General features: G+C 37.0%; 2 protein-coding genes across 2 annotated transcripts; both read left to right on the top strand.

The window, feature by feature from the left end:
• The first annotated feature begins 7,718 nt into the window (after positions 1 to 7,718).
• On the top strand, positions 7,719 to 13,573 carry LOC137710881 (homeobox protein HD1). Its single transcript, XM_068450035.2, has 5 exons — positions 7,719 to 8,600; positions 8,771 to 8,891; positions 12,145 to 12,335; positions 12,460 to 12,591; positions 13,178 to 13,573. The coding sequence occupies exons 1-5, from the start codon at positions 8,319 to 8,321 to the stop codon at positions 13,316 to 13,318; spliced, it is 867 nt and encodes a 288-aa protein (XP_068306136.2). The 5' UTR covers positions 7,719 to 8,318; the 3' UTR covers positions 13,319 to 13,573.
• A 37,241-nt stretch (positions 13,574 to 50,814) lies between these two features.
• LOC148696308 (uncharacterized) lies at positions 50,815 to 69,063 on the top strand. Its single transcript, XM_088695184.1, has 2 exons — positions 50,815 to 53,273; positions 68,958 to 69,063. Exons 1-2 carry the CDS (start codon positions 50,815 to 50,817, stop codon positions 69,061 to 69,063), a joined length of 2,565 nt encoding a protein of 854 aa, XP_088551310.1.
• The last annotated feature ends 3,026 nt before the right edge of the window (positions 69,064 to 72,089 follow it).

Below are 72,089 nucleotides of genomic sequence, written 5' to 3'. Positions count from 1 at the left end.
TGCTTGTTTAGATCTTCCATGGACAGCCCATGGTATTTGGGAATATGATGCAACAAGCTAGACTTCAATTCGAACTCATCGGTCTTGTCTTAAGTTGCCCTAGGATATTGAATACATAGGGGCACGTCATTGTCCAATCTCGAGGCTGAAAGTTCCTTGATTGTTTGATTATCCGCTGCCATAACTTGTGCTTCCTCTAATTCCTGAGTCGTGGCCTCTTCTTCCTCTTCTACTTCAGATTTTGAGCTAGAACTAGGTGGATTAGGTTCTGGCTCCGTCCTCTTTCTTCTCAAAGTTCGCTCAAAGTCATCGTCAAAGTCCAAGATATTTGCACGAACAGGTTAAGAGCTTTGAGTCATAAACTAGTACCTAAAAACAAGAAAACAAGACAAAGTTAGCAACTAAAATAAAAACATACGAAAAAGAAACAAGGGGAAACAACGGGGGATTAGCAAAGTTGCTAATCCCCAGCAACGGCACCAAAAATTTGATGTGATATAAAATAGCACTCAAATTAAACCCTCTTATTGATAATTGTAGTAAAGATGTAAGTAAGGATCGTTCTAGGCCGGGGATTAGGAGGGATTGCTAATCTACTCTAAACTGACTTAAAAACACAAAACTAAACTTAAAAACTGAAAACTAGACTCTGTGACTCTTAACTAGACTTATATGACTCAAAATAAACTAATCAAACTCAAAACTGCACAAAACAATAAAAAGACTCAAAACAGACACTAGGACTTACTTTGGACGAAAATTGAATTAATTTTGACTCAAAACACTCAAAAACACAAGTTTGAATAGATTCTAACTAATTTGACACAACAAAGTAAAGGGGATTAGATTTTTGACGAATTTAAAGTAAAAACAAGCAAATTAAAGACTTAAACAAGTTTGGCACAAAATTGGGGGAAACTATGGGTGATAAGCTAGCTAGAGGGTCCTTCTCCACACATGATACACTTGCATACAAATCAATTTCTAGTTGCTTTTCCAATAAACCATGAACCTCAACGCCCCAGATTAACCGTGTCATCACTAATTAACCCTCAGATTTTCCTTAAGTCGTTGAATTGGACGGACAACGCATCGACAACCAAATTATTCTTCCCAAATTCCCTACATGAACTGCATAATAAAGACACAAGCAAAGATCATTAAGTTTTGTGAAAATCATAAGTATTGACAAGGCATTCGAAACTATGATATCATGATACTCATGCCAGGAATTTAACTTAACATAATCGTGACCAGCAATCTTCACTACTTGTGAATATAAGTTCGTAAAGAGTATGTGAAACTCCCTTATATTCTAGCATCAAATTCACACATACAAACTAAGCAGGCCCTCTTAATCAACACACAAGAATAAGTTCTTAATCAAACAGTTAAGTAAATTGCATTCACGATTTAGAAATCACAACTGGAAGTAATCAATTCATATTGCAAATATAATCATGGTTTCAAAGTCTCCTCTAGCTAAAACAAGTTTAGATCCTCATATTTGCAAAACAAAGATAATTAAACTTAAACATTGTAAACAAAGGATTGAAAACACCTAGAAACGCTCCAACAATCCAAGCTTGAATGGCAAGCACGTCCCAGGGTCCTCCTTCTTCTTCTTTGATGCGGCACAAGGTGTGGGTGAAGGTTTGAGTGATGAATTGTGCAAACGAATGGCTGAGAGTATGAATAGTAATGAATGGATCCCCTATTTGGTGCGGCAAAGCTCTTTTTGTATCTGGGAAGGAAGGGCACGGCTGGAAATTGAATTGGGAAAGGTTTTAAGACTCCAAATCCTCCAAGAAAAGGGTAACAAATCAGAATCCCAAGAGAAAAAGGAAGGACATATGCGGCAAGCCTAGAAAGAAAAGGGAATGTGACTTTCTTGCACGGCAAGGAAGGAATAGGTGCGGCATTGAGTCTAGGAATGAGATTTAGGCTTCTAGAACATATATTTAAGTGTCCCAATATATTTAGGAATCCCTTTGGTAGCTGAAATATAAGTAAGAAAAGATTACAATTGACTAAGTCAAAATAAGATAGTTTGACTCATGTTTCCTTCTTTGTGGTTGATTCCTTGTCTTCCAAGTCTTGAATTAATTTCTTCAACTCTTTAGCACATTCCTAGCCCTTCTTGAACTTCAATTTCGTCCATCTACCTTGCTCCAAGCATGTGCTATCAATTCCAAGCCGAAAACTGCTCCAAAATGCTTTAAATTGCACTTTCTTGCCACTTTAGTCAATTGGACTTACAAACACACGAAAATAACTTAAATCACTATAATAAATAGAAACAAACTAAGTAAATGCAAAAAAATAAGCTAGCAAGGTCGCATAAATACGCTCTTATCAGATACCACAAAATATTATGTTCTAGTTAATGGAAGTATAAAATAAACTCCAAGTGTTTGTTGAACCTATCGTTTTAAAGGGATACACATTCTACAAAATTAGTTTTAACAATCTAACCGTTACACTCGTTTGTATATGCTCCAAGATCTCCTACATAAAAAATTGCAAAAAACTGCCATTCGAATATTAGGTAACGAGACGAAACCTTTCGACGGTTATAAACAAAAACTCACGATTTAATGATTATTTTAACTCCGATTTTGATTATTTTTTACAAATACACTCTTTAACCCTATAAGAGTACGATGAATGAATTCGATCTTCAATTTAAAAGATTTGCACTAGTGAATACCACAAAATATAATGTTCTAGTTAATGGAAGTATAAAATAAACTCCAAGTGTTTGTTGAATATATCGTTTTGAAGGAATACACATCCTACAAAACTAGTTTCAATGATTCAATCGTCAAACTTGTTTGTATATACTCTAAGATCATATATGTAAAAAATCACAAAAAACAAACGTTTAGTTATTAGGTAATGGGACAAAACTTTTAACGGTTATAAACGAAAATTTATGATTTCACGGTTATTTTAACTCTAATTTTTCTGATTTTTTGCAACTACACTCTTCAACCTTATAAGAGTACGACCAACAAATTCAATCTTCAATTTAAAATATTTGCACTAGTGGATAATAGTATTTTAGGTTAATCTCAATTTACTACTCTAAAGTTTCTTGGTATTCAACATTTGGTACATAAAGTTTTTTTCATCCCAGAGTGGTACATAAAGTTATAATTTTAGGATACTTTCCTACATCCGTTAAGGTTGCTGTTAAATTTACCGTTAATTAATAACGTGACATCCACGTAGACAATAATTGGACGCCACGTGGATATTAAAAAAAATATAATAAAAAAAACTTTTGATCTTCTCCCTCACCCCTTCCGACCCCCCTCCCTTCTTTCCTCTGCACCCACCGCCTGGAGAAACCAAATCCATGAAAAGCCTAACAATCAAAACCCACATTTCTTAAACCAAACGGACTAAAATTTCAAACAAAACCCCAGCTCAGAACTACACAAAAAAGACTAGAAATTCAAACACACCCATCTCAAAACAACAACCACCACTTGTCGAAAACGGAGCACCTTGAGATTAGTTGGGCAGAGCTTGATTGCTTCCTCGGCATCAGTAAGAGCGCGCCTGTAGTTACCGAGCAAAAGATTGACATGGGCTTGATTTGAAAAGAGAATTGAGGTGTCAGAATCGCTCAAAGCTTGCTGATTGATTGCCCTCGTGTAGCAATCTATGGCTTTAGAGAAATGCTTTTTACCCTTTTACACACCCTCGTTCCCCTTTTCCTGCCAAACCCAGAATATGAGAGAGAAAAAAAATCCCTATATTCACCCGGACCAAACCCTATGCGCTTAGATCGGGGCCGAATCGGAACATACAAGAAAAGACAAGGACCGCGGCGGCGCCTAGGAGCCAGAAGAACGATGCCGTTTCATCGCCACTGAAGGTTGAAGAAGACATTTTGCTCGATTTACAGACATATATTCTTTGATCGGATCTGGCTTTTGATGGATTAGGTTTCTCCAGCGGTGCCACCGGGCCAAAGAAATGGGCGGAGACATGGGTCCAAGAGGAGATCCGGAGCCTGATAGGGTTTAGGAGAGATGTGGACTTGGAGGATGCCATTGATGGAGAGAGATGTGGGAGGGAGAGAAAGAAAAATGGAATGGGTGGAGTCGAAGAGGGAGGGGGAAGGGTAGGGGTCGGAAGGGGTGAGGGAGAAGACCAAAAGTTTTATTTTATTTTATTAATTTATTTTTATTTTTTTTAATATCCACATGGCGCCAATCATTATCCATGTGGATGCCACCTCATCAGCTAACGGTAAATTTAACAGCAATCTTAACGGATATATAAAAGTGTCCCAAAATTATAACCTTATGTACCACTTTAGGATAAAAAAACTTCATATACCAAATGTTGAAAACCAAGAAATTTTATGGTAGTAAACTAAGATTAACCTTACTATTTTAATGTTATGAGTTAACAAAAGCGTGCAAATTATTTCTTTATTATAGAATACTATATTAAGTTATGCATGTTTTTGCTCAACGGTTTTATTTTTAATTTTATGGTCCAATCTTCTCCATATGTATTCCAAGTTATATGATCTGTTTACTGTAGAATTTAAATTAAGAATCAAACTTATTTCAAAAATATTCCAACGACACATGTGACAATTGTTAAATAATTGGTTCCAACAAAACCATATGCCTTAAAAATTTATTCTGACAAAGAAAAAATTTTATCGGAAAACCCGACAACAAATAATCACCCTCAAAAATATAAAAGCATTACCGAGAAGACTTTTTTTCCTTCAAAAATATAAAAACATTACCGAGAGGACTTTTTTTCCCTCGAAAATACTAAATCAATTTCCTTAACATGAGTAAACCTTTGGAAATAACCATTCTATTTCCGATAAGAACTTTACTTGTCGTTAATACAACTGACGCCAATTCTTCCAGCCAAACAAAAGTGCATTTCCAACGAAACTTGAAACTTTTTCCGAGGACATTATGTGTGTTGGTAATAAAAATTTGTTTCATACCATGTTACCGACAATCCATATTTTAAGGTCACAAAATGTGCTTTTTATGACGGTTTTTTGGGACCCTCAGAAAATCTTCGTCGGTAATGACTAATTTTTTTGTAGTGTGAATCGAATCCTAGGTGGCCACAAGAGAAGACCTCATGCAGTGTTCCCAACGAACTAGGGTTTGATTAAGCTTCATGCCCCTATCAACGACCTTTCCAGATCGGCGATGAAAACCACGTCTATCAGAAGAATCTGAACCAGAAGCGGCCAAAACTGGTTCATCGCGCATCTTTCACCATCGCCCCATTGCGCCATTTCTAAACAAGTGTTGGCATGAATCGACATGGTGGGGAAAATCATGCCGCTTCTGAAAAAGTAGAAGGACGCCGATGTTCAGGTATGACACCGGTGAGATTCCTCATATTAACAAGGAATGATGGCTCGACTGAGTTGGGATCTGGAAGAAGGTGGCCGACAGGAGTTGGTTCGATGATTGATTACGCTGATGAGTTGAAGGAGGAAGATGATGTTTTTATTAACTTAATTTATTTTAGGGTAAATTATATTTAGGGTAATGGGTTTTATTACTATTACGTCAGCTCTTAACGGACTAATGAATAGAAAATATAACGGATGTATTATATTAAAATAAAATAGTACATGAGATACGAAAGTAAATTTTTTTAAAGATGTTGTATAATGTTACAATAGACCTCAAACCTGAAGTGATAAAATGTAATTTACCTTTTATTTTTCATCACATAATATGTTATAGAGTTCATATTTTTTTATTATATTTTATAAATCACATCATATGACAAGTAATGATTAAATTCTTTCTTTAATAATTTAAAAGAATTCAAATATTAACCATTACATCGTATTTCTCTCTAGCATAATCCTAAAATGTTTGTATAGTAAATTGTTCGACAGCTTTATACAGTGTGACCACAAGTGCTAGCCAGAAAGCTCTGCCTCTATAAAGAGAGAGAGTCTATAGTGTAGTGTTAGTCAACAATAATCGTATAGAAAGGAGTGCCCCATTTATGATCCTATCCCGTGAAGTGTCCAGATCACTTCTTTAAATATTTACCAAATTTATTTTAAATATTTACAAAAAAAAAAAATCACTTTTTTAAACAGATGGTTGAAGCCTACTTTGTCGATTTTCTATTGGATACGTTTGTTGCACTTGATTATTTCAAATTGGACTAATTTAAGGGACTAAGTCGAATTGACTTGGCTTTTAGACTAAGTAGGATAAGAATAGTGAAGTGTTTGGTACAGTGGGAGATTAAACTATGGACTAAAATATTTTTAGAACCCGAATTATTTTTTTTTTATCATTTTTAATTTACTTTTACCTTAAAAAACAAAAAAGAACTGATATTTGTTATAAAATATTATATTGTAGTTATTTAATTTTTAAAAACCTAATTATGTTTCAGGTTTGCAAATCCTCTCAACCTTTATTTTAATTAGAAGAATAGACCAACTTTTTTTATTGCAAATCCTCTACCTCTTCACTTCATCTTCTTCGCCTCCTACCTCTGCACTTCACCTCTCCCTCCTGCCTCTTCACTTCCTCTCACAAAATGAATTACAAATCTTAAAATCAAAACATAGAGTAAGAAAGAGATTGAAGGAGGTGGGCTACATGTGTGATTGGCTCAAAGGTGGAGGATAAGGGTTGGATCTGGTTTGGGTTTTCTGGATGCATGTGTATGATTGAAACAACCATGATCATCCCATTGCATTTTTTTTTTTTTTTTTTTGGATTTCTTGGGTTTTCTGGGTTCAAATTTTGGGAGTTGGTTTTGGTTTTGAATAGGGAACCGCTGCAAATATTTTTCATTTTTTTTAAATTTTGCGGGATCTGGGTTTGAACAGCGTTGTGGGACACGAGATAGAAGCAGATGGGAGGAACGAAGTAGGGAGGGGGTGAAGCAATTAGATTTGGCTTAGCAATCCGGCCAATTTCCCCGGGGGGGGCCTCACTAAGACCCTTCAACGAAGCTTTTAGTCCGACTTAGTCTAGGCGAGTCTCATAAAACATAGTCCTGACATGAAACAAACACGCGACTAAGATAAGGTGTAATCCAGTCTAGTCCAAGGAAGTTTAGTGAAGCCAAACAAACAGCCCTTAGTTCTTATGCCTAATCAAAATTCAATCTTTATAAACCAAGATTAGTCATAATTATTTGTAATTTGTTTTTGGGTCGAAAAATAATTAATTGTAATTAACCACCTCAATAAATTTACGAATAATGTTAGAGAGACAACTATATAGACTAAAATTTACAAATCATATGATTTAGTTATTATTTAAGTATTGATTCTAGTACTTATTTTCTATTCGTGATATATCACATAATTTATAAAAAAAAAAATTTGAAAAAAGGAAGACAAATGATGGCAGACCACAGTTATCCATCCATTCTGAGGGCCGAAAAGATTCACAGAAGCATAATTTATAAATTTGGCAATCTACCTAAAAACAAAAATTAAAGTCACTCAGTATTATGGTCTGGCGGTATTTCTCTTCATTTGTAAGTGGGAAATCTTAGGTTTGGATATTGTGCATGCTGAATTCGATACTAAATTAAATTACTCATTATATAACTTAGCTGAACTCCCCTATTTCTTAGTGTAAATTATATCGTTTTATTTCAAAAAGTAAAAATTAGAAGAAAATTTTGAAAAGAAGAAGGAAAAATGGACCCCTCAGAAAACCAAAATCAGAGGAAAATTTTTAAAGGAAGAAGAGAAAAAAGAAAAGCAATCAAATTGTCAGGCCACAGAAGCGAGCAGCTTTATCTTGTTTTTCTTTTTACGAGCTCTCTTCCAACCGCTTTCATGGTAATGATTCGTTCTATTGCCAATATTTCTGAAATCTTGTCTCTCCTCCCTCCCTCTCTCTCTTAGTTCCATTTCTCAGAACCCCAAAAACCAAAACAAAACAAAACCTTGAAAACCTCATAACGAGGAAGCTTTAAAAATCTTTTTCATTTTCCCTCTCTCTGTGTTTATGTAGAATCTTTGTTTTTTCTCAGACGCGGTGCAGAAAGTTGGTCTGTCTCAGATCCCAATATACGGCTCTCGGCATCTTTCTTACACCATTAACGATTTTAAACTGTACTCAAAGCCTATATCAAGCACTTTCTCTCTCTACACTGTTATACACCATAACAGCATAGAATCCCGTTCTCAAAACTCAAGGGTTTTCTACTCTCTCTGTGGTCCTCGAACCAAGCTCTAAATTACCCTTTATAATTCTCCTCTTTCTCTACAAAACCCATCTCTCAGAATTTCCAACAGATTTGGATCGAGTCGTCGAGAAATGCAAGAATCCGGGTTGGGGATGATGGGTGGTGGCGGCATCGACGGTCATCATGACCAGCATAACCGGCAGCTCAAGGCTGAGATAGCCACACACCCTCTCTACGAGCAGCTCCTATCTGCTCACGTGTCCTGTCTTCGGGTGGCGACGCCAATCGATCAGTTGCCGCTCATAGACGCTCAGCTGTCTCAGTCGCACCACCTCCTGCGCTCTTACGCTTCTCAGCAGCAACATGGCCACTCAGTCTCCCCACACGAGCGCCAAGAGCTTGACAACTTTTTGGTTAGTCCGTTTTATTAATTTGTTACTGTCTAATTAATATATTTCTACTTATGTTTTTTTTTATCTGGTTTAATTTGTTGAGTAATTGAATTTGTAATTGTTTGGTTTTATTAGCTAATGATTTACCTTTTTTCTTTTGGTTAATGGGGGTTTACCCATTGTTTCTGCAGGCACAATATCTGATAGTTTTGTGCTCTTTCAAAGAACAACTTCAACAACATGTCAGAGTCCATGCGGTTGAAGCTGTCATGGCCTGCCGTGAAATCGAAAGCAACTTGCAGGCTCTCACTGGTATGGCCCCCCTCTATTTTTTCTCAAAATTTCACCTTCCTAGCTATTATGATTAATTTTTTCAGACCGTGAATCTCGACTACTAATCGTGTTGAGTTACACCGAAATATTTGGTTTAACTCGCAGTTTAACAATACAAGTTTGATAAGAAAACATTAAACATCGTAATATATGTTTGAGATGGAAGTGTTTAGAATATGAGTTATGAATGTTGTTTTTATCATCAATTGGTGTTAGAAATGTTTAGGATATTTGTTTAGTTTTGTCATTGGGAATGAAATTTGCTTCTGTTTTCTGTGCTGCGATGTTTTGTGATGTTTTAATGTGTTTGGTAGGCATAAACGACCAGCTATTCTGGGGTTCTGGAAGTTTGAGTGCTGTCCTTGTAAGGAGTGGGTGCGGTATAGGGTAGGGTCTACGAAAACTAATCAATCAAAGTGTAGTGTTGGCTAGGGGTCGGCTAATTAGGTTGAAGGGGCACAGAAGATAACGGTCATACTGTCATGTATAATATTAATCGACGTATTATAACATGATTAGACAAAATATTGTTATATCATAAACTTAAGATGTAATCTACAAATACATATATATATATATATATATATGTAATATACATCTTATAACATGAATAAATTGATAACTTGATGTAACGTTTAGCGTATTGATAACAAGATGGAGAAACTTATGAACCCTGCCAAGAGTAGTCTCCATGACCTAACTGACAAGGTTGCAGCAGAATATTTGGTTCTAGAATACTTTGATTTGATGATTGCAGTGATTAATATATTTTTTTCGTTGGGAATATAATATAGAGATCAGGAACTTGTTTACTTGTTGGATTATCCATATGTTGGAAGTTTGGTGATTAATTTGGTGGTGGAGTATCAGTAAGTGCACGTAACCACTCATATTTTAAATTAATGATGATTAAGTAGAAGGGTTTGATTTATGGGGGATCTGCTAGGTGGAGACGCTAACTGAAACTGTTACAAGGTCTTTTCACTAAATTAATTAATTAATAAAAGAATATTGCTTACATTCCCAAAATATGAACTTATTCTCTCGCTTGCAAATTATGTATTTTTAATGTTAAAATTTTATAATCGGAATTGTTAAATCTTGATTAAGCCTACAAAGAATCATTCAATTTGGAGATCTTTTAGTCATTCATATATATAAAACAAATGGACAATTTATCACGATCAAAACCGTTGATTGGTTTAACGCGTATGAATGACTTAACGATATCCAAAGTAAATAATGTTTTGCATATATGATCTTTCGATAATGATAAAGAGAATAAACTATTCTGATTATGACGTTCAGAAAGTAAAGATTCATTAATTGTAAGTAAGAGATATGTAAGTCCTCCCATAAAGATGACACAAGCATTATCCTTTTTTTTTTCTGTTTTTTTTTTTTTTTTTTTTTTTTTTTTTTTTTTTTTTAAATAGAATTTATGTCTGATTAATTGGTTGTTAGGGTTGGAGACAGAACTTGTGAATTGCATATAAAAGTTTGACTAGTATTTTCGTGGTCATGCTAAATGGTTAATTGAATTATCCTAAATAGACTGTGTGTTTTCCTTAGTTTAAAGTGATGACTAGATGTTGATCATGATGTGGGGGAGGATACTATAATAATATAGAATACAGGGTACACTTTGATCTAGGGGTTAATAAAAAAGAGTTTTGGTTGATATCAAGGTAAAGAAAATGACAAATTAGTAAGCAAACATGGAAAAAGACAAATTATTTAGTGAAATATACTATCAAATATTGAGGAGTATATCTAGCTAGGTTTACCAAAGGCCTAAGAGAAAAAGAGAAGAATGATCCTACATTGTTGTTCTTTGTTCAATCATTGTTGCTCTTTGTTCATTTCTTGGATGCTTGCGGAATCTCAAGGAGCTTGTTTGAAAGTGCTTTAAAAATGATAAAATATTTTTAGAGAAAATGTTTTTGGGTTCTATAAGCACTTGGAGTGCTTTATGTAAGAAACACCAATTATGTGCTTCTTCCAAGAAGCACTTGAAGTGTTTTTCCTGAATTTACTTGTATTTTTCTTATTAGATTGGTTCCAAAACCATTTTCATCAAAAGTGCTTTTATCTCCTTTAAAAGCACTTCCAAACGAGTTCATAGTATATGTGCCTTATAGCTACAACTCAGACAAAAAAAAAAAAAAAAAAAAATTGGAATTGGACATCTATTTTGTCATATAACATATATAAAATCTAGTAAGTTATCTAGTTTAATTCCTACATACGATCTTAACGTGACATTCCAAGGGAAAAGATAACTTGCTTTAAAAAATAAAAGTACAATGTAACACAAGTTGTAAACTTTGATCTATCGGATTTGAACTCGAGGTCTCATTCAAATTATTATGCTTTAGTGTGTGTGTGCGTTTATAGATAGTGTTATTGGCACTCCAAAAATCTCATTCTACACTTCTCATAAGTGTATTTTTCTTTCTAAATGTAGAAAGTTTGAGAATTTTGGAGTGCCAATAACAATTCCCTATATATATATATATATATGATACTTTTGGTAAAAAGAATAATAATAAAGAAGAATTCATATATGTTGCGGTAAGTCTAGAATCAAGGACTTGACTGGTTTCTTTAGCCAAAGTAATTAAGGCTCGTTTGATAATCTTTAGTTTTTGGTTTTAATTTTTATGCTTGAGATATGGGTAAAGTATACAGGGTAAATTAAGGAGGTATGAAGGGTGACGGGTGATACTTTTGAAAGTGAAAACAACTTGAAATAAGTTTTTTTTTTCTTTTTTGTTTTCATTTTGTGTGTCTTTCTTTGTACATTTCTTTTACATTTCTCTCGCTATCCTCCATCCACTATTCTTCATCCCTTATTTCTTTTATGCATTTGTCCTCTCTATCCCTAACGCAAAAAGTGAAAGGTGAAAATGAAAAAACAAAATGGTTATCAAATAGTCTCGGTTAACTCATTTCTGATAACTGTTTAGCAAAACATTAAGCTTTGTTGAAGCCACCTGAGCCCAACTTTGGTTTAGACTTCCAGTATGTTCCCAACCCAGTTACTTATAGGCCCAGCTCACCGTTCTTGGTTTCAGTTTCTTGTCACTCACGCGAACTCATTTTAGTAAGGTTGAGGAATGAACAGGGAGAAGTAGGAGTTGAAGCATTTATTCTGTTCTTTCCATGGCAAATACAAAGTAGAATTAATCAATTGTATTCGAGGCTTATTTTCTGTCTCATCTCTTTTCAGGAGTAAGTCTGGGCGAAGGTTCGGGTGCAACAATGTCCGACGATGAGGATGACATGCAGATGGATTTCGCTATGGATCAATCCGGTGCCGAAGGGCATGACATGATGGGATTTGGCCCTCTACTCCCAACCGAATCTGAGCGATCACTAATGGAAAGAGTTCGACAGGAATTGAAAATTGAGCTGAAGCAGGTACAATTTATAGACACATAAAAGTTACACCATTGCTGCAGTTATGTTATTATGCTTTCGGGAAGTGAACTGAGTTTTCGGTTTCCTAAATATATAACAAACTTGCATTGTTAAATATTTGCAGGGTTTTAAGTCAAGAATCGAAGATGTAAGAGAGGAGATTTTGAGAAAAAGAAGGGCAGGGAAATTACCTGGGGACACAACTACAGTGTTGAAGAATTGGTGGCAGCAGCATTCCAAGTGGCCCTACCCAACTGTAAGCAAGAAACTTCACCTTTCATACTTTGCAATTTTTCTTCAATACAACGTAGTACCGAATCCAAACCCCATACTTTTGATTTTTTTGCACTCCATACATATTTACCATTCTGCTTAATTTGTATATACCCAACAAAGTAAATGTTACAGAAATGATGGAAGAATTTTGGGAGATGGTCTTGAATAACACTATTACTATATATAGTGAATCAACAGTATCGACAATATACTGACAACATATTAATTACCATCGTTGATTCGTTATTATGGGATGAATAGTGACATTATCAACAACATATCCAGATGATACTAATATAATGAGAGTATTTGCTACGATGAATAGTGTGGTATTTGAGAAAATTGCTATATCATGCCGAGATGATATCGATCTAATTGGATTGTTTGCTATAACAATAGTGTCATTTGAGAGCACTACGATGATAGTGTAATTATGTTGAGAGTATCAATCCCACGTTGAGGAAAGAAGGGACCTTGCACTATATTTCCAATTGGTTTTAGGGTGGAACCTCAATTTTCTTCAGATTCCTTCAAGAATTAATGAAAGATTCATATGATATATGCAGGAAGATGACAAGGCAAAGCTTGTGGAGGAGACAGGGTTGCAGCTAAAGCAGATAAACAATTGGTTCATCAATCAAAGGAAGCGCAACTGGCACAGCAACTCTCAATCAGTCACCTCTTTGAAGTCCAAGCGCAAACGATAGATGACAAACCATAACAACCATTGGATCTTGTTTGATAATCAGAGAAACTGATGAACTCACTTCTGTGTCTGATGATATATATGGCTGTTAATTGTGTGGCATTGGGGAAGTATGTATAGTCTAATTAGCCAACACTTTTCAAACAGAAATTAAGTAACAAATGGCCAACTAATTACATGTGAAACGTTGTATAAATTCATGTTTTCGATCGGCTGGGTAACGATCCTTCATCTTTATGTACTATATTTCATTTAATTTTGTCTAAGTTTGCTTGCCAATGTAGACTACTTGCTGATCTGTTCCTGTAAAATTGCTGCAACATTTTCTAAAGGTTTACTTTGGAGCAACATTTTGAAATTCACAAATATGAATGTTGAATGATAGTGTGGGGTAAAAACTCCGAGCCCCGAGCTAGGACCAATTTCAGGCTAGTACTAGTGTTCACATATATCATTTATTACGTGTATGTAAGGAGTGTCACACCTTATATTAATAATAAGCGGAGAGATGCGTCACAATGTCACGACTAGAACATGAAGGATGTACAATCATTGTAGGGTATAAAGTTCAAAATGCTCTTACATGCACACACAACCACAAGCTCTTAAAACTTCCAAATTTGAGGTTTAACAATTGAATTGCTAAGTATACACGCACATGTATATATAGGTGTAGTGCAAGAATAGCACCAAACCAATTGGAAACAAACACAAGCTAACAGACAAGAAATATACCAAATGAAATGTGATAACAAAATAGGAAAGACACTAAGATCTAGGGAGGTTCCTCAATAGTCAGTGTAAAGGAGTACGTCCTCGGAGCAGTAAGAGCTCACCAATAATTCACTATCAACCAAATGGGTGTGTTTACAAAGTGTTTGACAATCTCACAACCCAAAGCTCCTATACACAGTACGTCCAATAACTCTCACACACCAAAGAAACAAATAGAGGTTCCTCTCTAAACAAAACTAACAGATGATATACCAACCATAACTTTGATGAAGTGATTGCCAACAAAGGAGGGAGCAGCAACTTTCTTCTTCTCAAGATTGAGGCTGTTGGCTCTGTTCTCTCTCGTCTGAAAACAAAAGGCATGATTAATGTTTAACATACACTTCGTCCCTTTAGGGTAGATAATAATTTGTTAAATAAAAAATGCATGATGCCTTATATAAGGGCTGCTGCAGCCAATTAAACCCTAGTCACTCATGTGACTTTCACATGGGCAACTAAAGACCCATTTAATTTGGGCTGCTAGGCTCACAAAATGCAAAGCCCAATTAAGCCATAAATTCAACAATAGACACTGGAATTCTTAAGGAGGTAAATATGCTTTCATGTTTTGATGACAAACTAATTTTTGTCCTTATAAGCTGCACGTTAAGAATTCAAAAGCGTCGGAAAAGTAGGAGTTGGAGTGCTCCACTACGGAAGAGGATCCACTTCGGATTTAATTTATAAGGATTCTAAGGATCCTCATATCTTAACCATTCATCGTATATCATACGATCAGTTTTCGTTAGGTATTATTTGTGTTTAATTTTAAACAAAAAAGTCAAATGATTTTTAACCACACGATACATGATGAATGGCTAAGATGTAAGAATCCTTCTGATTCTTACAATTTGGATCTGGATGAGATCCAATTCCCTCCACTACATAAAAGTACAACATAAAAACTAAAGGAGCGCAAGTAACTTATAACTCAACTTCTTGCACCCTAGCCTTTTTGCACGTGCTCATGTGCATGCGAAAGACTTTTTTTACATCCCGGCGCTCGTAGATTTTTACATCATGGCACGCTACGCACGGCTTGTAGAGTTTTTTTTTTATTTTTTATTTTTTTTTATCTTTTTACATTCGTTCATGCATAAAGACATTCTTATAGTTACAATGTGCTAAGCGCAACGTACGATGTTTAATTTTAATATTTGTACTTGTCAAGAGACATTCTTTCATTTTAATTTATTTGGCTAAAAATTTGTATGAACTTTTGCAACATTAGATTTAAATTATGATACTGCAAGTCTCTGAACTTGAAAAGAAAAGAGCATATAAACGAAATGAAGCTAAACATGATGTTCCTGATCAATCTCCCATATCACAAATGCCACAAAAAATGAAACTTTATGTCCAAATGATAGCAAACAAGTCACATATGAATACACCATTTAAATTATCGTCAAATGGAGTAAATAAACCGCACAAAAAGACAACTTAATATACAAAGAGAAAGCTAACCCTCTGTCTAAAAAAAAAAGATCACAATAAAATTACAAACTTGAAGTCCGAATTAGTCACCCAAAATATACAAACATATCGAAGAACAAAATTAATAATATTTTTCAATTATTTCTCACATTCCTCAAAACTAAAAAAAATCGTGTCAGCAGTAAATTAAAATTAGAGTAATGCTATTCATATTATGTTTTTATACCACATTTTTATATCATCTTAGGTGGCATCTGATGTGGATAATCACATCATTTGAAAAATTTGCAAAACCCAAGGAAAGGAAGGAGAAAGACTCCTCGTATACCACAATCATCATTTAAGTAATTAGTTTTTCTTAATTATTAGTTTATTAAATAATGAACTAAATTTAAAAATCTGATTAATTCAAATGATGTTGCTATCCACATCAAATGCCACCTAATGTGGTATGAAAATGTGGTACAAAAACATGGTATGAATAACATTACTCTTAAAAATAACATAATAAAAATGTTAGCTAAAAAGGAGAAACCAATATCAACATACATGCAAACCAAGGCTTGTTTCTCCTCTTCCTTGAAGCTGCCTGTGCAAAGTATTACTCCATATATTTTCTCCCCTGAAACCATCTCTAGTCCAAGCATTAGTAAACCAAACTTGTGATAATTCCAATTTCTGAGTGCAGCATTTGAAACAAAGGGCAACCAAAGTATGCTATAGCAATGCGGATCACTACAGTAAAAGCAAGGTGGGACTAACTATTAATCCTTGCAAGCATCAGTTACATTAAAATAAAGTTATGACTTTTAATTAATATACATTGAATGGAATTAGTGTCATTTTGTATCCGATACAAATTACAATACCTTAATAAAACTAAAACTAAACCACAAATTTTTAACATAATAGTAAGGGTTCGTGAAATAACGAAAAAAATAAGATAAAAATACATATTAGTATACCTTAAAAACTTGATGGCCATATCTTCATCACTCAAGATTAATGAGTACATCCACCATGCATTACATAAGTAATCAATATAAATTGGAAACCATCATATTAAAATGGACAGTGAAACTAAAATCCCCCCACCCTTTAAATTCTGCAAAAAAGAGTGACCATTATTTATCTAATAAATTAGTATATAATAAAGAAGACCAAATGAAAGGGCTAAAACCTGAAACCTTTCATAGTCGGATGGTGCAAAATATACTTCTTCCGTATTTTCCCTTTGAAACCAACTTCAAAACTGATTATACAAATTAAAAATTTTCAAACATTCACTTACCCAGAAACCAATAATAAATTTTTTATTCTATTAGTTAAATTAAACTCATTGGTGGAAGGAACATAAAAATGAAAATTTCTACTAAATTAATTAAAATAAATTAATGCGCAAGAAGAACATAAATAACCTTTTGAATTAATCTAAAGAGATACAAACTAAAAGTATTAAGATTAAGATTGACAAGAGGAAGTGATTGAGATTGAGAATTGAGAATAAAAGATTAAGATTGAGAGTTGAGAAGTTGTATTTAGGAAGACTCTTTGTCGATTGGTCTCTTTGTTTCATCCTCCGCCTTGCTATAAAAAGATATATTCATGTAATTAGATAATATGTAGTGAACCTGGTTGAGAAGAAATTGAAAATTTCAGAAGATGGAGACTCTATGCACGTTTCTCTTTTCTGATTCCTGAATTGAAATGAAATTTGTGGAATGATGTATTGGCAATTCAGTTTATCAAACTCTTTTTGCTCAACGTGCAGTTTTTCAGTTTCCACGTTCTATTCTTTATTTGAGGGATTCATCACATCTCTTTTTGGTTTGTTTTTCTTATCATTTTTTCCCAATAAAATGATAAATTGGCAATTCAGTTTGATACAAACTACTTTTTGTTGAACGTGGATGAAGTTTTTCAGTTTCCATGTTCTATTTTTTATATGAAGGATTTGTTCTTTTTTATTTGTTTTTTTTTTTTTTTCATTTTTTTGCAATAAAACAATTTTTTACAAAATAATCTCTCTCCTAAAATGGAGGCGTGGGGATAGTTGAAATTTAATCCCTTTTTAATCCAGCACGTCTTCCCCACTTTTTTTTATTTTTTATTTTTCTTCTAATAAAACGAATTTTAGATTTATAATTGTTTTACAAAATTGCCCTTGCCTGTTTTCATGTATCAAATTCGGTCAGTTTTAGTTTTTTTTTGTTTAAGGGGCTTTGTAGTCCAATTTTTTTTTGGTGAAGCCTAGAGACGCCAAAGTGTTCTTCTGGCCTTCTAATATTAGAGATTAGAGATGAGATTTTGAGTTTGATTCTCTCTTTCTTAATGTTATTTGTATTATGTGTGGGAAAAATTCTAAGAAAATTGTGATATTTTTCTAAGAAGCACGTAGACAATTAGGCTGAGACATATGTATCTCGCTCTCTTTAAGGAGATTTTAACCCATTGCGGTTTGACAAAAGTTAATGAACTTGTACAACAATATATCTCTTGACTTTTCTCCTTTAGGATACAACAGCCCAACTGAATTGTTATATGACTCAAACAAGGGTTGGTCTTGAGATTTTTGAGGCCCCAGGGAACACCAAATAATGTGCCCTAACTTCATAGATGAAAAATTATTTGTTTTCACACGTAAGACTTCGCTAAAACTATACTTAAAAAAACACTTCAAACTCAATAATTTAGAAATATGTAAAAACCAATATGTTTTGTATTGAGAGAAGGGAATGGAAAAACCTTGGGGCTTACAAGTAGATAGATGATGAGTTTTTTCTCCCTTCTATTTGACCTGTTATATTATTTTATATAAATCGTGAGGTATTTTTTTTATCTTATTTACATACCTTGTCAATAGGGGACTAAAAAAAATTATCATATTTTCGAGTCTTTAATTGATATGTATAAGCAATGAATGATCACAAAATTAAATCTAGTATCAATAAAGACTTACATACATTTATTTATTGAAGGCTAATGCTAGGGAGATCAAAATTTTAAATCAAATTTTGTAAATCCTATGATGTTGTTAATGATTGAATTATTACTTAAGTGTTAATTAATGAATTATTACTTAAATGTTGATTAACATACTTTTTCTATAGGTGACAAGTCATATGGTTTGAAAATTGATATACTTAGCATTACTCTATATTGAAGGTTAAACTTGAACGAATGTCCAAATATTGCAACCCACATAGGTGCTAACTTGTAATTATAATTGAATAGAAGGTAAAACAAAATTAACAACCAAACTGAAATTTGTAAAAATTGACAAAAAAAAAAAAAAGAAAAAGAAAAAAAAAAACCCACACACACACACATACACACATAGCATTTTGAGCTCATGACCTCTTCATTAATTTTAAATAGCAGAAATAGTTAAACTTCCTGATCGTTTGACAAAATTTCTTAAATTTATACTCTTATGGAAAGAAATTCATAAAAATTGGAAAGTAATAAATCACACATACATTTTCGAACACAAGACCTCCTTTTTAATTTTAAGGAGCAGAAACCACACCATCTTGTTAAACTTCTTGAGCATTTAACCAAATTTTATAGATTTATACCCTTATGAAAAAAAATATATATATATATATATGAATATACTGCCCTAATATTTTTTATGCCCTTGATTTTTTGAGGCTCAGACGATCATCTTGCTCGCACTAGGCCATGATGACCCTGCTCAAACCTATCTTCACGAAAAGGAAGATTTCAAAGGCCCACCACAAAGACACTCTTCTTTGGCCAATAAGTAAAAAGGAAATGATTGAGGAAAGAAGAATAATAGTTGTAGACGAAAGCCCAATTCTCATATAAAGCGACACCACTCTCACACTTATATAGGCAAAATCTGTCAAGGATGCTGCTGTAATTATAAGATCCCACTCCAAACAAGCTACAGATTTTATTAAGAGTTTAAATAAACTCAACCTCCAAAAATATTACAGGATAAATCCACTTACCTCTTAGTCTTCTAGTTAGGTGAATTATGCTCCTTTAGGGTAACTTTTTCAAACTTAACATTTATAGAAGCTTCTGATATGGATGGGGCTTTGAGAGAGTTCACATAAGCTTTGTGTTGTCTCTGGACCGTTCTAATTATAGATGCCCTCATCTCTTTGTTTGGTTTCCCATCTTTGTCCACCATATACCATCTTCTACCAATCTTGGCTGAATCAACTTTCCTTTATGGGGATAAGACCTTCATAAGCTTTGTAGCTTTTTTCCCCTTTGAACTTCCACCACTAGAAATGGGGGAATCTTAATCTCCACGTGTTCTCTGGAATTCACCTTTGTGGGACCATGATTTTCCACGCCGAAGTAAGGCTGATCAGAATACAGTTACCTCTGAAGTCTGGTCATGGACTTGGCAGCTCCAAGCAAAGTTGAATTAAATGGAGCAACGGTGCCACCATTATCTTGTTATGGGGCAATAGGCGAAGTCTTAGTGACTATTCTAGTATGACTATGCTTATTTTGCAAGACACGCTATTTGATCCAGGTATAGAATTAATCATATATTTCATATGTCTTGGATTTCTTACAATCTAGAAGCTGACGTGCGCCGTAAGTAATCACAACTCCAAAGAGGTGCAATATCTACCTCTAGATACCCTTTAGGATTCTCGCAGCTTAGAACAAGGATTCTATTTTAAAAAGGTCTAACTCTCAATAATATAAATACACCCATCCAGAGTTCATCTCTGGTAGCAATCTCGATACTCTAATTCTCTTGCCTACTGCTTGAGTCTTAAATAGCTTACTAACTTAACCATCGAAGAGCCTTTGGTAGCGCACACACCCCACACCCTCCCCTCCCCCCGGTCTCAAGCTTGCTCACGTTGTTCTCTATTTTGCAGGTTACTTGGATTTGTACGTCCACCAACAGTTGGTGCTTTTATTGAGAGATATCTCATATTCCTCTTGACCAGATCACTCTACCACAAACATGTCTCTTAAAGAAAACTCAGTTAACCAACGTTAACCCCATTGGTGATGACAACCCACTTTTTGATACGTCCGCTATTCCAAGGACGGGTAACCCATTGCCTAACGTCTTTGCCATTCTAGGAGCAATAACAACTAATAAAATAACAATTGATAGGAAGCGATAGCTGTACCTGGAAATAATGAGGGCTCGACAGACATATCCCCTTCTTTCATGGACTAGATTTAGAAACCTTGATGAAGATCAACACCTTAGTCAAGAAGCTGCAGAAGAACCATGTGGTAGCTTTAGTTGAAAGTTACTCCAACTTCGTGGACATCGAAAAACGCATGAAAAACCTGGCGAATCACCCCCTCATTTTCATCAACAAAGACCTGTTAGGTTTGATCACTAATTCTTGCAATGGTGGGTATTTTCTTGGGATCAATTTGGCCATCTTGTCCCCAAAACTTTCACACCTTTTCTTTATGGATGACCGTCTATTTTTTATTCAACCCTCCCCTACCTCTTGCTACAAATTACTCCTTCTTTTCAATATCTATTATGAGAATTCGGGCTAGCGTATAAATTATTAAAAATCCTCCTAGTTTCTCACCCCAAACACTCCTACAAAAGTCCAAAATGAAATTACCTTAATTCTAAGCATCCTTATGACCACTGACCTTAGCCTTTATCTCGATCTCCCCACCATTTAAGGAAGGTTTAAGAATGAAGCTCTTGCTTTTATCAAAGATTGTATCAAGAAAAAAAAAATCAAAACTGGTAGCTAAACACTTTAGCTTTGGCTGGGAGGGAGGTTCTTATCAAAGTCATGGCTATGCAATACCCACTTACCCTATGAACTATTTCGTTTTCTCTATCATTTTTTGCAGGGAGATCGATGTGTGGTGGGGGCAAATAATGAGGGGTAGAAAATTCACTTGAGGAACTAGGACTCTGTTGGTCTTCTAAAAGATGCAGGTGGTATGGGTTTCAAGAGTCAATCCAATCTTAGTAAGGCCTTACTTATAGAACAGTTGTATAGGGTTGTTTAGGTTCTGGCCAAGGATTATCAAGGGACACTACTCTCTCTGATGGGGATTTTTTTTTTTTTTTTTGGGCTATGAAATGGTCTCTAGCTTCTTAGGCCTAAAATAGTCTTCTTGAAAGGCAACTATGATTATTACTGGGGCTTGATGGCAAGTGGGAATGGAACTACAATTAATATTTGGCGGGACCAATGGATTTCAAATAACAGACTTACTTCATCCTCTTTTGCCCATTACGCAATAGGCCCCGTCCACTGCAGTCGAGCTTATCAATTGGGAATCTAGGTCTTAGAAGCTTGATGCAACAGACAACTTTTTTTCGCCCTCTGAAACTAGAAGTATTGAGACCATCATCTTGGGTGATCTTGATAGATGTGATCGACTTATTTAGCCTTGGACAAAAAATGGTTCCTTTTTCGTAAAATGTGGTTACGTGTTTTTCCATACTCTCGCCACTTTGGCCAAACAACTTGTCATTTGAAAGGCCCAGCAGTCCCATCAAATTCATGCTGATTTCTGGAAGTACTTAGGAAAGACAATGACTTCCCCCAGAATCAAGTTTTTCCTCGGAGAGTGGCTACCAACTATTTTCCCACCATGCATACAATGTTCAATAGGAAGATTCGTCTTCATCTCATTTTCCCTTTATATAAAGATTGTGCAGAATCTCCTGAGTATGTCTTGTTTCTTTTGGGCATGCCTTATTTAGATCCATGAAGTCTATGCACACCCTCTATTTGCTATTTTTCTTCTGTACCAGGACAACGTTGGCCAGCAATCCGGATGGTGTACTTCGATGAGGAAATTGGCGTCCTTAAGCTTGCCGCTCTCAGCTTCTATGATCTTACTTGTTTGGTTTTGTGATTTCGTTTGCACTAGACGACTGGTCTGACGATTAGGCCTAAGTGAAGGCGATGGAAGATCATCAAATGGTTGATTCTTGCATATCTTCTGTGGACCAGACAAACACGTCATCATTTTCATTTCGGTTTGTTGAGATCTAGGTTTATATGCACAACATTATCATTGGCGTTCAACTTCGGAATGCTATTGTCTTGGGGGTCAAGGTCCAGGTCAAATTGTTTGTAGCTCATTTGTTGGCCCTCGACCGTGATTGTTATGTTAACGCGTCCATGGGAGTGCTGAAGCTTCACTATCCCTAGCGGATTATGTTTATGCTTTCGACAGCACAACAACAAACATGTCGGTTGATCTATCTTTATGACTTTTACCTTATCTGGAATGGGATAGCAAAGCAACTAGTGGTAGGTTGATGGGACAACTCTCATCTTGTGCAGCTAGTTTTGGCCAAGAATGACTTTGTGAGGAGTTAGGCAGTCCATAACATGGAAAGTCACCAGGAGGTTGTCGGGTTCTACCTGAACTGCCACCTTTACCATACCCAGAGATCAGACTGAGGCCGTGTTGAAGGTGTGGATGGTGGTTTTTCCCTTGTTAATGTTATCAAGAATGGCCATATTTTCTGCAACATCTTTGAAGATGATGTTCACTCCTGATCTATTGTCCACCAAGACTCGGCTGACCATGACGTTGTAGATTTGCACCTAGACGACGAGGGCATTGTTATGGAGTGAGACATCTTCCAATTCTCAATCAGACAACATCAAGATGTTGGAGTTGATGGCTAGTGGTTTGTTGATTAAAGCCACCATTCAATGCTTATTGCAAGCTACTAGACAAGATAAATGCCTTGAAACCTTATGGATTTTCTATGATATGTTTTAAGAGCGGGTCATCGGGGCAACGTGGTATGACTTAGACCACCAATTCATGTTGGGATCTAGTTAAGCATTGCTAAGATCAATGCCTCTTTAAAGCAGAAGACAACGTCTTCCAAATCTTTTACTCGAGTCCTTAGGTTAGGGAGTCTTATTGTTTTTTTGTCAGTAGGCTTGTTCAAACGTCTTCTATGGATAGACATATCTCAATCACGTTTTCCTATATCTGATCTATGGCAGAAACTCCATTGTTCTTATGGCCGACGTCGTGCATGGGGGTGGCACAATCGCAGCAAGATGATTTGGGAGGAACATCCATGGGTGTAAAGTGATTTGGTCAAGATGAGTATGAGTTCACTTTCAATTAAAGCAGCAATTCTTAGAACCAAATTCGTGCACTGCCATGGGTGGTGTAGATGCACAAATCCTAGTAACATCAAGATCTAACTGATTCTATACCAAATCAAATCCTGTGTTTTATGGAATAAACATAGTCATGCTAACAAAGTCACTCGAACTTCATCTATTGGTGGCACCGCTGCTCCATTTGATACAATTTCGCTTAGAGTTGTTGAGTCCATGATTAGACTTCTAAGGTAGCGGTATGCAAATTAACTTTAATCTGACCCTAGAAAATCATGGTCATATGCACCACTTCTAGCCTTGTTGTTTTTCATGTTCGACTGTTCTTCAACCCTTTTCTTGGTCCACTCACCTGATTAAACCATCAAAGTCAACTTCGATGGTACATGGTCTATTCTAGATGTTTCCACGGGGTTACGAGTTCTGGCACGTGATTGCAATGGCTCTCTTGATGCTGGATTGCAAAAAGGGGATTTGCTTCTTCCCATTTAGAATCCAATGCTTGTGCTCCACTACTCGCTTTTGGGGCTGATATCCATCACAATTTCTCATCAGTATCTTTGAATTGGATTCCAAAGAGCTCATATGCAACTCTCAATGGTAATATTAGGGCTCGTAATTAGAAGTGCTTTTAAAATGACTAAAGCGCTTTTGGTACAAATATTTTTGGAACCAATCCTTAATAAAAATACAAGTGAATAATGGAAAAGCACTTTAAGTGCTACTTACAAGAAGCACTTTAAGTGCTTTTGGAACCTAAAATATTTTCTCTAAAAGTCATTTTACTCATTTTAAAAGCATTTCCAAACGAGCTCTTAATTGTTGGAGCTAGTCGATTTACTTAATTCTACTCCCAACCAAAAATCTTCGTCACCGGTTCCATTTCCTCAAGTGTAGTTGGATTTCCCATCACGCGAACTCCACAACCAACTGGGTTGCATCACATTGTAAAAGAGGGATGTGTCTGAATGTCTGGATCGATAGACTCTTATCCTCTCAAGTTCATATTCTTTCAATTGCCCCCATTGATTTCTTTGTTTTAAGGGTTAGAGTGTCATCTACAAGTTGGACAGAAGCTACTCTTTATGGCTTGTTACAACCTGTATTGTCTTCTCTAGCTCTTTTTTTGCGACTGTTTGGTTTTTTTTCTAACTGTATGGTTGCCTCTTTCCTGGGGTTGGAGTACTTTTTGCCTCCCTTGATGTAGCTCATTGAGGTTTCCCCTTTTTAATGGATTATTTTCTCTTAAAAAAAAAAAAAAAAACTAATAAGGTGGTTGAAGAGCACATTGATATTTTTTATTTATTTATTTATTTCAGTTAACAAGAGAGTTCTCTTAAATAATAGTATAGATAACAATTAGGGGTCATTTGATAATCATTTCGTTTTCAGTTTTCATTTTTTTTTTAAATTGAAAAATGAGATTTTTTTTTTTTTTTTGGGTAACTACTTTCAGTTTTTAGTTTTCAAGAAAAATGAAAACTAAAAACCAAAAAGTGAAAACTTAATGCCAAAAAGTGAAAACTCAAGAAGGTAGTTTTAAGATTGAAAGTAGTAACCAAACTAGACTTCAGATTTCAGTTTTCAGTTAAAAAAATATATTGAAAACAAAATGGTTATCAAACAACCCTGCAGTACGTCTTAATTTAAAACTATGTTAAAATTTTAGAAATGAGTAGTTTGAATTCTACCTAAAAGATTAGAAATTTTAAGGTTTTGTGGAAGTGGAACCTTCCTACATTGGAAGAGTTTAGATCTGAGATTCAGAAAGTGAAAGTACAAAGCAATAAAAATAAAATAAATAAAAAAGTGAAGGAAGGAAAGCTAAAATAAAATAAAAGGTAAGCAAAGATTAATACACTTAAATTAATTAGAACATGTAGAGAAGATGAAGCTTGGTCAAAAAAAAAAAAAAGAATTTGAGGTTTCACTATAAAATCGATTGACAACATGAGGTGTGACGACCCATCCCAAATTATTATATATATTTTCTCCCTGAGTGTGTAAAGTGACGATATTGCCCTTGTTGGCTTAGTGATGTGGATGTGCATATACATTTCTAAATTATTTTCCTCACTAACGTAATTAAATTGTACCCGACGTCACGAGCGCGTTGATGTGAATTAAGGCTGAATTGGAGTCGTAACAAAAAAGTTACAAGCAAACGAATTTGTAAACAGGTGGAATTATATTTTTGGGTTGACTATTTCTTAGTCACCAATCACCTTGGTTCCTACAAATTTGAGTCCAATCAGATTTTGAGTTTGTTTCCTTCTTCGGACGAATTATTTAGGCTTATATCCCATGGCCCAATCAGAAATTTTTTTTTCTTCTTTTGGCCAATCCGTGACCACACACACACACACGTGTGCATACCTTTTTCCCTTTCCCTTCCTCTCGATTTTTCCTTGCCATCTGTACACTTGAGAACCCCACACCCACACGACTTCATCGAACGTCCACAGATTGAGTCTAGAATCACTGCCATCGTGTTCTCCTTGGCTCCACAAGTCTAACTATACCTTTAGGACAAAGAATGGATCACGGAACTCGAGAAACAATAACCTTCGGCGAGGTGAAGTTTGCTCCATCACGATCCTGACATGATTTCAAGGCTCTAAGGTCAGGTACCCACACGAATTCCCTAGCATTTTAGATTATTTTTCGAGAAGTTTGGACGTCAGAATAAGCACAATCGTGGGATAGTAGCGTTGGCCGATTTTTCCAAGAATTATTCTGACCGTGTTCTATTGGTTTTTGGACTTCTAATAGGTATGGTTGTGTTCTACCCTTCAAGACCTTCAAATCCATATAAAATTCAGGATTTTTGGTTGATAAATGAAGTAGTTATAAGTTTTAGAAATTTTCCAGAAACCGACGAAGCAGATGGCGGCCAGCTGTGGCTCCGGCGAAGCCCACCGGAGAAGAATGAGAATATTCCGTTAACTTTAACGGAATTTTCTAATGGCATCTGGTAACATCGTTAGTTATTAACATAATATTCTGTTATTTTAACGAAATATTCCCTAACCTCGTTAATAATTTCGTCAGTGTGCCAGGCATGGGGCTACGCATGGCCGGCGCGTGTGGCAATGCCTTGGTCGGTGTGTGAGGGCGCGTTTAGCATCCAAATTTTTTTTAAAAAATATGGGGGTGTTCGTGTTGCTGAGTAGATCACGTTGGTATATTCAAACACCCCATTTAAACAACGTATGAGAAATTAAACCTAAGTTTTGTTTATATGCTATCGAATCAATGTTAATTTAGTTATTTCGCATATAGGTGAGACGTACCCCGAGAACGAATGTGGACAAGCAAGGCTAGGGGGTTACAATCCTGCTGCTTATCAGTGAGTGGGCATTTACTTTATATATATATGTGTTACGGTTTCCAGAACGTTTTTCTTAAATTACTTATGCTTTGAATGCCATGTCGTAAATGAGTTGCATTTTGAGTATTGCACTGTTATACTTGTAAATTATATTGTGTGATGCCGTGGAGACTCAGGTAAGCTTCAGGTGAGTATGATGTGATTGAATGGATTGTATTGCAATGGTATATATACATTTGTTGAAGGCTCATCATGGCTGCACCCTGGTATTAGTGCTCCCACCTAAGGCTAGGGCCATCATTCACGTAATTGTTCACTTCCCACACCGCACACTCACCTTGGATCCAAGTCTGGTGCTAGCCTGTCGTACAGACCACAATAGGTGGTTCTGACTCATAGGTGACTCGCGATTTATCGCACAACCTTCACGTGATCGTAGCACTTGAGTGTAGATATTTATACCTAGCTTGTCATACAAGTCACATTAGGTGACTCCGACTTGTGTGCTAGCCTAGATTGATGAGCTATAGATCCAATCGTATAGGTCACGTTAGGTGACTTCGACTGGCATACTATTTTATATTGGTTTCACACCTGGCTTTCATTTATTATTCCTGAGATATTATGACATGGCATACTTCAGTTTTTTGCTGATCTTACGTGTTGGTTTCCATATCTATGTTGTATTATTATCTGGAAACTATATGGGTTTTACAGAGAGGGGTTATTATTTTCAGAAAAGATTAATACATTTTTCAATGCTTTGTTTTACCCACTCACCCTTCTGTTTTGCGCTCTTTCAGGTTCTAGGTAGCTAATTATCTTTGGTGGCTCACGAGGACTTCCCGGCGGTTCTGACTTTTCCGCAAATAAGTGTAGGGATTTTCTCCTTAGTTTGTATAATTAGTACTTGTTCAGTTTGACTGCACTTGTGATACCTATGCTTTGAGACGTTTATAGCTTGACTGGGTTACTTCCACACACTTAGTATTATCTTTAGTATAGCTAAGTTTTAGTTGGTTTTTAATTATTCGCATTTTCTTATTATCGTATGCACTTCTGTTGCGCACTTGGCTTCGTCACCCTCATGTGACGGCCAACATGTCTCAACTTTGGTCGAGGTGTGTAAGTTTGGTATCAGAGCTAAGGTTTCGCAGTCATGTATTCTTTGCTTAAGTCCTAATCATTTTGATTTCTGATGTCAGAACCATGCCGCATCATAGAGAGCCATGTACTTCATCTGAGACTAATTTTCCAGATATTGAACAACTTGGTAAAGCTATTGCTAGTGCTATTTAGTCCTCACTCCGTCCTCCCCAGGGGACCCTTTTGGAGACTGTATATAACTTGAAGCTAAATGATTTCTTTGGCAATGAGGGGTTCGAAAGAGCTAAGCGTTGGCTCGACCATGTTGAGAAAACCTTTTAGGTGATGCAGGGATAGGGAAATCTTTTAGAGAAAGGTGGGTTGAGACAACCACTTGGTTCTTGCATGTGGAGGTTGCATCATGGTGGAGATAGGAATTTTTTCAGTTGTCAGCAGAAGATGCCACAAATTGGGAGATTTTTAAGCATCTATTTCAAAAGAGATTTATACCTCCGAAGTATTTGGATCGTAAAAAGAAAAAATTCTCGCATTTGAAGCAAGGGAAAATGTCAGCTACTGAGTATCATCAAAAGTTCACTGATTTGTCCCGATATTGTCTAGAGATTGCTGCAAATCCTACTGAGATGCTTCGACGTTTTAAGTGGGGTACTTGAAAGAAGTGGCGTTCTATGGCGACTACGACTCCTTGTCCTACATATCAATAATTTTTTGAGGTTTTACTTCGGGTTGAGGACTCCGAGAATGCTCCGGATGATAGTGATGAGGAGGAAGAAAAAAGTAATGTTCAGAAAAATAATAATAAAGATAAAGGGTAGTCATTTTACCGTCCAAAACACATAATTTTAAATGGGGTGTTACTAGTTCTGGTTCATCCAGTGGTGGTTTGAATTCTGTTATGCCGCGGAGGGGCAGTAGGTTCACAGGTGGTTCCCAATTTCAGAGGCAGAGAAACCCTAACAGTTTTGGTGCTCCACTTTGTTGTAGATGTAATAACCACTATTTCGGAAAGTGTAGAAGTGGTAGTGGTAGATGTTTTACTTATGGTCAGATGGGGCATAGGGCTTTCCAGTGCCTACTGAGTCAGCAAAAACCCCAACCTCCTGCCTTACCACTAGCTGTACCCCTTTAGCAGATTCAGGGGCCTAGTGGCTATACTCTAATAGGTTATGGTAGTGTTTACCACTATCAGGGAGATGTAGCTTCCTATTCCGGTGAAGTATACCAGTATTTAGCATATCCATATTACCAAGGTGCTTATCCACCATATTCGGGGGGTTATGCACTGTATCAAGGTGGTGGATTGCAGTGGTATGCTGGAGGACCATCACAGAACCTTAATGTTGCTTCTAGCAATACTGGTTCATCGAGGCAGCCTAATCAGCCTAGTTAGAGATAAGGTAATCAAGGAAACGAAGGTCATGGAAGCCCGCAGTAGGCGCAGGGCAGTGTTCATCATATCACTATGCAAGATGCTCAGAGTAACCCTGATTTGATTATGGGTACGTTGAATATTCTTGGTCATTTTGCTAGAGTATTAATTGGTTCAAGTGCTACGCATTCTGTTATTTCTCATATGTTTGCTCAAAAAACTCAATGTCACCCCACACTCCTTGGTTATGAGTTAGAATTTTTGATGCCTAGAGGTGAAACTTGTTATGTTAGGTGAGAGTATGGATGTCCTCCTTTTATTAATGATGTCATCATACCAGCTAATCTTGCTCCTCTGGATATGGTCAATTTTGATGTAATTCTGGGTATGGATTAGTTACATTACAATCGTGCTAAGTTGGATTGTTATGAGAAGGTTGTTGCTTTCCATCGGCCGGGCTTGCTTGTGGTCATTTTTGTTGGAGACAGGGTGTTATCTCAGCCGTGAGAGCGAAGTGACTGTTAAGGAAATGATGTCAGGGCTACCTAGCTCATGTGGTGCTCAACGAGGATACTTCTACTCATGTAGAGGATGTTCGGGTAGTTAGACACTTCCCTGATGTTTTTCCTGATGATTTACCTGGGCTATCACCAGACCGTGAGGTGGAATTCACTATAGATTTAATTCCAGATACTGATCTTATTTAACCCCTTATCGAATGGCTCCTGCTGAATTAAGAGAATTGAAAACCCAATTACAAGAACTTGTTGATAAGGGTTTCATCTAGCCGAGTACTTTGCCATGGGGAGCTCCAGTTTTGTTTGTGCGAAAGAAAGACGGAACTCTGAGGCTGTGTATTGATTATCGACAGTTGAATCGGGTAACGATTAAAAAATCATTATCCGTTGCTTCGTATTGATGATCTTTTTTACCCGCTTCGAGGTGCTTGTGTGTTTTCAAAGATTGATCTGAGATTTGGGTATTATCAGTTAAAGATTAAGCGTGAGGATGTTCCAAAGACAGTGTTTCAGACTCGTTATGGTTATTACGAATTTCTCGTGATGCTGTTCGGATTAATGAATGCTCCAGCAGCCTATATGGACCTTATGAATCGGGTATTTCGCCCGTATCTCGACAGCTTCGTTATTGTTTTCATTGATAATATTTTGGTATATTCTAAATCTAAGGCGGAGCATACTAGACATATCACTCTGGTTCTGAAGAAATTGAGGGAACATCAATTGTATACTAAATTTAGTAAATGTCAATTTTGGCTGGATCAAGGGTCGTTCTTGGGACATTTGATATCAGTCTAGGGTATTCTTGTAGACCCTTAGAAGATAGATGCAGTAGAGAATTGGGAATAGCCTCGTACTGTCACGGAAGTACGGAGTTTTCTTGGTCTAGCCAGTTATTATCGACGTTTTGTGAAGGATTTCTCAGTTATAGCCTTGCCATTGACGAGGTTAACTAGGAAATGAGTTAATTTTGAGTGGAGTGACGATTGTGAATGGAGTTTTCAACAGCTGAAGTATTGCCTCACTCGTGCACCTATGTTGGCACTTCCGGATGACAGTGGGAATTTTGAGATTTATAATGATGTTTATTTGAATGGTTTGGGCTGTGTGTTAATGCAACATGGCAGGGTGATTGTGTATGCATCACGACAATTAAAGCCCCACGAGATTACTTATGACCTTGAGTTGGCGGCCATTATTTTTTCTTTGAAGATTTAGAGGCATTATCTTTATGGGGAAAAGTGCAAGATTTTTACCGATCATAAAAGCCTTATGTACATGTTCACTCAGAAAGATCTTAATCTTCGGCAACGAAGATGGATAGAGTAACTCAGTGATTACGACTACACGATTGAGTATCACCCCGGATGTGCAAACACGGTGGTAGATGTGCTTAGCAGAAAATCACGCGGCCGACTTAATGCTCTACATGCCTGTCGTTTCCTTCTCCTCACCAAATTGAGATCTACTAGAGTTGATTAAGAAGTGGAAGATCAGGAAGAAGCCCTACTTGCTAGTTTTCAAGTCAGACCAATCTTGATAGATCGTGTGCTTGAGACTCAGATGAATGATGCAGAATCGCAAGAACTAATTCAGGTAGTTTCAAATAGGAAAAAGAAAGACCTCAGGATTAGGAATTCCAATGGTATGCTGATGCAGGGCGACCCAATGTACGTGCCTAATGTCAAATAATTAAAGAAATATATACTTGATGAGGCGCAAGTTTCGGGTTATGCGATGCATCCTAGGAGTACCAAGATGTTTCACATTATTTGACCTTTCTATTATTGGCCTAGTATGAAAAGAGAGATTGATGAGTACGTGAGTCATTATGTAGTTTGTCAGCAAGTCAAGGCAGAAAGGAAGAAACCTTTGGGTTATCACAGCCATTTCCTGTACCTTAGTGGAAATGGGAAGATATTACCATGGATTTTGTGTACAAGTTACCTTGTACGCGGAATGGTTATGACGGTATTTGGGTGATAATGGATCGACTCACCAAGTCAGCGCACTTCATACCTGTTCGAGAAAATTATTCGTTGAATCAGTTGGCGGAACAGTTTATTTCGGAAATTGTCAAATATCATGGTGTTCTAGTTAGTATCATTTTTTATTAGGATCCCAGGTTCACTTCTAAATTTTGAGTAGCTTTCCAGGAAGCTCTCAGTTCAAGGTTGCTTTACAGCATGACTTATCACCCTCAGATGGATGGACAATTTGAGAGAACTATTCATACATTAGAAGATATGTTGAGATCCTCAGTTTTGTAGTTTGGTGACACTTGGCATAAACATTTAGCTTTTATTGAGTTTGCTTATAATAACTGTTATCATTCTAACATTGGCATGTCACCTTTTGAGGCACTTTATGGAAAACCCTATCGTATTCCTTTATGTTGGTCTGAAGTTGGCGAGAGAGTGCTAGTGGGCCTGGAGATTATGGATGAGACCACGCAGAATATTCAAGCGATTAAAGCTAACCTGAAAGCGGCCGGGATCGACAGAAGAGTATTGTCAATAAACATGCCACTGACAGAGTATATAAAGTTGGAGATTGGGTATTCTTGAAGTTATCGCCGTGGAAAGGTGTGGTACGGTTCAATAAGAAAGGTAAGTTATGTCCTTAATATATTGGACCATATCAGATCACCAAGCGAGTTGGTAAAGTTGCCTACATGCTTGAACTACCTCCAGAGTTATCAAAGGTACATAACGTTTTCCATGTGTCTATGCTTCGTCACTATGTCTCTGATCCATCGCATGTAATTCCTCCTCCACCATTGGAAATTAACCAAGATTTGACCTACGATGAGGAGTCGGTGACGATTTTGGATTGGAAAGATAAGGTTCTTCGGAACAAGACCGTTCATATGGTGAAAGTTTTATGGAGGAACCATTCGGTCGAGGAAGCCACCTGGGAAACTGAGGAGTGTTGCGAGATTTGTATCCACATCTGTTTTATGGTTATTAATGTGTGCTTGGTGTGTAGAAATTTCGGGGACGAAATTTTCTTAAGGGGAGTAAATTGTGACGACCTGTCTTAAATTATTATATATATTTTGTTCCCGACTGTGTAAAGTGACGATATTGCCCTCGTTGGCTTAGTGACGTGGATGTGTATATACATTTCTAAATTATTTTTCTCACTCAAGTAATTAAATCGTACCTGACGTCACAAGCGTTTTAACGTGAATTAAAGACGAATTGGTGTCGTAACGAAAAAGTTACAAGCAAACGAATTTGTAAAGGGCGGAATTATATTTTTGGGTTGACTATTTCTTAGTCACCAATCACCTTGGTTCCTACAACTTTGAGCCCAATCAGATTTTGAGTTTGTTTCCTTCTTCGGACCAATTATTTAGGCTTATATCTCATGGCCCAATCAAAAATACTTTTTTTTCTTCTGGCCAATATGTGACCACACAATTATGCATACCTTTCTCCCTCTCCCCTCTTCTTGATTTTTCCTTGCCATCTGTACACTCGAGAACCCCATACCCACACGACTTCATCAAACGTCCACATATCGAGTCTAGAAACATGGACATTGTGTTCTCCTTGGCTCCATGAGTCTAACTATACCTTTAGGACGAAGAACGGATCACTAGAACTTGAAGAAACCATAACCTCTGGCGAGGTGAAGTTTGCTCCATCACGATCCCGACGTGATTTCAAGGCTTTAAGGCTTAGAAAGGTACCCACACGACTTCCCTAGCATTTTAGATTAATTTTGGAGAAGTTTGGACATCAGAATAAGCACGATCGTGGGATTGCAGAGTTGGCCGATTTTTCCAAGAAATATTCCGACCGTTTTCTGTTGGTTTTTGGACTTCTATTAGGTATGGTTGTGTTCTACCCTTCAAGACCTTCAAATCCATTAAAATTTATGAATTTTGGTTGAGAAATGAAGTAGTTATAAGCTTTATAAATTTTCTAGAAACCAGCAAAGCAAACGGCGGTCGGCGACGGCTCTGGCGAAGCCCACCAAAGAAGAAGGAGAATATTCCGTTAACTTTAACGGAATATTCTAACGGCGTCAGGTAACACTGTTAGTTTTTAACGGAATATTATGCTATTTTAATGAAATATTCCTTAACGCTGTTAGTAATTCCGCCAGTGTGCCAAGCACATACCTGCGCATAGCCAACGCGTGTGGCCGTGCCTTAGTCGGCGCGTGAAGACATGTCCAGCATCCAAAATATTTTCTAAAACTGTAGGGGTGTTCGTGTTGTTAATTAGATCACGTTGGTATATTCAAACACCTCATTTGAGCAGCATATGAGGAATTTAAACCTAAGTTTTGTCTATGTGCTATCGAATTAACGTTAAATTAGTTATTTCGCATATAGGTGAGATGTACCCCGAGGACGAACATGGACAAGCGAGGCTATGGGGCTACGATCCTGCTACTTATGAGTGAGTGGGCATTTGCTTTATATATATATATATATATATATATATATGTGACAGTTTCCAGAACGTTTTTCTTAAATGATTTATGCTTTGAATGCCATGTCGTAAATGAGTTGCATTTTGAGTATTTAACTGTTATACTTGTGAATTATATTGTGTGATGCTGCGGAGACTCAAGTAAGCTTCAAGTAAGTATGATGTGATTGAATGGGTTGTATTGCATTGGTATACATACATTTGTTGAGAGCTCATCATGGCTGCACCCCGATATTAGTTCTCCCGCCCGAGGCTAGGGCCAGCCTTTACGTGATCGTTCACCTCCCACACCGCACGCTCACCTTGGATCGAAGTTTGGTGCCAGTCTGTCATACAGACCACAATAGGTGGTTCCGACTCGTAGGTGACTCGTGATTTATCGCACAACCTTTATGTGATCATAGCACTTGAGCGTACATATTTATACCTAAGCTGTCATACAGGTCACATTAGGTGACTCCGACTCGTGTGCTAGCCTAGATTGATGAGCTATAGATCCAGACGTATAGGTCACGTTAGGTGACTCCGACTGGCATATTATTTTATATTGGTTTCACACCTGGCTTACATTTATTATTACGAAGAGGGGTTATTATTTTCAGAAAAGATAAATATGTTTTCCAATGCTTTGTTTTTGCCCACTCACCCTTCTGTTTTGCACCTTTCTAGATTCTAGGTAGCTGATTATCTTTGGTGGCTCATGAGGTCTTCCCAGCGATTCTGACTTTTCTGCAAATAAGTGTAGGGATTTTCTCCCTGGTTTTTATAATTAGTACTTGTTCAATTTGACTGCACTTGTGATACCTATGCTCTGAGACATTTGTAGCTTGACTGGGTTACTTCTACACACTTAGTATTTTCTTTAGCATAGCTAAGTTTTGGTTGGTTTTTTATTTATTCGCATTTTCTTATTATCATATCCACTTCTGTTGCAGACTTGGCTTCGTCACCCTCACGTGACGGCCAACACGTCTAAATTTCGGTTGGGGTGTGTCATGGGGAATAGTCTAACCTCTTACAAGCACTTGCATGGTTTGGTCCCTGACTGATTTGACACTTTATCCTCACATTCTCGCACACCCCTTCACATGTGGCTAATTTTCAAGTTTAACACGTGGCAACATATATTGGTTAACGTGGAGAACTACACATGGGCCAACTTGCTCTAATACTATAAATAAAATTGAGCTTCCACCATGAAACCGATTGGCATGGGGTGTGGCCCAACCTCTTATAAGCCATTGCATGATTTGGTCCCTCACTAATATGGGACTTTGTCCTCACATTCTCGCAGTCACAAACTTGCACGCAATTTGTTCAAGATGCATTGCAAATGAGTTTTTAATGAGAAAATGTGAGTCCACTCTCAATTTTATTAAATAGAATAGTGCTACTCACACATCCATTTTACCTCTCATAAACCCATGTTAAGTTTTGGCCATTGATCTTCTTCAATTTATTTAGTCCGACAGTCAAAAATTAATAAGTATGTGTGAGAAATAAAATGAGATATGGACGACACTACCCTATTAACTATTGTACTACAACTAGCAAGTGGCTTGAATTTCTCAAAATCCAATCACATGAATTAAGATATTCAAATGTTTAATACTTGAAAATAGGAGTCTCAAACATCTAAGGGCCAATTTGGTACTCTACTTGAATCTAACTTTTTAAACTCAGAAATAATTTTCAAGTTTTAGGCCTTAAAAACTTGTTTGGTATGACTATATTAAAAAACTAAACTTAGACTAACTCAAAAATATAGTTTATTATCTAAAAACATAAAAATTGAGTTTTTAGACTTAAACTCACTCATTTCTTTTCTCTCCCTCATCCTTTCTCACTCCAAATCTATCTCTCTCTCTTTTCTTTTTTCTCTTTCCTTTTTTTTTTATTTTTACCTTTTTTGTCTCTTCTCCAATCCTCTTCATTCTTTCGGTTCTTCCTCTTACCCCTTTTTTTACCTTTTTTGTTTTAATTTTGGTTTAGTTTTTATTTATTTATTTATTTATTTTGTGTTTTAGAAAGGTGAATTTTGTTTGTTTATTATAAATTAAGAAGTTTATTTGTCACTCAAAAATAATAATTATGGACTTTTTTGTATTGAGAAAAATACAGAAAAAGTCAATAATGACTAATTTAGAGTGTTAATAAAAATTTCCTTATAAAATATGCAACTTCTTTTATATTGTGTTTGTAATTTGATATAATGATATTTATTTTAAAAAAGTATGAGATTTAGGCTAAGTCAGATATTGAGTGAGCCAAAATATTTAGGTATTAAACTCACCATTCAAATAAGTTGAATGTTAGACCTCTCAATTACAAATTTTTTATTTTCTTTTATTAATCTTCATAAAATCACACTGATTTTTGCCACTCTCCTAATTACTTAAAACTTACTCACTCATCTGACTGGCATTTACAGTTGGAACTTTTCTCAACAATGAAAATGAGGGCACAATAATACATCAACTAATGAGGGACCAAATAAGAAATTACCAATGTGCCTTCAATTTAAGACTACAATAATAATTTCCATATAAGAAAAACTCAATGTAGTAAATATCACAAAAATCTCTAGTGTTCTAGAAGTATAGAATACTCTAAGTTTCTTTAACCGTTTGAATATTATTTTATGTGCTTTTAACTAAAAATCTAAAAGTTAAAAAACCTAAAATATCCGATACTCTACAGTATTAGAGAAAATTCCTAACCATCGTACTATTTTATCTAATAACCACAACCATAAACCATCTCCCAAAAGAAAATGATTCAAACTCAAAAATCACCATTTACAGTGAAACTTGTCATAATTAGTTATAATTTTAGTGGCAAAACAATCTTATTCTTTTGGTTAAATTACAATTTATCCCTTCAGGTTCAGGTGTAATTGCAATTTCATACAACACCTTTAAAACATTTCAATTTTATACATTGTTTAACATTTCATTATAATTTCATACATCCGTTAACTAAACCGTCAACTTAACCGTTCAGTGATGACGAAGTAAATAAAAGGTTTATATTTTGCGGAAGTGGAAATAAAATTTGTTTACATAAAATTAAAATGTAAATATAAAAAATAAAAAAAATATTGGCCCTACCCCTTAAATCCTACGCCCAACTTTCCAGTTCCTAGTTCCCATTTCCTCCTTCCCCAACTCCTCCCTCACAGCCACCGCCGATATATACCATCCCCACTCTCCTATCACCGCTGACCACCTCTCTCTCTCTCTCTCTCTCTCTCTCTCTCTCTCTTCCCGGTTTGACTACAATCTGTAACAAGCGACCCGCAATCTCCTCGATTTCACTGCATCTGCATCTGCCGTCATCCAGCACCACTCTGTACATCGTCCTCAGGCTCCCTTTTCCCAATATCTCTGCCCGCCCCTATGTTCGCGTACACCCTCCGGTCGCCTCCATGGCTGCTCCCGCTCCTTCTCCTCTTCCCGCTCTCACTCTCCGCTATCGAGCTGGAGTTGCGCGATCTTTCATGCAGTAGTGGGCCACGAGGACGTTCGCCGGGATTCATCTTCCCACATCTTGGCCTTGCCGCAATCGCCGCCAAGTTTAATTTTCCTAACAACCCACCGGAGATTTCAGGGGGTGATGAGTCAATTTCATATTAAATATTTTACGTCTTAGTATGTTTTGGTAATCATTTTGTTAGAATTTTGATACTTTAATTTATATTTTCAATATAGGACAGCTGACTTCCTCTGGAGCAAAACATGATCAAACAAATGAATTTTGGAGTGATTCAACATTCGTGTGTCTCTTGACGTGTTCGTGTCAAAATTTGGGATTTTTCTGGCGACGGAATAAAAGAGCAGTACGCAATGCTAGAAAATAACGTTTCTGGGTTTAAATTGCCTTTTTGGAGCCAGAGATGACCTCTGATAGGTTCGTGGCCTTCTAGAGAAGTGTTCAGAATATTCCAAACCTTAGGTCCAACTATCATGGGCCAGTTTTCGGGGTCCAAAATGTGGCTGTTCAGATTTTAGGTGAATTTTACCATTTAATTTAAGGTTATGTTTCCTATTTTATTTTAGTATTTAGTTTACTAACTGGATTGGAAGACCTTTTATTAGGAGGATTTAATTTCTGCTAGGTTAAATAAGTTTGGCCGGCTTTATTCTTGGAACTTCTTCTCCATGCGTTCTTCAAGAGAGGAAATTGGCCAAGCGTAGAGATTTTCATACTACTTCCATTCTAGGTGTTTTCGATCTTCTATTATTTCAATAAAGAACTTTATGATTTTTATTATGAATATGTGTAACTAATTCTCTTTTTGCTAGGGTGAGACCACGAGCCTTAGCGAGAATATGTAGTTTCTCTTCAATTTGCTTATGATTATATGCATGCAGGTTTTCGAATTATTAATCACTGGTTTAAACTATCTAATTGTTTTAATGCTTGATCACCATTAGGATGTTTAGAAAAGTAATTTGATGCATTTTTGGTTGGAGGTTGGTCGCTGAAATTGACGAAGGTTTCTTGTGGTTAATATGTGGAAGTTCACTTAAGATGAATGTCACATCTTAAGGGTTGCATGATTTTTCAAAAGGTTTCACAAAACTTAATAAGTCATGCATGTTTAGATTTGATCTGAATACCGCAGACGGATTGTATGTTTGATATACGCTCTATGTTGGGGGTCCAAGTAGGCATATATTAGGAACACCTAACCTTCGAAATATGCATGTTTAGGTTGTAAGTAATTGGACAAACTATATAGGATTGTTAAAGTGACGGCAGATCCTTAGTGTTTTCTTAATTAGATTTCTACAAAACTGTTTTGTTTCCTTCAGCTTTAATATTGCAGATTGTCTTATTTTTATTAGTTAAATTCATTTTATTAAATGGGGTGTGATATCCACACACCCCATTTTGCTTCTCACACACCTTTTTAATTTTCGATCGTCGGATCATATGAATTGATGAAGATCAACAGACATAAATTATCTAGGGGTGTGTTAGAAGTAAAATGTGGTGTGTGGATAGCAAACCCCTATTAAATTAGGTCATAAAAATCAATTACCTCAACTTTCTCCTTTACAATAATTAATTGGAATTTGATTTGCTTCGAATTATTTAATAATTTTTGTGGAGAATGACCTTGCGAGAACCGTTTATACTACAATAACCTTGTCATTCTTGCAAGTAATATAGGAGTTTTTAACTCTTGTGCGTGTGTGGTAAAATCCCTATCAAGAAATTGGTGTCGTTGCCGGGGATTATTTAAAATAATTCATTCTAATCAAACTTTCAGTTAGTTGTTGCTATATATATATGTGTGTGTGTGTGTGCGCGCGCGCGCGTGTAATAAAAAATAAAAAAATAAAATATAATTTCGTTTTTATTATTTTTCTATAGATTACCGCAATACAGCGGTGCAGATTAAAGAGACAATCTATGCATGGTCAGTACACGATCAGCAGTGCAGAAATTATTTCCATTTGATCCAGAACCTGAGCAGATTTTAAGGAGGAGACGCAGGGAGAAAAATTTGCAGTGGGTTCCTTCATTGCAGGGGACTTTTCTACAGTCTTTATTTTCTGGGGATCTGCACAGTAAAACAACAATGGCTTTTGTTATTCCAGAGGCTGGTCAACCTTTGGGGAATTCATTAACAGCTCATGCCACTAACATACCAAGTTGCATTACTTATCTAGAAGTGGAGGAAGGGTCTACATTCGAAATAAAACAGCACATATTGAATATTCTATCTACATTTCATCGGTTTTCAACTGACGATCCTAACATGCACATTGCATAATTTTTAATGGGATGTAAGAATATTTTGGTGTGAGGATTTTTAGCCGAATCTATTAAGCTTCGTTTGTTTCCAAACACTCTGAAAGATCAAGCAAGTTGGTGGCTCCTCAGTCTTCCATCTGGAAGCATTAGTACGTGGGCCCAACTCAGTGAAATTTTTTTAAGCAAGTATTATCCAGCTTCAAAGACTCTTGACATGAGAACTCAAATTTTATCTTTTGCCCAAAAACTAAATTAAGAGTTTCATGAGGCGTGGGAACGGTTCAAAGAATTCCAGGTTCATAGGTTGTTGTATAGCAGCCCTTACCAGCTGCTTGCAACATTTGCAGCATGACAACTCATGATTTTTTGAGTTGTCCACATAAAGATGTTTATTCGGAGTTTACAACGTAACAGGTTAATGCATTTAATAATTTTCAGCGACCCTGAAATGACCTGTATTCAAATTTCTACAACCCGGGTTGGACAGATCATCCTAATTTAAAGTGGGATAGAGATCAACATGCTAAACCACAATTTCAACAACACGTACAACAACCTACTGCACCTAAAGCTGATTGAGAGATTGCAATTGAAAAATTAGCAACTACTACAAATGCAAGATTTGAACAGACCAATCAAGAAATCCAAAATATTCATGCAACAATGAAAAATATGGAACAACAAATTGAGCAGATTGCGTTGCAGGTTTCAGAAAGAGCATCCGGCACATTTCCTAGTCAAATAGTACCTAATCCAAGAGGAAGAGAAGAATGCAACGCTATACAAACTTTATGGCGCAGTAAAAGTTATGACAATCGTGAAAATTGTACGAAAGATCAGTCAGCAGTGCAAAATTCTGGAGAAACTACAGAAATAGCAACAGAACCTGCCAATTTTGCAGCAAAACAGGACTTGGCCGATGCAGAAATTGTCCCAAAACAAATTTCTGAGCGAGTTTATATGTCTCCAATGCCTTATCCTGAAGGGTTGAAGCCTAAAGCTAAAGATCAACAGTTTATAGATTTTATGAAGACTTTGGCTAAAGTTCAGATTAATCTACCATTAATTGAAGCAATTAATAACATTCCATCTTATGCCAAGTGTTTGAAGGACGTTTGCACATAGAAAAAGAAGCTTAAGGATTCCGAAAAAGTGATTTTAAAGGAACAATGTAGCGCGATGTTATTACATAAATTGCCTCCAAAGAAGAAAGACCCAGGAAGTTTTCTCTTGCACCATTGGAAATTGTAATTTTAGTAGTGCTTTAATTGATTTAGGTGCTAATGTAAACTTAATGCCTTATTCTATTTTTAAACGTTTAGGTGGAGGTGAGCTAAAACCAACCTCCAACATTATTCAATTGGTTGACCGTTCAATTACTTATCCTAAAGTAGTCATTGAAGATGTTATTGTTAAGGTTGATAATTTATATTTACCAGTTGATTTTCTGGTGTTGGACATGATGAGGATTTGACAACACCTATCATTTTGGGCTGCCCATTCCTTGCAATAGCCCAGACTCTTATTGATGTTGAAGCCGGAATACTAACATTTAGGGTCGAAGATCAAACGGTTGTTTTTAGGTTGTTTGAAGCAAGCATACATTCAGGTGATAAGCAAGTATGCATCCGTGTTGATGCACTAGATGGTTTATCTCGTGCCAAATTTATGAGCAGATCATCAATTGACCATTTGTCCATAAAGCCTCCGAATTTGACTCGTGATTGCATAAGTCCTAAACCATAGCAACAAAGAGCGCTACATGATGACTAGCCAATTAACATTAAGAAAAAACATGGAACGTTGCCAGGCAACCCAAATTTTAAGATAATACAGCTTGGTAGAAAGGTGTGGTTGTTAAATTCTGGTTCAAGTTAATTCCAGGGAGGCAAGAGTCTTGGTGGAAAGGACCTTATACGGTTAAGTAGGTTTTTCAAAATGGTAACGTGGACATTGAACCAAAGAGCAGGGGTTGTGTGCTCAAGGTCAAGAGGTATCTACTAAAGCCATTCCTAAGGAAGTTTAGTGCATGCGAGTCACTGACTTTGAAGGAACCAGAGATCTGACCACTAGGATTCTGCGACGTCTAGCTATAGACTTAAAATAAAGTGCTTATTAGGAGACAACCCAACTCTCTAACTTTTTCTTTACTTTCTTTCATTTTTATTTCATTACTTTCAATTTTTAGCTGCATTTAAATTCCTAGGCTGTCATTTAATGTTAATTAAAAAAACACAGAAAAAGAAATACAAAAATAAAAAATAAAAAAAATAAAAAATAAAAAATTATTATTAGTATTTGTTTTTACTTGTTTTCTTTTTGGTTTACCGATATTATTTTAAACATTCTATCTCTGATTTCAACACTTGGGTTTTTGCAAATAGCAAACAAGACAAACAAGAACATCAACATCAACCACATCTATGATTCACATAGAAGAGATGGGAAGTTATACCTTTTTGTTTTGCTGCGCGACCATTCTTCAGTGTGGGCCACTTGTTTGGTCTTTGGGCTTTGACATCATGCTGCCTTTGCCAATCTGGGTTATTTCCTACAACACAGTAATCAGGTGCATGAGTTATAGTGGAAATGGACCATATATTAGCCAATAATATCACAACAAAAATGCATACATACATGCTAAGCATAATAAGAACAGAGAGATGAGTTTTATACTTGTTGCAGTTACAGGAGCTTGACCGTTAATTTTTCCTTTGTGACTCGCTGGATTTGCAACTTGAGTGTTTGTTTCTCTCAGTTATCAATTCAATCCGTGCTTCCTAGACACAGAAAGCAATACAGTGAGTTAAACTGACATTGCACCACATCATTACCGTTCGGGATTCAACATTTTAATACATGGGTTTGTACCTTTCTTATGCTCAGATCTATGCGGGTTTCAACTATTTCTTTTGTGTTCTACTGTTCGGATGCCAGTTCCATGCGCACCTTACGCACATTTTAAATCCGACTTGGGGTTTACAAAGCATTCAGAAAGGTGAGAGCGATCTGGCCGTTCATTTAGGATCTTAAGGAGCTCAATGCTTTGATGTGTGACACGTGTAAAAGGCTAGTGTTTCCCATGCTTGTTCGGCAATGGGTGTTTTGAATTAGGAGGCAGATTTTCTACCCTCCCACTTCTCGTGCCTTCCTGTTTGTGTGGTCACGATTAAGCCACATCAACATTTTATATTACTATACCTTTTTGTCTTATTATCCCTATAAAAAAAACAATATAAAATGTTGATGTGGCTTAATCGTGACCACACAAAACAGGAGGGTACAGGAAGTGGAAGGACAGAGAATTTGCCTCCTTTGAATTAAAGATATGGAGAGGCATTGGCTCTGGGCTCGAGGGCACTTGCGGGGAATCCAATGTTGAGAAATGGGGAATCAGCAACCACTATCATAAACATGGCATGCTAGCTACATCACATTACCATCAAGCTGCATCTCCTTACCATAATGGGCTATTGTTTCTTAGACCTTTGTTTGGAGGATGGGTGTCAAACCCAACGGCTATTCAATCGGCCACGTGTGTAGTTTTTCAAGGCCCAAAGTTTGTTACGCCATGATGATTTCCAATTCACGCCCAGCTGTCTCTATTTCCTTTAGTTTCGTTCTGTTTTATATTTTATTCTATTTTATTTTCTTCTTATAGTTTTGTTAGTTATTTTTAGTGTCAGTTAGAGTTTTCGTGTTTTATTATATTGTTCTTTTAGTTTCCATTTTGTTTCCACACCTTGGGGACAATGTGTGATATAAGTTTGGGGGTGGGAAAGTAAATTTTAGGATTTTAATTTAAAAATTTTCATTCTTTTTAAGTTAATATCCATAGAATATTTTAAACATTAGAGCAAATGGACATGATGAAGATTAATCCCACAGTAGAGTGTTTTCTATTTATCATTGCTTAGACACTAATTCATGAATTATACTTTGAAATTTACACATTCACATCGACATGGTTTGTGGGGAGTAATGTGACATCCCACATCGCCCAGGGGAGTGATCCTTAAATGTATATTCTCATCCCTACCTAGCACGAGGCCTTTTGGGAGCTCACTAGCTTCGGGTTCCGTAGGAACTCCGAAGTTAACCGAGAAGGGGGCTAGAGCAATCCCATGATGGGTGACTCACTGGGAAGTTGCTCGTGAGTTCCCAAAAACAAAACCGTGAAGGAATGGTAAGCCCAAAACGGACAATATCGTGCTACGGTGGTAAAACGAGCTCGGGAAGTGATATGCCCCAGGGCGGGATGTGACAATTTGGTATTAGAGCCTAACCTTGGCCGTGGTGTGCTGATGAGGACGTCGGGCCCCTAAGGGGGGTGGATTGTGACATCCCACATCGCCCAGGGGAGTGATCCTTAAATGTATATTCTCATCCCTACCTAGCACGAGGCTTTTTGGGAGCTAACTGGCTTCGGGTTCTGTAGGAACTCCCAAGTTAAGCGAGAAGGGGGCTAGAGCAATCCCATGATGAGTGACCCACTAGGAAGTTGCTCGTGAGTTCCCAAAAACAAAACCATGAGGGAATGGTAAGCCCAAAGCGGACAATATCGTGCTGAGGTGGTGGAGCAGGCCCGAGAAGTGATCCGCCCCGGGCCGGGATGTGACAGTAAGATTGAAACACTTACTTTTAGTCTAAGTTTATTTTTAATTTTTGTTTTAAGTAAAGTTAGTTCTTGTTATGAATAAAGTAATAATTGTTTCACCTAAGGCTTTGTCTAGTAACCGAGCCAGTCTTGTTTAATCTGTAGTGATTTTCACGTCAAACAGTAGAGTTTTGGCATGGGGCAGGGTGGTTAGTTGGTTTCGTAACTTTTTCAGCTTGGGTTAATAAGTCCTTAGGGGTGTTCTACACCTAGTACCTTAATGCCTTTGTGGTTTGGGAGTCATTGACCTAAAGCTCGCTACATGGGTTGGATCGAAAGCTTAAGGGAACCGACATTGCACGACCACTACTTGATAGGAACATATTTATGCGACTTCGTTAGTTTAATTCCTTGCACTTACTTAGTTAGTTCTTAGTTATTTTAGTATTTTAAGCTATTTTCGTGTGTTTGTAGGTCCAAAGGGCTAAAGCAGCAAGAAAGTGCATGTTGGAGCAGTTTTGGGCTTGAAATGGATAGTACATGCTTGGAGCAAGGTGGATGGACGAAATTGAAGACCAAAGGAGGCTAGGAATCTGCTAAAGAGATGGAAGAAATTGATTCAAGACTTGAAAGAAAAGGAATCAGCTACAAAGAAGGAAACATGAGTCAAACTCCTTATTTTGACTTAGTCAATCCTAATTTTTTTCCTACTTAAGTTCCAGCTGCAAAGAGGCTTCCTAATTAATTTAGGACACTTAAATATAAGTTCTAAAAGCCCTAATCCCGTCCCTAAAGGGCATGCAGCGCATATCCCTTTTACTTTCCCATTCCTTGCCGTGCAAAACACCTTTCCCATTCTCTCTAGGTGCTGCCACAACTTCCCTTCCCTTTTCCTCTTTGGATTCTGATTTAATTACCCTTTTTCCTTGAGGATTTAGAGTCCAAATCTTTCCTAAAACATTTAATTAATGCCTTGCCTTTTCATAAATGTTAATGCCGCAAATCCCTAGGGGGAATAATATATCCTCTACCACCAGAATTCGCACCATCCATCCACCACAACCTAATTTCATACCCAAACACCCTTGTGCTGCAATTTTGCAAGGAAAAAGGAGAGAATACCCCTTGGAGCCATGCCTGCCATTCAAGATTAGATTTTTGGAGCGTTTCTAGGTGTATTCAATCTTTGTTTTCAATGTTTAATTTAAGTTTTCTTTGTTTAATTGTGAACATGAGGAACTAATTTTGTTTTAGTTAGAGGAGACTTTGAAACCATGATTATATTTGCAATATGAATTGATTACCTCCAGTTGTGATTTCATAAATTGTGGATGCAATTTACTTAACTGATTGATTGATAACTTATTCTTGTATGTTGATTAAGGAGGCCTACTTAGTTGTATGCATGAATTTGATGCTAGAATATAAGGGAGTTTCACATAATCGTTATGAACTTATATTCACAAGTAGTGGAGGTTGCTAGTCATGATCATGTTAAGTTAAATTCCTAGTAAGAGTATCATGCTGTTCATAGTTACGAATTCTTTGTCAATGCTTATGATTTTCACAAAGCTTAATGATCTTTGATTGTATCTCTATTATGCTGTTTATGTAGGGAATTATTGAAGAATAATTTGGTTGACGATGCGTATCCCATCCAATTCAATGACTTAAGGAAAATCTGAGGGTTAATTAGTGCTATTCATGGTTAATCTGGGGTGTTCAGGCTTATGGTTTATTGGAAAAGCAACTGGAAATTGATTTGAATGCAAGTGTGTCATGTGTGGAGAAGGACCCTCTAGCTAGCTTATTCACCCATAGTTTTCCCTAAATTCGTCCAAAGTTGTTTAAGTCTTTAAATCTGTTTGTTTTTACTTCAAATTCGTCAAAAACCCAATGCCATTTACTTTGTTGTGTCAAATTAGCTAGAATCTGTCCAATTTGTGTTTTTTAAGTGTTTTGAGTCAAGTTAAAGTTAGAATTCGTCCAAATCACCCTTTAGAGTCTAGTTTGAGTCTATTTGATTGTTTTGCACTGTTTTGAGTCTTTTTAGTTTGTTTTGAGTTCTTTGAGTCTAGTTAAGTGTTTTTAAGTTTCGTTTTGTGTTTTTAAGTCAGTTTAGAGTAGATTAGCAATCCCTCCTAATCCCAGGCCTAGAACGATCCCTACTTGCATCTTTACTACAATTGTCAACAAGAGGGTTTAATTTGAGTGCTATTATATAACACATCAAATTTTTGGCGCCGTTGCTGGGGATTAGCAACTTTGCTAATCCCCTTTGTTGCTGTTCATGTATTTTAGTTGTACTTTCTGATTTTTATTTTGTTTTGCTTTGTTGATTTTAGGTACCAGAGAAGCAAGACATGGCAATTGCTAATACTCAAGCACAAATGGCGAATCTTACTTCTCTTTTGTCACAACATATCGAAAGGACCACAATGCAAAGTGTCCCTACATTTGGTGTGTTATATAGGCAAGAATATCAAACTAATCAACAACCTCAATTAATTGAGAATGGAGGTTGGGATAATATCAATGCTTGGGGTTTTCGAGGCCATAATCAATTATGGAACAACCTGTTTTCCAATACTTACAATTCAAATTGGAGAGATGATTCAAATTTTATGTGGAGGGAACCTCAACAAGTTCAACAAGAAGGATATTGGCAACCATCTGAGGAGTTTTATTCAAACCCTATGTAGCCACATCAGCCTCCCCCCACAACAATTCCAATCGAATTCAAGTATGTGCATGGATAATGATAAAATTCTTGATGTACTAATTTCTTTGACACAGGGCTTACAAAACCAAGCTAAGGAGATAAGGGAATTGAAAAATCAATTTGGAGAGATTACAGAATTCATGGGGCAAATTCAAGAACAAAGTGAACTCTTTAACTCAACTATTGTAAATTCAACGGGAGATTTTGAAATCGCTGAAACTATCACCTTGGGAAGTAGTATAGAGCTGCTGGAAGAAGAAAAGGAGGTGGACAAGATCACAACAAGGGAAGAACACCCCTTGCCGCAGCCTTCTAAGGCTCCTACGCCATCTAATTCAGGTAAGGTTGTTCCAAATTCAATTCTTTCTAACCCCATTCCACCAACTGTCCCTATTCCTTATAGGTTCATGATTTCCAAGGAAGAAGAGAGTGAAAAAGACATCTTGGAAACCCTTCCAAAGGTGCAAAGAAATCAAGTTCCAGAATGTGTTGAATTGTTCAAAGGACTTTGTACAACAACAAGAATGATTCAAGAGAAAGAAGTGGCTGGGGAATATCAAGAATTCATCAAAGAGGATGTTCTTGAGACAACCAACCCCAAAGAAGTTAGATTTTATGACATAGGACAAGGAACAATCCTCACACCAAATATGGCCGAGTGCAAAGTTCCTGAAACTTTTAAAGAAGTGGTGTTTATCCTTGAGTTCTTGTTGGAGTACATAGGTAAGCCACCTCCTCCAATTTCAATTTCATTTTATACTAATAGGTTGTTGATGATTCAGGCACCCAATCTTGAATTTAAACCATTACCGGATCATTTCAAGTATCACCTTCCATTCAAAGATCCACTCCATGCCATGGGCTCCAATGAAGTTTAAAGAGAGGCATTGTCCGGCTGGAAGATGTTAAATCAAGCGCTTCTTGGGAGGCAACCCATGCGTCAAATAAAGAAGACCTAGGACTATCCAACACTCCACAACCAGATTTGCGTTCCTAAACCCCTACTCTTTATTGCTTTTAATTTGCCATGATAGTTATGTTTGTTAGTTTGTGTTGTTTGATTGTTTGAGTGTCAGTTTTCGTTTGAAACATTGAGGACAATGTTTAGTTTAAGTGTGGGGGGTGGGGGTAAACAAGCTGTTTTTGCATGATTTTCGCGGGGATTTTATCACCTATCACTTCTAATGTTGTTTCTCACTGTTTTAAGTGTTTTTAGTGTGTTTTGAAGTGTTTTCATGTGTCTTAAACAGAAAATACGAAAATTTTGAAAAAAATCTTTTTGGAGTTGTTTTTGTGTGTTTGTTTGTGTCTTAGGGTACTGATAGGAGCATATTCATGCGACTTAAATGGCTTGTTCTCGTACATTTACGTTATGTTTCTTTAGTTATTTTAGTCCTTTATGTTTCTTTTGTGTGTTTTCAGGATCATAAGACGTGTTTGACGAAATGATGCATTGTGGAGTGTTTTGGGGCCTTTTGGAGCACTATTGGGCTAAGGATGGATAGCTTATGCTTGGAGCCCAAGTGTTGGATGAAATTGAAGGCCTTGTATGCACCTTAGGACATAAAACAAAGGGCCTAACCCATGCATAACCCACCAATTTCAGCCACATGCATTCATCCTATCATTTTCTGCACATTCACTTCCATATTCCCTCTTTAATCCACATGCATTCTTAATCATTCACCCTAGCTTGTATCCACATGCTTTCCCAACAAACATTGCAGCCACATGCACACCAAACCATTCCTTGTCGTGGGGTACCTAGCATTTCCAGCATTTCCATTTGCATTTTCAGATTTCCACCAACCAATCTAGTTGTCATTTCACATGCATTCCCTTCTTTAATCATTCCTAGCTACCATTCACATGTTCTCCCATCCATTCTCTCCCTATAAAACCATGCAATGCATTCATACAATTCATTCCATTCACCACAAATCAATCACACAACACACCAACACAAAACAGCCATTTTGTGCCGTGCATATTCACTCCAGTTTTCCAGCATTCTCTCCTCCATTGCAGCCATTCCAACCACTCCCCACTCCATTCCACATACACCTAAAGCCCTAAACATTTCCTTAGACCTTGTGCTACAACAAAGAGGAAGAGAAGAGGGCCTAAACGTTCATACAATTCAAGTTTGAGTTGTTGGAATGTTTAGGTGTTTCTTTGATTTCAATGTTTAAATTTACTTCTCTTTATCTTGTACGTATGAGGAACTAAACCCCCTTTAGCTAGGGGGTGATTCGAAACTATGTTTATGCTTGCAATATGAATTGATTACCTTTGGTTGGAATTTCATAAGTTGTGGATTCAATTTGTTTAACCGTTGATTGATAACTTATTTTTGTATGTTTATTGAGAGTGCACGCTTAATTTTCATGCATGATTATGACGCTAGAATATAAGTGAGTTTCACCTAATAGTTATGAACTTATATTCACAAGTAGTGGAGGTTGCTTATAAACAATCGCGTTAAATGAATTCTTGGCACTAGTTTCATGCTTTTCATAGTAACCAAGGCCTCGTCAACACTTATAGTTTTCATGATGCTTAATGATCTTTGATTGTATCTTTATTGTGCTTTTCACGTAAAGGACTTTTGGAGAATGTTGTGAATTGCGTTGCGCAAACCCATCCAATTCATTAACTTAAGGAGAACTTGACGGTTAATTTAAGTGGACCTAATTAACCCGGGGTGTTGAGTTTCATAATTTATCGAAAGACCAACTAAAAATCAATCTTGTATGCAAGTGTAACATATGTGGAGAAGAACCCTTTAGCTATTCCATCACCAATATTTTCATCACATTCATCTTTACTATCTGTTTTAAATTATAATCTGTCCATTTAATTTAATCTCATCCAACCACAATACCCCCATATTTTGCTAAGTCTTATTCATTCGATTTTGTTTTATTTTGTGTTCTTAAGTATTTGGAGTTATAAACACTTTTAAATTCGTCCAAATTAAGTTCTAGTTTCAGTTTGAGTCTTTTGGTTTGTTTTACTATTTTTATTGTTTAGTTTTGCATTCTTTGAGTCTAGTTAGTGTTTTAAACTTTATTTTACGTTTTTGAGTCAAATCCAAGTGATTAACAATCCCTCCTAATCCCCGGTCCAGAACGATCCCTACTTACATACTTACTACAATTGATAAAAATAGGGTTTAATTTGTGTGCGTATAATTGTCGCATCAAATTTTGGCGCCGTTGCCGGGGATTAGCAACTTTGCTAATCCTTTGGATTGTTTACTTTCTGTTTATTTGTTTATTTTGTTAAAGTTTCTGACCTTGTTTTATTTTTCTTGTTTTAGGTACTAGTGTATGACTCGGAGATCTCAACCAATTCGTGAGGATATCTCGGACGTTGACAGTGATTTTGAGAAGACTTTGAGACGAAGGAAGAAGCACCACGAGTCAAATCCACTAAGCCCAGGACCTGAGCTTGAAGAACAAGTCCTAGAAGAGAAGGAGAAGCCCACGGCAAGGGTAGTTGAAGAACCCCAAGGCATGGCCGTGGACAACCGGACACTCAAGGAGCTTTCTGCTTCGGGATTGGATAATGCCGCACCCTTGTGTATCCAATATCCCCTACCAGCCGAAGGCAAGACCGAGGAGTTTGAGTTGAAGTCAAGCTTGCTCCACCACATTCCGAAGTACCATGGATTGTCCATGGAGGATCCGAACAAGCACTTGAAGGAATTTGAGGTAGTGTGTTCAAGCATGACTCCCGTCAACATCGACGGAAGTATTTTGAAGATGAAGGCTTTTCCATTCTCTTTAATGGACAAAGCCAAGGATTGGTTGTACGACTTAGCTCCCGGAACCGTCACATCTTGGGAGAGCATGAAGAGGGCATATCTGGAGAAGTTTTTCCCAACTTCTCGAATCATCCTTTTACGAAAAAGGATAAGTGGAATCCAACAAGAAGAAGGTGAGTCCTTTCCTACGTATTACGAACGTTTTAAATCTCTTGTTGCTTCGTGTCCACAACATCAGATGAAGGAGGAGTTGCTTCTGCAATACTTCTATGAGGGGCTCCTACCAATTGAACGTCAAATGCTCGACGCCTCGGCGGGTGGAGCATTGGTGGACAAGACACCCAGGGATGCCAAGGTTTTGATCGCTAACCGAGCATTGAACGCTCAACAATACGAAGGAGTAGGCCAAAGAGGACCCCCACGGCAGCAAGCACATGAGGTAAGTTCCACACCCGACATTCATTCACAGTTAGCTAATCTTACTTCCATTGTGTCTCAGATGGCCGAAGGAATGAGGGTGCAAGGACCAATTGTATGCGGAGTGTGTTCTATCCAAGGACATGCTTCTGAGAAGTGCCCACAACTCATTGAAAATGGTGGATGGGAAAGCGCAAATGCAATTGGGTTTCAAGGCCAAAACCAACCGAGGAATGATCCATATTCGAACACGTATAATCCAGGTTGGAGAGACCATCCGAATTTCAAATGGAGGGAGCCCCAACAGCCACAACAAGGAGGCTTTAGGCAACAAACCCCGGGCTTCTACAACAAGCCATACGTCCCCACACAAGCACCTCCACAATCTGCCCAAACAAGTTCAGGTAACACTTTAGATAATAATACACTTCTTAAGTTACTAACAAATTTGTCTCAGGGGCAAGAAAACCAAGCCAAAGACATGCGAAACCAAGACAAGAGGGTGGAGCAATTGGAGAAACAAATTGGGCAGATTGCAGATTTTGTAGGGAAGTTTCGTGAGCAAGGCCAACTTCCTAGTTCTACCATTCCAAACCCCAAGGGAAGCTTCGAAACGGCCAATGCAATGATCTTGAGAAATGGTAAACAGGTTGGAACGGACTCAAATACATCCAAATCAAGTCAAGACGAGGAGGACAAGTTGCTGCAAGAAGAAGCACAGGGAGCAAAGCCCACGGCCAAGGATGACCAAACCTTGCCGAATTCATCTAGTCCTCCTAAACCGTTCCAAACCACCAAGGTAAGTCCCAATTCGACTTTTTCTAGTTCTATTCCACTAAATGTGCCCTTTCCTGGCAGGTTTAGGCAATCAAAGAAGGAAGAAGCCGAGAAGGACATTCTAGAGACCTTTCGGAAAGTTCAAGTTAATATCCCGCTCCTTGATGCGATTAAGCAAGTCCCGAGGTATGCTAAGTTTTTAAAAGAACTTTGTACAACAAGGAGAAGGATTTCAAACAAAGAGGTGGTTCAAGTAAGTGAAAATGTCTCTGCTGTGTTACAAAGGAAATTACCCCCTAAATGCAAAGATCCGGGTAGTTTTACAATTCCGTGCGTTATTGGTAATACTAAGTTTGAACAATGCATGTTAGACTTAGGGGCTTCGATTAATGTTATGCCATACTCTATTTATGCATCTATAAACTTAGGTGAGCTTAAAAATGATGGTGTGATAATTCAATTAGCCGATCGTTCTAATGCATATCCAAAGGGTGTTTTGGAAGATGTTTTGGTACAGGTTGGTAACTTGATTTTTCCAGCGGATTTCTACGTGCTTGACATGGAGGATTCACCCCATTCCACCCCATTGCCGATTCTATTAGGGAGGCCCTTCATGAAAACAGCCCGCACCAAGATAGATGTGTTTAAAGGAACTTTAACAATGGAATTTGATGGGGAAGTCATTGATTTCAATCTTTCTGAAAGTATTAAATTTCCTAAGGATGATCATTCTTGCTTTTCTATTGATATAATTGATGATTTGGCGCAGGATTTTCTCGATTCTTTGGAGAGGGATACACTTGAAACAACAATTTCACAAGGAATTGGGCAAAAATCTGGTCTTGCCGTGCCTAGAAGTGTGGAGGAGGCCGAGATAGTGGCTGCCCTTGAGTCACTACCTCAACACCATGGTAAGCCTTCTAACCCAATTTCAATTTCAATTTCCACTAATAAGTTGTTACCCTCAGTGATTCAGGCACCCGTACTTGAGCTTAAACCGTTGCCCGATCATTTAAAGTACGTCTATCTGGGAGACAACGAGACATTGCCCGTCATTATCTCCTCATCACTCACCGCCATAGAGGAGGAGAAGTTGATCCGAGTGTTGAAAGAGCACAAGACGGCCATTGGGTGGACTTTGGCCGATATTAGGGGAATTAGCCCGACTACGTGCATGCATCGCATACTTCTAGAGGAGGGGGCTAAACCAACTCGAGAGGCTCAGCGCCGTCTCAACCTTCCAATGATGGAAGTTGTGAAAAAGGAGATTATCAAACTTCTTGATTGTGGAGTGATTTATCCGATCTCTGATAGTCGTTGGGTGTCACCGGTGCAATGTGTTCCAAAGAAGTCCGGAGTGACAGTGGTGAAGAATGCCGAGAATGAGCTTGTGCCAACCCGTATCCAAACAGGTTGGCGAGTGTGCATTGATTATAGGAAGCTCAACGCCACCACAAGGAAGGATCACTTCCCTTTGCCGTTCATTGATCAAATGCTTGAAAGGTTAGCCGGTCATTCTTTTTATTGTTTCCTTGATGGTTATTCTGGATATAATCAGATTTTCATAGCGCCGGATGACCAAGAAAAGACAACTTTCACGTGCCCCTTTGGTACTTTTGCTTATCGTCGCATGCCTTTTGGTTTATGCAATGCTCCGGCCACGTTTCAAAGGTGTATGGTAAGTATCTTTTCAGATTTTGTGGAAAAGATTATTGAGGTATTTATGGATGATTTCAGTGTGTTTGGTGATTCATTTGATGGTTGTTTGGAAAATCTCACAATAATTTTGAAACGATGTGTAGAAACTAACCTTGTGCTTAATTGGGAAAAATGTCACTTTATGGTTAGACAAGGCATAGTTCTAGGGCATATTGTTTCTGAAAGAGGAATTGAAGTGGATAAATCGAAAATAGATCTTGTGCGCTACTTACCCTCTCCTACTTCGGTTCGAGAGGTTCGTTCGTTTCTTGGTCATGCAGGATTTTATAGGCGATTTATCAAGGACTTCTCCAAGATCTCAAACCCTCTTTGCCGTCTCCTCCAGAAAGATGTGGCATTTGACTTCAACGAGGAGTGTGAGAAGGCGTTCAATCACCTCAAAGAAATGCTAACTTCGGCCCCTATCATAGTTCCACCAGATTGAAGCCTTCCTTTTGAGCTTATGTGCGATGCTTCCGATTACGCATTAGGAGCTGTTTTGGGGCAAAGGAAGGAAAAGAGGCCGCATGTTATCTATTATGCCTCTCGGACTTTAAATGATGCACAATTGAATTATTCTACCACTGAAAAAGAACTTCTTACTGTTGTATTTGCTTTAGATAAATTCCGTTCTTATTTGCTTGGTACTAAAGTTATTATTTATACTGACCATGCAGCATTGAAGTATTTGTTCACCAAGAAAGAGGCCAAACCACGACTCATTCGTTGGATGCTTCTTCTCCAAGAATTCGATATCGAAATCCGGGACAAGAAGGGAAGTGAAAACGTGGTGGCTGACCATTTGAGCCGTATGGTGCATGAGGAGGATGCCGTGTCTATCATAGAAACATTCCCAGATGAGCAACTGATGTCCGTCAAGGTAAGTGAACCCTGGTATGCTGATTTGGTGAATTATTTGATGTCTAAACATGTTCCTAGTGAATTACTTAAACACCAATGTGATAAATTGAAGAAAGAGGCACGGTTTTATGTGTGGGATGACCCGTATTTATGGAAATATTGCCCTGACCAAGTTATACGTAGGTGTGTGCACGATTCTGAGTTTAATGCTATTCTAACCTTTTGTCACACTTATGCTTGTGGGGGACACTTTGGCACTCAAAGAACAGCACTTAAGGTGTTAGAATGTGGTTTCTATTGGCCTACCATCTTTAGGGATGCTAGAACATTTTGCATGTCTTGTGATAGATGCCAAAGAACGGGCAATATTGGTCCTAAACAACAAATGCCGCAAACCCCCATTTTCAGTGTTGAAATCTTTGATGTTTGGGGTATTGATTTTATGGGTCCCTTTCCTTCGTCACATGGGTTTCTTTATATATTGCTTGCTGTGGACTATGTGTCGAAATGGGTGGAAGCAAAAGCCACCCGAACTAATGATTCTCGAGTGGTTGCAAATTTTGTGAAAACTAACATTTTTGCAAGGTTTGGAATGCCACGAGTGCTAATCAGTGATGGAGGTTCCCATTTTTGCAATCGAACCATCGAGGCGTTGCTCAAGAAATACAATGTCATGCATAAGGTGGCCACACCTTATCATCCTCAAACGAGCGGGCAAGCCGAGGTTTCGAATAGGGAAATCAAGCAGATTCTTGAGAAGACCGTGGGGCCTACAAGGAAGGATTGGAGTTTGCGCTTAAACGATGCATTGTGGGCGTATCGCACTGCCTACAAAACCCCCATTGGGATGTCACCTTTTCGGCTCATCTATGGGAAACCATGCCATCTTCCCGTCGAATTAGAGCATCGTGCACATTGGGCCGTCAAAACGTTCAATATGGACCTTGATGCCGCAGGTTTACATAGGAAGCTTCAATTGTGTGAGCTTGATGAAATTCGAAATGAAGCATATGAGAATGCCCGGATTTACAAGGAGAAAACGAAGGCATTCCATGACAAGATGATTCGTACCAAGACGTTCTCTATTGGGCAGAAAGTGTTGTTGTTCAATTCTCGCCTTCGGTTGTTTCCGGGTAAGTTGCGTTCCAAATGGGTTGGTCCTTTTATTGTCACTAATGTTTTCCCTCATGGTGCAGTACAAATCAAAAGTTCAAGGACGCAACAAGAATTCAAAGTGAATGGGCATCGATTGAAGCCCTATTACGAGACGTTTGAGGAGCATGTCGTGGAGGAGGTACCCCTCCATGCCGTGGAACCTAGTCAAGCTTAAACAGAGGTACCGTCCAGCTGTAAGACGTAAAAGAAAGCGCTACTTGGGAGGCAACCCATGCATTCAACAAAGGAAGACTTAGAAAGCACTCCAATTCCAGATTCCTAAAACTCTTCTCTTTGTTGCTATTTCGTTTCTGCCTTGTTAGGTTGTTTTGTTGTTGTTTTGTTTGTTTGTTTGTAATTGTGTGAGTCTGTGATTGGAACATTGAGAAAATGTTTGATTTATTGATAGGCACTGCTTCACAAAGGGCGTTTACTTGAAGCCCCACTACTTGGGAAAACTACAGAAGCAGGAGGCACTAAAGAAGAGGCCTCAACACTTGGCGGAACCCTGGATGAGCCAGGAAAAATGTGCCTCTGGAAGAAAGCCGCAAGCCTTTGACGGTCACTTTGAATGCGACCATTGGATTATTGCAGCTCATCAAGCTTCCTCTTCATGCCAGTCGAATAGTTGTTTGCAAGCACATGCAAACTTCTATTCTCATACTTCAGCTGCTTGATCTCTTGCTTGAGATTTTCCACCTCTGCCATCAACGATTCAACCTGACGGGAGCGAGCAAGTAGGCGTTGGCCCATGTTGGACACAGAGCCTGCACACTGAACACTGAGAGCGAGGGACTCTTGAACGGCCAACTCATCGGACCGTCCTGAAAGCAGCCTACTATCCTTAGGAGTAAGGAGGTTCCTAGCTACTATTGTAGCTGTTGTTGCATCCGTCATCATGGAGTCTTCACCTGAAAGAGGACCGTTAGAAGATAAGAAAGAAGGGCGCCATACATTACCTTGACGGGGCGCAACCGGATCGCTGCTGAGACTCAAGTCTAAGCAAAGGTTCGATGAGTTAGTCATTTTTTTTAAAGGTGTTCAAAGAGAAGGGGTGAATGGAATTAAATCTCAAAGGGCCGGAGTCGATTTTCAAGAATGGGCAATCTTCAAAGTGTGCATGTTAGAGGTGATCGTTACCTCTATAAAAAGGAAAGGCGGCACGACCACCGATTCAAACAGCCGGATTTTCCTGCGTAAAGCTCGCCACATTTTTCAGACGCTTTCGCGGCTTTTCAGATAACGCGTTCAACTTTGTCAAAAGATCTCTGACAAAGTTGAAAACACGTGAAGGTTATCATCCCAACTGCGCACTTTTGCCAACAGGCGTGGTGACAGAGCCGCACCCGTGACTACTTTTGCCATTCATAAATCGAAGAGGCGCTCGCTCAGAAATCGAAGAGCCGTTTGCTCAGAAATTGAAGAGACGTTTGTCGACAAGGGTAAAAGAACAGTACCACCACTTGCTATTGGGAAATCCCTATATATGTCGACCTTCATCTTTTATGGCAAAGCAGACCTGAAGAAAATGCCCAACTCGTCCTCCCCTCTGAGGGCACACTCCCAGCAAAGCCTCTTGAAATACTTAATTTTTTCTCCCCAAAGAAGATACCAGATACCTGGAGTACAGATGAGGCAGAAGGAAACGGTAGATCGAAGCATGTGGAGATAGCCACAACAAATACATGTGCTGATTCATTCGCCGTTTCTTCAAAAGCAAAGGTATCTCATATCATCAAGGTCAAAAGCAAGAGTATCTCATATCATGCTCTTTCCCTGTCTTTTCCTTTGTCCTTGTTATTACTCGCATGGCAAAGTGAAAGAGAGCAATCAGAGGCACTTGGAGTCAGCCTTCCGATCTGCAACCGACTACCTGGAATCTATTCCTGGTTGCTTACCTAGTATTGCTCTCGAGTAGTCATCTTCAACGGTTGATACACTGCCAGAGAAGAGACAGCTAAGACTGGTGACAATGAAACATCAATCTTTCCAATTCGTATTCATTACGAATTGGAAAGATTGAACAAAGAAACAGGGGGAGACCAAAAGAACCCTGCTGCCCAGTTCAAGAGTAGCACAAAGGAAAATCAACGAGTGGAGGAGACCAAAAGAATCCTCCAGCCCAGTTCAAGAGTAAGCCTGTGGAATCACCAAGATCAAAGCCTCAATGGAATTACCAAGGAGAAGATGGAATTTACACTCCATAACCAGATTTGCGTCCCTAAACTCTTCTCTTTGTTAGTTACATTCTACCATGTTTAGTATGTTTAGTTGCTGTTTATGTGTTTACTTATGTTTTGTGTGAAGCTATGCTTAAAACATTGAGGACAATGTTTGATTTAAGTGTGGGGGGGTAACTAAGTATATTTGATGCAAATTCGTGGGATTTTATCACCCATAACTTCAAGTGTTGTTCCTTGCTGTTTTAAAGTGTTTTTAATGTTTTATTATGTTTTATTTTATAACTCCGAAAAGCACATAAAAATTTCAAAAAAGAAAAAAAAAAAAAAAAAAAATAAGAGTTGTTTGAATCTCCCCTATTTGTCTAAAAGTTGTTTTCTGCGCTCTAAAGGAAATTCTAAGTGCCTAATTCATTAATTTGCTCACTATTGCTTTAAGAACCTTTGTTTTCCATATTCCTTCTTTGTTATCCAAACACCCCAAGCCCCATTATAACCCGTGACTTCAATCTTGAGTGTTATGTGTTTTAATTTGTGGAGTTTGAACTTGGTATGAGCATATGGTGTCACTGGTTCTCGCATCTAAGTAGTAGCATTCCATTCATGAGATCATACCTAAACATGCTTATTAACTCCAGAAAATTGCTTTCTTTATGATACATATATGTGAGTGTTCGTTTTCATGTTTACATCAATCTTCTCACATGTAACTAGTTTAGGGTGTGTAGTCAGAAACTCTGAGAGAAAATTGAGTACATATCTTGTAAGGAATTGAGCAAATTCTCTAAGGCATGTTACTACATTCAAGTCATGGTTTTAAATGCTTAATTGTGAACTAGTATGTGGTGACTATGATTAAGTATGTACTTAAGTGTAAAGATAACCAAAATCTGTGGGAATGATGATTTTTAACATGTCATGTGCATTGGAAATCCCTGAGACAACGTTGGAAGGTTTAAGATTTTCTTTGGTTTGTTTCGTTTCGTTTTGTTTTGTTTTTCTGTTTTGTTCGAGGACTAGCAAAAGCTAAGTGTGGGGGTATTTGATAGGAGCATATTCATGCGACTTAAATGGCTTGTTCTCGTACATTTACGTTATGTTTCTTTAGTTATTTTAGTCCTTTATGTTTCTTTTGTGTGTTTTCAGGATCATAAGACGTGTTTGACGAAAGGATGCATTGTGGAGTGTTTTGGGGCCTTTTGGAGCACTATTGGGCTAAGGATGGATAGCTTATGCTTGGAGCCCAAGTGTTGGATGAAATTGAAGGCCTTGTATGCACCTTAGGACATAAAACAAAGGGCCTAACCCATGCATAACCCACCAATTTCAGCCACATGCATTCATCCTATCATTTTCTGCACATTCACTTCCATATTCCCTCTTTAATCCACATGCATTCTTAATCATTCACCCTAGCTTGTATCCACATGCTTTCCCAACAAACATTGCAGCCACATGCACACCAAACCATTCCTTGTCGTGGGGTACCTAGCATTTCCAGCATTTCCATTTGCATTTTCAGATTTCCACCAACCAATCTAGTTGTCATTTCACATGCATTCCCTTCTTTAATCATTCCTAGCTACCATTCACATGTTCTCCCATCCATTCTCTCCCTATAAAACCATGCAATGCATTCATACAATTCATTCCATTCACCACAAATCAATCACACAACACACCAACACAAAACAGCCATTTTGTGCCGTGCATATTCACTCCAGTTTTCCAGCATTCTCTCCTCCATTGCAGCCATTCCAACCACTCCCCACTCCATTCCACATACACCTAAAGCCCTAAACATTTCCTTAGACCTTGTGCTACAACAAAGAGGAAGAGAAGAGGGCCTAAACGTTCATACAATTCAAGTTTGAGTTGTTGGAATGTTTAGGTGTTTCTTTGATTTCAATGTTTAAATTTACTTCTCTTTATCTTGTACGTATGAGGAACTAAACCCCCTTTAGCTAGGGGGTGATTCGAAACTATGTTTATGCTTGCAATATGAATTGATTACCTTTGGTTGGAATTTCATAAGTTGTGGATTCAATTTGTTTAACCGTTGATTGATAACTTATTTTTGTATGTTTATTGAGAGTGCACGCTTAATTTTCATGCATGATTATGACGCTAGAATATAAGTGAGTTTCACCTAATAGTTATGAACTTATATTCACAAGTAGTGGAGGTTGCTTATAAACAATCGCGTTAAATGAATTCTTGGCACTAGTTTCATGCTTTTCATAGTAACCAAGGCCTCGTCAACACTTATAGTTTTCATGATGCTTAATGATCTTTGATTGTATCTTTATTGTGCTTTTCACGTAAAGGACTTTTGGAGAATGTTGTGAATTGCGTTGCGCAAACCCATCCAATTCATTAACTTAAGGAGAACTTGACGGTTAATTTAAGTGGACCTAATTAACCCGGGGTGTTGAGTTTCATAATTTATCGAAAGACCAACTAAAAATCAATCTTGTATGCAAGTGTAACATATGTGGAGAAGAACCCTTTAGCTATTCCATCACCAATATTTTCATCACATTCATCTTTACTATCTGTTTTAAATTATAATCTGTCCATTTAATTTAATCTCATCCAACCACAATACCCCCATATTTTGCTAAGTCTTATTCATTCGATTTTGTTTTATTTTGTGTTCTTAAGTATTTGGAGTTATAAACACTTTTAAATTCGTCCAAATTAAGTTCTAGTTTCAGTTTGAGTCTTTTGGTTTGTTTTACTATTTTTATTGTTTAGTTTTGCATTCTTTGAGTCTAGTTAGTGTTTTAAACTTTATTTTACGTTTTTGAGTCAAATCCAAGTGATTAACAATCCCTCCTAATCCCCGGTCCAGAACGATCCCTACTTACATACTTACTACAATTGATAAAAAGAGGGTTTAATTTGTGTGCGTATAATTCTCGCATCAGGTACCTTCCAACACAATGATGAGGATTTGGTTTTTAATTGCATGACTGTTAAAGAAAGTTACAAACATGGATGAAAGTTTGATTTGCTCTTTGGTTTATGCTTAGTTGTAGTTGTTTACGAATTCACATGTGGAAAAAAAATCAGTTTTTGTAACATGCTTGAAGGAAGGAACTCAAACTAACGCTATAACCCTGAGAGACATGAGCTTAAACTTTGTTTGGAGAGTATTAATCTGTGATTTCTTGTTTTCCAAAGTCGTTGCATGATCTCATTGTTTCTTTGCTTGGTTGCTAGTTAGAATGTGTTTTCATCATTCTAGTTCCAAATACTAGAACTCATGCCCATTGCATTCAAAGCATGATATTGAGTGCATAACATACAATAAGATGAAGTTGTTTAGTAAACCAGAGCCAAAAAGCCTAACCCTTTGCATATGTATTGTAGGTTTAACCATTTTGAGCCTTATTTAGCCTATTTTCTTTGTTAGCCACAATATCCTTACCTAGCCTAGAATAGGACTATCCATACCCTTGTTCTTAAAGGATAGTGAAATATGACTTAAGGGGAATTCCTTTTGATCAACAACTTGCAGAAAAACAAGTGTGGGGGAAGGGTTTTCAGTGAAAAAGAAGAAAAAAAAGAAGAAAAACGTGAAAAAGAGAAGAAAAAGAAGAAAAAGAGTTGAGAAATAAGTGAGAATGAACTCACAAGTATTGTTGTTGAAGAAAGGGTCCAAAACTTTGAATTTGACCCTAAGTGTTGCATGAACTTTCCCCTTGTGTTTAAGTTAGTTTCTACCATCAAAAGTGAATTCTAAGTGTTTATTTCATTACGTTGCTTCCTATTGCTTTAAGAACTTTTGTTTATCGTTACCTTTCTTTGTTAACCAATACCCTAGCCCCGTTACAACCCTTAGACTTCTATCTTGATGTTATGTGTTCAACATGTGGAGTTTGAAATTGGTATGAGCATATGGAATCCTTGGTTCTCATTCTAAGTAGTAACATTCCATTCATGAGATCATATACATGTCATATTAATAATTCCAGAAAATGATTTCTTTGTTATAACATATGTGAGTATTAGTCTACATGTTTACATTAATCTTCTCACATATACTTAGTATAGGGAGTGTAGTCAGAAAATTTTGTGTGAAAATAGAGAGAATATCTTGAGAGGAATTGAGGGAATTCTCTAAGGCATGTAACTACACTCAAAATGTTGTTTTAATTGATTAAATGTGAGCTAGTAAGTGGTAACTATGGTTAAGTGTTTGCTTAAGTGTAAAGAGAGCTAAAATCTATGTGAGTAGTGATTTTTAATATGTCATGTTCATTGGAAATCCCTGAGACAACTGTTGGAAGGTTTAGATTGTGTTTTGTTTGTTTTGTTTTGCTCGAGGACTAGCAAAAGCTAAGTGTGGGGGACTACTGTTACTGAAAAAAAAATATATATAAAAAAAAAAAAAAAAAAAAAAATGAGAGAAAAAAAATTCAAAAAGAAGAGAGAAAAAAAAAGAAGTTATATTTAAAGTTAGTATGTGTGAAATAAAGAAGGACAAGAGGTAAAAGTTTTAGTCGAGTCTCCCTAGCTATGTTGGTTCACTTTACACCAATGGAAGTTTGTGAATTCTTTTTGAATTGATTCTAAATGGCTTAGACTTTGTGGTGGGATTGGTTGGAACTTTTGAAAAGATATTCTAATTTTTAACGTGTTTTATGGATTGCAACTTTGAAGGTGAAAATTTTTGTCAGTTAGTTTTAGTTAAGTTTCTAGTTTGTTAGTTTTTATTTTTGTTTTCTAGTTTTGTTTCGCTTGAGGACAAGCAAAAAGCTAAGTTTGGGGGTATTTTGATGAGTCAATTTCATATTATATATTTTACCCTATTCTTAGTATGTTGGGTAATTATTTTGGCAGAATTTTGATACTTTGATTTATATTTTCAATATAGGACGGCCGACTTTCTCTGGAGCAAAACATGACTAAATGGACGAATTTTGGAGTGATTCAAATTGGAGGACGTTCATGTGTCTCTTGGTGTGTTCGTTTCAAAATTTAGGATTTTTCCACCAAGTGGTTATTTTCTAGCGATGGAATAAAGGAGCAGTGTGCAGTGCTTGAAAATGACGTTTCTGGGTTTAAATTGCATTTTTGGAGCACAAGATGACCTCTGATGGGTTCGTCGCCTTCTAGAGAAGTGTTTAGAATATTCTAAGCCTTAAATCCAGCTGTATTGGGCTTGTTTTGGAGCATTTTAGGGGTTCAAAACGTGGCTGTTCATATTTTAGGCGAATTTTACCATTTAATTTAAGGTTTTGTTTCCTATTTTATTTTAGTATTCAGTTTCCTAGTTGGATTGGAAGACCTTTTATTAGGAGGATTTAATTTCTGCTAGGTTAAATAAGCTTGGCTGGCTTTATTCTTGGAACTTCTTCTCCCTGCTTTCTTGAAGAGAGGAAATTGGCCAATCGTGGAGATTTTTCAGACTTCTTCCATTCTAAGTGTTTTCGATCTTTTATTATTTCAATAAAGAACTTTATGATTTTTATTATGAATATGCATAACTAATTTTCTTTTTGCTAGGGTGAGGCCACGATCCTTAGCAAGAATATGTAATTTCTCTTCAGTTTGCTTATGATTATATGCATGCAAGTTTCGAATCATTAATCATTGGTTTAAACTATCTAATTGTCTTGATGCTTGATCACCATTAGGATGTTTAGAAAAGTAATTTGATACAATTTTGGTCGGAGGTCAGTCCCTGAAATTGACGAAGGCTTCTTGTGGTTATTATGTGCAAGTTCACTTAAGATGAATACCACGTCTTAAGGGTTGCATGGTTTTTCAAAAGGTTTCACAAAACTTAATGAGTCATGCATGTTTAAATTTGATCTGAATACCGCATACGAATTGCATGTTTGATATACCCTCTATGTTGGGGGTCCAAGTAGGCATATATTAGGAACACCTAACCTTCGAAATATGCATGTATAGTTTATAAGTAATTGGACAAACTATATAAGATTGTTAAGGTGACGGCGGATCCCTAGTGTTTTCTTAATTTGATTTCTACAAAATTGTTTTCTTTCCCTTCACCTCTAATATTGCAGATTGTCTTATTTTTATTATTTAAATTCGTCTTATTAAATTAGGTCATAAAAATCAATCACCTCAACTTTCTCCTTTACAATAATTAATTGGAATTTGATTTGCTTCGAATTATTTAACAATCCATGTGGAGAACGACCTTGAGAGAATTGTTTATATTACAATAACCTTGTCATTCTTGCAAGTAATATAGGAGTTTTTAACCCTTGTGCGTGTGTGGTAAAATCCCTATCAGGGGAAAAGCTGCTGAGCATGGGCGAGATCCAGGTTGAGGGGGAGTGGTTCGGGAGATTCGAAGGTGCCACCAGTCGGAGTCGCAGGCGGAGATGCCACAACGAAGACGATTTCTTGTCCTTGTGCAGTAAATCTTCCCTAAAAAATCTCGGGTTCGAATCCGATAAACGGGGCTTTCCAGCAGATTTGGATCTTCCATGAGAAGGGGAAAGCAAAACCTTCAATGGGGGTTTATGCAAGTGAAGGGAAATTAAACTTCTTTGTGTTGGACTTGGAGTGAGTAGAACGTCGGAAAAAAGGAGACATTTTTCCAGAAGCTGGTACACATGATGCATGGTGCTCCCTACCTATCAACATTTGACACCTTAGATATCATATTTTTAAATGACTCAATCATTCAATCTTATTTTCCAGATAATAAATAAAATTAATTTTAACAAAAAAATCAATACAATAAATAGACTAACAACCTAAATTACCTCTTGGATCTGGAACCCTCCACCCCACCCACACACATTCCTCCCTTTCCCTCACCTTTTTGCCACCCTCTTTCTCTCTCTCTCTCTCTCTCTCTCTCTCTCTCTATTCTTTCACCTCCTCTCCTACACTGAAGAAGAACACCGGAAGGCCGACCACTTCACCATCAATTAGATCGGGATTAGGGACACCAGATTTCAAGTTGAGTTGCCACCGATCATCCTTCCATTTCTATGTCAAAGAGTGGAGAAATAGAAGACATATGAGAAAGAAAAATGGGAAGAGAGAGAAGAGAGAGAAGAGCTGGGGTGTCGCTAGTAAGAGCAACTCCACCAGAGGCTATAGATCGGTGGACAGGTGACCAAAAAAACCCAATAGCCTCCCTCCCTTACTCCTACCCATGCGGGCGATTGAGCTTGGGGGAGACCCGATAGATAGGGTAGGTGGGAATCAACAACCCAAGAGCCTGAGGGCCAGCTGATGTTAGGGTGACATCAGCCACGATATAAAAAAAAAATTGCGTCAGGTGCATGCATAACACGCGCGTGGGGGCGTGTCCCTGACAACTTTTTAGGGGCCCGCTATTTGCTTTCTGAAATGGTATTGTTTACGGAGACACGTGGCATCATCTCGACCATTGGATTTCAACGGATAAATTTTTTGGACCGTTGGATTTCCAATAGTAAAAAAAAAATTCAAAGCTCCCCCCAACAACTAGATGACATGGCATAATATTAGTCATTGGATTTCAGATCAACAGTCCACGTTATTCACCTTTAAAAATTTTAAAAAAAAATTCATATATGTTACCGTTTAAACATTTGGCACAATTTGGAGGGTTGGATATGAAATTTTTTTTAAACCAACGGCAGAAATTAATTAAGCTACTAAAAAAAATTAATAAAAAAAGGGGAAAAAAATTAAAAATTAAAAAAAAAAAATTTGATTTTACTTTTCTATAAATATCTTCTCATTATCTTCTACCTTACATCACAATTTCATATTTTCTCAAATATTTTCAACCACATTCCAATCTTTCTCTCAAAGTTTCAATCCAATTGGTTTCCAACAAAATGACTAATGATGCAGGTACGAACTGGACGTTTATTGAAGATGTTACGTTGTGTTCTAGCTGGGTTGAAGTCACTCATGGTCCAATTACGGGTAATGAGATGCAGTTGCGAGAAATGTGGAGTCTTATTCATACACTTTTTCTTCAGAAAATTGGTAGGAAAAGAACGAAAGAATCGATGTCCAGCCGTTGGAGAATACTCAGCCAATTGTTTAGCCTTTGGAGAGATGCCTTGGCACAAACTAGTAGTAATCTTTGAAGTGGGAAAAATTTAGCGGATCAAATAACAATATATTATTTATTAGGTAACAATATATCGTTTAGTCTTTGGGGGTTTGTTCACTGTGATGGGGGTAATTTAGAAATTGTGTTTGATAGAAATTCTAATTTGGATTTTTAATTAATTTTTGTGTTACATTTATTTTTATTTATATTCTGGAAAATCAAATTTAAAGGATTGAGTCATTTAGAAAGATGATAACCAAGGTGTCAAATGCTAATAGTTCGGGAACACCAGGTGTCATGTGTACTCGTCTCCTAGAAAAAATTTCTTGATGTCAGCGAAGAAATTGTCAAAGGAGGTGGTATCAGGCTTGCTGGAGAAGGTGGGCACCTTTTTATTTTGTTTTAATTTATTTTTGTACTTAAATTGATTTTCTATAATTAATATTTTTATTTGTCAAGTCTTCAAAATATGTGAGTTATGTATTTGCCATGTCATCAATTAAAGACTAGCTTGACAGATTTTCAATGGATGTATGATATTGAAATAAGATGAAAATAAATGTATGAGATTGAAATGTTCTAAAGATATAGTATGATGTTGCAATTGCACCCAAACCTGAAGGTGTAAAATATAATTTGCCCTACCCTTTTGCATCCACTACAAAAGTTCCACTCTCATTCTCTCATTCGTTGAATCAAATGAAAGTTTGTTCTCGTTCTCTCCCACGTTGGATCTATTGGGAAATTGAGGATATGTGTGCAGTGGAATATAAAGTAAATAAGATATAATGTTTACGAGGTCCGGCAAGTATGCCTACGTCCTTGGGGCAACCGTAATACTTTCTTTCATTTTCTGAAATAATAGGATTAATAAATAATTCTCATTATTTTCTCTCTTCTCTCTAGCTTGGCTTACTGGTATTTTCTCCTGCATATCTTTCTTTCTTTTCTATCTCCCTTTCCTCTTTTCTTTCCTTTCCTCAGTATCTTTCTCACTTCTTGTGTTTTTCATACACTACATATGCTCTTTATATAGAACACTTACCATGCAAAAGTCCACAATGCCAAATGTTGAAATTCCATACTCCTAAACCAAACTTCTTTGACTTCCATTCTTCCATTTCATATTTGGTTGGCCATGTTTTTCAACTTAACAATCTTACCAATGTCTTTGTGACAGCATTGTATGTCATATTTGGTTGCCTATTGCTATGAGCATTCACACCTCCATTTACAACACTCCCTTTAGATGTCCATATCAATATTAGTTGCCTCGTTAAAACCTTGATTTGTTTTGGATGATCCCCTTGATGAGTATCTCCCCTTGATTTTGGATTCTTAAATCTGACTGATTACAAAGTTGACATAATCTGATATCATGTACCAAGTTCTGGAATGTACACTTAGTATGGTGCAACAATATCATTATGATAGTACTCACTAAGGCAATTTATATCATCCATTGGTATTCAGTACATAATTTATGCTTTACCCTTTTAGGGCTTTCTTCAAGCAATTTGAACATTCAGGGATTTTCTACACTTTATGACACATTCTCCTTTGGAATTTATACAGAGCAATTTGCGTCTATGTATACTTGAGGGATTTACTTTTTGAGATATTATTCGGACATTTCATAAAGCTTCCTGTAATATATAATTCTCCCTTTAAATGAACAAGTTTCATAATGGGAAATCATGTTTACAGGAGTGTATTAAAATTTCAAGTTTCAACTAGGAACCTCGTGACATACCATGTCAATGTAGTTTACTATATAATAAGTGCCTATATGTAACCTTCTGGGTTCAACATCATTTGGTGATTTATACTGTAGGTCAATTTTTTTATGTTCTTAATAAATTGTAACGGAATTGCCTTTCTCCATTTTGGCCAATAATTTTCCTTTTTGTCATTAAACAAAAGAACGTGGCTAAATATCAACACAGCTCATTGATGAATTTAGTAGCTACTGTAAAACCAAAATTAACATTGGTAATCATCAATTCGTGATTCCATAATTCTCATGTGCATTTCCATGCATATTTATAAGCATTTCATTACTTTGGATATCCTTGTCTCTTTATGGTTTTACATTGTCTCTTCTAGGATAGTTATCTCTTATTAGATGAATTGTTTGGAGAAATTGGACCACAACCTCCTCTAGAGCATTATAGAGCTTTGATTTTTAATCTCCACTACTTTCAGGGAGTTGAATCATTGGAACCTAGACATCGATCATGCTTCAAGCATGAGATATATTAAAATTGCCATGTCCATGGAATAATCTTTTAGGACTTGAATACATGTGGCAACTGTCATGCTTCGAGCATGCAATAGTTTAGTAGTGACAAGAGACTTCAATCCATGCAGAATCTTTGTAACTTTTTAATGCATTTGATAGTTTATTAGCAATTGTGAAGATTGTACTACTTTACATCATCCGAATGATATAAACTGGTAGAGTTTGCTGGGGCCGTGAGTAGGATTTCCATCATTGAAATTTGGTCTTCCATTCACTTAGTCAGCCACATTTCCCTTTGAAATTCTATGGGTTCATTGTTGATCCTTCAGCTTCAGCCTCCTGCATAACAAAAGTGGTGTGCAACCGTTGTCTTTGAATGATCCTTCAAAACATCACTTCTCGGTGACTTATCCAAGCTTAGCAGCTTCAGTGTAAAGAGTCAACAACGTACCAACTTTTTTGCGACATTGGAGACTTGAAACCCACCTCTAATTATAGTTAAAGATGACTACTCGAGAACAATGCAAGGTAAGCAATCAGGCAAAGGTTCCTGGCAATCAATTCCAGGCCGAAAGTTTGATTTCAGGTTCCAATTGATTGCTTTTTTTCTCTTTGTCTTACAGGCAAGAGTAAGGGCAAAGGAAAAGACAGAGAAAGAGCATGATATGAGATACTTTTGCTCTTGAAAAAAAAACAGTAAAAGGACTTGATGCTGATGTAAAACTTCTTAATGAAAAATATTTTCTTGCTGAGAAAATGAGTTTGGCATTTTGAGGGACTTGATTGATGAGGTATTCTTAGAAAGGAGGAAGACTGATTATTTTGTAAGGCTTGGTTGAAGATGCATTCTTGGAAAGCAAGAAGAGTTAGACATTTTTGGAGCTCTGCCTTGCCATAGAGGACGAAGGTCAACATATATAGGGATTTCCCAATAAAAAGTAATGGTGAAGTTAGGACCATCTCCTGCACACTTGTCAGCAACTGTGATGTAGTTGGAACAGTAAAATTCATATGTTTTAACTTTGTGAGAGATGTTTTGACAGTGTTGTCCTTGATATCAAAAAAGCCGAGATTGCGTCTAAGAAGTGCCAATGAACTTAATTTAGGAAAATCTGGCTTTAGTTTGGAGAGCAGTGTCTTTTTGATTTTCGAACAAGTAGTCGGGTTGTCTTTCCTTTTATAGACGCATCAATTATATCGAAAAACACACTTGGAAAGTTGCCCGCTTGTGAAAATTGCTTTTATTGTATTTATGAGATTTCACTTTACTCAATTTCCTTTTCTTTCATCTTTTTTGAAAATGGCTTGCCCATCTGACCATCATTTCAATTTGAATGTTGTGGAAGATGCAGACATGCCTCTTCAAGACAACATATGACACCTATTCTTCTTATCCTTTAATGGTCATCTTTTGGTTGGGAACTCTATGATGAAGAATGATATAACTGACATAGTAATAGCTAGGAATCTTCTCTCCCTGATAAAAGAATACTTTCAAAATGGTTCGATGAATTGGATGTTCAAGACACCTTGGCTTTTAGTGTTCAGTGTGCGAGCTTTGTATCCAATATGGGCCAACGTCTACTTACTCGAACTCGCCAAGTTGAATCATTAATGGCTAAGGTGGCATGTCTTAGGCAAGAGATTAGAGGGCTCAAGCATGGTAATAGAGAGTTACACAGGCTTTCAAATAATTACTAGATGAATATGAAAAGAAAGCTTGACCAGCTGCAGGTATCTAAAAATTAGATTCAAAGTGACCACTAGAGGTTCGTGGCTCTATTCCAAAGGCATCCATTGCCTCCACCACCTAGAGTTTTACCAAGTACTTCAAATGATCAACCCTTGGTGCCTCCCCCTTCTGGGGTTCTTCCAAGTAAGGCTTCACATGAGCAATCTCTAGTGCCTCTCCCTTCTAGGGTTTTGCCAAGTACTAAGGCTTCACATGAGCAACCTTTGTGAAGACCCTTTCTTTTTTTTTTTTTTTTTTTTTTTTTTTTTTTTTTTTTTTTTTGGTAGTTGTAATTCATGTGTATGCATATATATATTTCCATTCCTTCTGCTTTTATACATGCCTGAAACTTCTGGTTCAATTTGCTAGATATAGGAAACTATGGAAACTTTTGATTCCATTAATATGAATCAATGAAGAAATGATGGAAACTTCTGGTTTTATAAATATGATTCAATGAGCTTTTAAGCAAAGATGTTTTCTAATATCGTATGCTTCCACATGAATTCTTGGGCATTATGAATTCATGAAAATATCTCTTGTATAAGATGTCGATGGCAACAAAATTGAGTTTTGCTAAGTTCACCATTTTCTTATTCCCAAAAGGAAGAAATTCAGGTATGACGGAACTTACGATATTTAATTCATAACATACATAACACATGTCTATACAAAATGTTAGAGCTTCAAGTTCTTAACATTATTTATATTTTGAACTTCAAGTTAAAACATTATGCATATGTACTCGAAATTTATTATTGATATTGACATCATTAGAACCTTTTGTTGGAGCAATAAAAGAAAATATGAAAATAACACAAGAATCCAATGATAATAATGATAAAGAAAATCACAACATCAATTATGTATAAGATTAACATAAACAACTAGGGAGAAAGTTAGAAATATTGACAAACTGGTGATTGAGGCTTGCATAAATGTATTAAGGACATAATTTTGCTCCTACTCTTGTGCTTGTAGTTTGGTAGACGTCCATCTCCCAGGATTCAACAATCTATAATATGAAGTTAAAGCACTTCAATCTTTAGACTCTGGTAAACTTTATATATTATGTAGTCTCAAAACACGACTCGGAGTTTGACAAACAAAGAATAAGAAAAACAAAGTGGGGAACCCTATTTCTCAAGAATAATTAATTCTCTTTTCTTCTTCCCTTAATGCCAATGGTTTCATGAATTTATATAGAATCCAAATACTGTTTATTAAAGAAATAACTTTTCATTAAGTACATCATTTATCAAGAGAATGTATCTAAACAACATAACTTTTTTAAGAAATACGATTAACTCTATTTTTCATTCAATTATTAAAATTATATATTACAACATAAAGTATTTAATTTCCAACAATCCCCCACATGAATGAAAAATTAGAATAATTTGAGAGTACTTGTGGACAGGAGATGCATCGGGGGAGGTGTCATTTGTACTTGAACCTATCCTAATGAATACTTATCAGATTTACTTTGGGACCCAGTGGATATGGAAGATCTTGTACTATTCACCACAGCAGTAAACTGAGACAATAAGCAACACACATCACTAATCCTACTATATTACGGTTCATACGGTTGTGTTTATTTTGGTCCTGAACAAGTTATGAATTCATGAGAGCTTTAGAGAATTTAGCCATCTCATTCTCATAGAAGCAACCCACTTCTACTCTCACATAGTTGACCATTGATTAAGAATACTCTGCAATATTCCTC

The sequence above is a fragment of the Pyrus communis genome, chromosome 6 (genome assembly GCF_041283825.1).
Source record: "Pyrus communis isolate YQ-2024b chromosome 6, ASM4128382v1, whole genome shotgun sequence".
NCBI lineage: Eukaryota > Viridiplantae > Streptophyta > Magnoliopsida > Rosales > Rosaceae > Pyrus > Pyrus communis.
This window is presented reverse-complemented; position numbering and strand designations above follow the sequence as displayed.

Excerpts from the sequence above, each read along its gene's own strand:
- LOC148696308 (XM_088695184.1), top strand. The coding sequence starts at position 50,815 with ATGACTCGGAGATCTCAACCAATTCGTGAGGATATCTCGGACGTTGAC. Across the intron at positions 53,274-68,957 it reads ACAATTTCACAAGGAATTGG|CTTCAGCCTCCTGCATAACA; the intron begins GCAAAAATCTGG and ends TTGATCCTTCAG.
- LOC137710881 (XM_068450035.2), top strand. The coding sequence starts at position 8,319 with ATGCAAGAATCCGGGTTGGGGATGATGGGTGGTGGCGGCATCGACGGT. Across the intron at positions 12,336-12,459 it reads TGAAAATTGAGCTGAAGCAG|GGTTTTAAGTCAAGAATCGA; the intron begins GTACAATTTATA and ends AAATATTTGCAG. Across the intron at positions 12,592-13,177 it reads CCAAGTGGCCCTACCCAACT|GAAGATGACAAGGCAAAGCT; the intron begins GTAAGCAAGAAA and ends TGATATATGCAG.